The sequence below is a fragment of the Pagrus pagrus genome, assembly GCF_965226575.1.
Source record: "Pagrus pagrus genome assembly, chromosome: 10".
NCBI classification, from domain to species: Eukaryota; Metazoa; Chordata; class Actinopteri; order Spariformes; family Sparidae; genus Pagrus; species Pagrus pagrus.
The window spans coordinates 28,992,225-29,055,307 of NC_140194.1; the positions used below are offsets into that span (position 1 = coordinate 28,992,225).

The 63,083-nt window shown below is 41.7% G+C and overlaps 1 protein-coding gene across 2 annotated transcripts; it reads left to right on the forward strand.

Moving 5' to 3' along the window:
* Positions 1 to 44,859: 44,859 nt before the first annotated feature.
* On the forward strand, positions 44,860 to 55,720 carry det1 (DET1 partner of COP1 E3 ubiquitin ligase). Of its 2 annotated transcripts, none has more exons than XM_084363311.1 (9): positions 44,860 to 44,945; positions 46,500 to 46,856; positions 47,013 to 47,279; positions 47,394 to 47,606; positions 48,574 to 48,797; positions 52,494 to 52,623; positions 53,206 to 53,396; positions 54,433 to 54,624; positions 54,853 to 55,720. In XM_084363311.1, the coding sequence occupies exons 2-9, from the start codon at positions 46,608 to 46,610 to the stop codon at positions 55,040 to 55,042; spliced, it is 1,656 nt and encodes a 551-aa protein (XP_084219437.1). In that variant the 5' UTR covers positions 44,860 to 44,945; positions 46,500 to 46,607; the 3' UTR covers positions 55,043 to 55,720. The 2 variants fall into 2 exon arrangements, with proteins under 2 accessions (XP_084219437.1, XP_084219436.1); XM_084363310.1 differs by having other exon boundaries at positions 44,866 to 45,140.
* The last annotated feature ends 7,363 nt before the right edge of the window (positions 55,721 to 63,083 follow it).

Genomic DNA, 63,083 nt, shown 5'->3' on the forward strand with positions numbered 1-63,083 from the left:
ACACACACACACACACGCACACACACACACACACACACACACACACACATGCATGCGCGCACACACGCACACACACTTTGAGACTTGCTTCAATACCTTTCTATTCATTCGCCTGCTTTCTGGGTGCTCTCCTCTGCGGAGCTTTTCAGGTCCTTGTTGGGGTTGAGGCACTACAGGACCCAATCAAATCTCACTCTAAAGCCCATTAAATAGACAGAGCCAGGGGCTGTTGAGCTGCTGAATGTATAATTTAAAATTTATATATTTCAATCGCTGGATGAAAACTTCATATCTCAGACAGTTTTTTTTTTTTTTTTTTTTTTTGCAGGAATTTCCTGACAAATTCTTATTCTACCCATGACATGGATGATTGATGTCTGTATTCAGAGAAGAGGATAAATGGATTTCTCTGGTTTGCATATTAAAATATTTTGTAGAGGACTGTTGGAGGCCTGGTATGAAAAGTGAAACACCCAGGCTGGTGTTTCACAGGCTTAAAAGCATGTGATTACTGTAAAATTACAGCTTTTCAAAAGAACAACACTGTTTTCACAACACGTAAAAAGTGGTAAATCAGTGAGTTGCTTTCTGTAATTGATTTTCACATCCTTGGCACTAACTAGCTGAGGCTTCCGCTCCGCACTTCCAGAGATCATTTGTTGGAGAGCGTGAGTCGCACTGCATTATGGAGTTACTATAAGTGGCACTTTTTTGATCTGGCTCTCACTGCCTAATACTGGTGGTGGTCTGTGTTTTTCTTTCAGTCGAATCTTCTGAAAAAAACCAAAACCAGCTACATTCTCAGCTTCATCGCTCCAAAACCAACCAGTAAGTCACACCGTTGCGCTGGTTGACACGTTGCTTCTTTATGAAGAATGTTTACTGTATTTATTTGGTGGCATATTTAGATCTATCTCACATGCACTATCCTGCTTTAAACACTAGCAATAGCACTAAATGTGTATTAATCCCCGGCTGAAAATAGTCCCCCCAAAACAAATTAATTACTCCTGTTTGATTGATGTCTGCTACAACCTACAGTACAATTTATTTATTCATTCATTTTCTGATTTACGGTTATACAATAGACCTGGGCACCTTTTCATTGCTCATGCAGCCTGTTTCTCTGGTATAAAGATGGCATTATTTTGTAATTTGCGTATTTTGTATCTGATGCACACCTGTCTACCAGGTGTGCATCAGACACTTGGAGAAGATGTTAAACATTACATAGCTTAGCTGACATTTACTTGTATGAAAATGCTCCAGGTTACTCCTCTCAATGCCTGATAGAGAGCGGGAATTTTCAACAATAATAAAGCCACTCTGACTTCTATTTATGGATATGTAAAAATATTATTGAACACTCTAAAATAATTACTCAGTGGAGTGACCTGGACGAAGGCGGCAGATCTGAAGGAGCTCAGGAACTTCTGCTGTAATATTATTTGCCTGTCGTTAACGTTGGTTAAACACTACCAACACTCCCAATTTCCACAGGAGTCTGCCTATTTCTCAATTGATCATTTGTCCCGTTAATCTCCTCAATCCGTATTGATAAAAATCTAATTGGTGTTTCTCAGTCTCTGTGTGGGATGTGTGTCGTGGTACCTGGCAACCCGACCCAGAGGCAGAGGTGAGCCGGCGCAAAGACCCTGCCTGATGTGTGTCACTTGTCCCTGAAATACATCTCTAAATCTAACTCCACTTGTGTGAGACCTTCCTGACTTTTTTGTATATCTCACATGTTTTTAGATGTATTTTAGTGTGAGTTTCAAATCTAAGACTAATTAAAAGTAACGTTTCGTTCTCATCTTTGTATCGTTTCTATTAATCGTTGGTGTAGGGTTCCATTACCGCAGAACATCTCTCTCATCTCTCCCTCTACTTCACGGCCTAATGTTGGTAGGTACGTTGGTCAGCTGTATGTCTCATTGTCCTTCATATAAGCAACCATTGTCTGAGTCACAAAACACTAGTGTACATATTAATGTGATTATTAACTATATCAAGGAAAGGCCAAAATAAAATATAAAAATGCAGAAAATGAATATATAGACAGCTTAAACTACCCAACGTTTATCCTGAAGACAACTTATAAAACCCTCCACCCTGTCTGAGCTCTAACAGGTCATTTGTGCGCAGTACCTAACTTACTGTTCTCTGAGTTGCCGCAGCTTAAGATATATATTTTTTTACCATCTCACAGTGAACTTGTACAGCCTCCACATTGCACCACGTCCTGTCTGTAGTTTCTCTCTTTACAATGCCCTCATCAGAGTCAGCTGTCAGAGCAAACAATACTCAGAGTGACAGCTGCCTTGGCTGGCCTGCACTGCCACCAAGTTTAAGTTACAGGAGCCATTGATTCTCTATGGGGTGCTGGCTGCCTGGGTTAGCTCACACAATGTCGGGCCAACAATGTGGCTGCATTGTCCAGGTCACAGTGCTGAGCAGGAGAGTGACAGCGTACAGCGGGCTATGAGTTCATTAGACCAGCACTGCTCTCCTGTCTCTCTCTCTCTCTCTCTCTCTCTGTTCTCTAAGTGCTCCTCTCTCTCCCTCTCTCCCTGCCCGGCGAGGTGTGCCCTTCTCAGTACTCATTAACGTCCAATATGAGCCACTGAGTTACAGGTATTAGCCGAGGAACATTGAAGATGGCCACACAAGGACATGCTGCCTGGTTAAACCCATGAACCCCCGCACACACACAGAATGACACATTAGGAATTAGCTCCACATCCAGTCTGCTTTTTAATTTTCACATTCAAAGCATATTAAGAAATAATGGGCTCCCCATAGTTCACATAACTTAGTGGCTCTAGTTATCTCTGTCTCTCTTCCTGTCTCTCTGGAGGACTTAGGTCATACTCAGACTTGTGTGGGAGAAAAGCTCGGAGGGTGAGTTTGGGACTATTATTCTCCCAGCCCTGGTCCAACAATTATGGGGAGCCTGCTGAATAGTTCTATGTCATTAGAGCAGGCTAAATTATGCTCTTTACTTTGGGATGAAGGTCCTTTCACTCAGAGCCAAAGAGAGAAATAACTGAGAGAAGACAGCAGCAGCGTTCACCGCAAAAGCTGACAGACTGTTCAAGGACAGCAGCCTTTCATTCTCTCCTGGTAACGTTCTATATTAGACTAATGTTCAATTAGGTTGTCAAGGCCAGTTGGTGAAATATAATTCTTGTGCAGAGGCAGAGGAAAATCATTTCATCATATTCCATCATATCCAATGGGACTAATTTCCCGTTACATGTATGGTAATCTAATCAAATCATTAACCATTGGCCGATTTTAAATAGGTTGAGATTTCATGTTAATGAGAGTGTCTGAAGTGGCCCGAATCATACGGACAAGGCTCTTAACGTGGCGTTGATAATGAAGTCGTATTGTGCGCAGATGACATGACAGGGGGTGGACAAAATAAGAGGTACACATTTGGATAGAGCGCAGATGACATTCTGGAACTCCCATAAAGAACCTAAATAACAAACTAAATAAACAAACTCTCTTTTTTTTCATGACATAATAAACTGAATAAACAAAGTGACCTTAAAGGACAACACAGTTTATACTGTTTTACTTTGTTTATATGTGGCGGACCCTGCCACCTTTCTAGCTTCAAACAGTGTTCTGGGAGCTTATTTTCCTCTGAGAACAGCTTGTTTATTCACTTATGGGAAAAAAAATATATTTCTGAGTTCGTATTATTACCTCATTAATATTGTAATATTGATTTCTTCTCCAAAACTACATGGTGCCCCTCTAAGAGCTTCACAGGGATGGTTGGATCACATCATATTCTACAGGTGTTTCTGTTATTGCGTGTACATCCTGTGTATTATATTTCAAAGCCACGGGCTTCTCAGCTCTCTCTCCTGCATCAAACAGCTCTCAAACGTATACTCCCTCACATTCCTTCTTTCAAGTTGATGTTTTTTTTCATGTGACATGTGATTTCATTCTACTAAGTGAGTGAGATACTCGGTAGGATTTAATGTTGACCAAAGCATTTCATCAAAATTCTTTTCTTTTTGCTTTTTCAGATAATAATTCATGAAAGTCATGGTGAGTGCAAGGATTTCTTCCAGATTCAGGATTCAGCATGCAGTGTGAACAGTTGAAAGAATTTGCAATTATTCTAACTGAGCTTCTGATACAAAGATTTAACTGTATTTTGGCTTTTACTACTGTCTGAACCAATCGATTAAAGGGATAAAAAAAGCGTCTGTGGCCAACCTTTTCTTCAACGCTCTCCTCTCATGAAGCTCAGGATGGACTCGTGCCTCAACACGGTGCGTTACACGTGACTGGCAGAGCCTTGATGCTTGTTTCTTTTTTCCTTAAGTCTAACTGGCGAGGCTGACCGCTGGCTCCGGGGACTCGTAAACTCAAATGCCACGAGGGCAAACGTGGCAGACATGAGATCCGGTTGAGCAGCTGTTGTTACGCTGTGCTGCGGCAGTAAAACGACACAATCTACAATGAATATAGAAAACATTAGAAAGCACGTCACTTAAATGCATTTTCAGATTTGACAGAAATGAATATAAAAATAGAAATGACACAGATAATCTGTGGATGAAGGGTTCTTGATATTTTGTAACCATGAGAATCCAGAGCATACATCCTCTCCTCTTTCCTTCTCCCCATCTTATTTCCTTTCCTCTCCTCTTCTGTCCTTTCCCTCTCCCTTTCTTCCCTTCCCATAGTTCCCTATTTTCTCTCCTCTCCTTTTATTACCATTCATTTTTCCTCTCCTTTTGTTTCCTCTCCTGTTCTGTCCTTTCCTTTCTCCCTTTCTCCCTTACTATTCTTCCTTTCCCTTTCCTTCCCTCTTCTCCTCATTTTCTTTTACACACCTTTCCTTTTACTCTTCTTTTCCACTCCCTCACTCCTCTCCTTCACTTTCCTCCCCTCTATGTTCTCTCTCCTCTCCTCTGTTCACCTTTCATTTTTTCTTTCCTTTTTCTCTCCCCTCCTCTCTTTCCTCCTCCTGTCCTCCACACTCCTCCCCTCCCTGTAAGCCTCCCCCTCCTCCACCCCTCTCATCTCATCCACAGTTCCTGTCCTCGCACCACCTGCTCCGATCGATTCTGCGATCGCGAATGGCCACTGAGCGGAAGTGAGCAGAGCCGGACGTGGCTACTTCCTGCACAGCATGGCGGTCATTTCATCACCTGAGTCATTTGTCGAACACCCTCACCCCCCTCCCACCACCAACACCAGCGCCACCGCCTCCTCCTCTACCCCCATGGCCTTTTCAACTCAACTCCCCATCCTCTTCTTCGTCTTTTTTTACCTTGCTTCCTGATCTCTCTCATTTTCTCTGAAGCTTCAGGATCTCTCTAAATACCACGCAGGGCTGCAGACAGGAAGATGACAGACCATCAAGGGTCGCTGTAGGCTGATCATTAGCAGTGCCCTGTGGTTGACTTCAATTAGCCTGCAGAGACACTGTGCTGCAGCCGGGCGCTGTGAGATCATGCAGTCAGGTGAGCTTCACGGCTCTCAGATTTACAGTTGGATTTTAGTTCTGGCACATTTAAGATTCACACGGAGTGACTGTAAATGAGACAGGAAGACTGAAAGTTTTCTATCTGACTGGGATTTTTAAAATGAAACGTCACAGAATGATTTACATTATGATAATAATTATAGCTCAGATATAATTGTTGCATTAATACAAGCCCTAATATTCATTATTTTGGTTTTAAGAACCAGTCAGTCAGTCATTGTCTTCCACTTGCATGTTGTGAAGCCGCAAATAATCCTGATTGACCCGCCCGACTCTTTCGACATATTTTGACTGCCATTATTGTAAAAACGAAGTCAGTGAAAATGTCACTGAGCATGGTGATGGCTGATGAGGAGGGGGAGGAGGACGAGGGGGAGGAGGGGGAGCGAAAAAAAAAAAAATCTGTGGAGTGGGTAAAATGGCATGGTGGAGAAATGGAGACAAGAAATCGAGGGCGAGACAGAAAATAAAAAAGAAAACAAGGAGAGCGAATGCGAGAGAGCCAATCTGCTGTGACGCTGAACAGACATCTCTGGGATTATCAACAATGGTGACAGCAAATGATGATTGTTGGTAATGTATGTGTGTGTGTGTGGGGTAGGGGGGTTGGGGGGGCAATTATGTATAACTCCCCCCCTCTCTCGCTACATTCCCCTCTCTCTCTCTACCCCCTACGGCGGCCCTGATGGGACACAACCTTTCATTTGCTCATTGCGGTAATTGGTGTATGTGAGGGGGAGGTACATGTGTTCTGCTCCCCCTCTGCGTCTGTCAGAGAATTAGAAAATGGAATTCTCTGAAGAGCAGCAAGCTTCTGCCTTCCTCATCCAAGATGACACATTTTCATTATTCGCTCTGTGACAGAACAGCTTTCTCTGTCCTCTGGCCACCAGCATACATTATGATTTGCAATTCTGAACATAATTCATATTGTGATTAATTTTGCAAAAGTACGTTTAAACAAATGAATGTTCAATTAATGGGCAGGGCAATTAGGTTGTTTCTTGCTACAGGTCCTCCTCAGCTGGGATGAAAATAATAAAGGATAACATCTCTTTACCACTGCAAACAGTGTTCAGATTGGCTCACAATTTAATTAGCCCTGTTAAATAGACTGCAAGGGAAATACATTTCTAACTCAAGTATCATCAATTCACGCCACCTCTTCCCTCTCACATTAAATCCCATTTTTAACCAAATAGCAGTGTGGCAATATTCATAATCATCATTTATATAATAAGCTGTGTTTTAAGAACATATAGAAAATGTTGGTGCGACTTCAGGTTTCCTATATCATTTGCTAATTTCTAATGCAAAACATACAATATATTACACCTACAGCCTATAAGCCTACAGAAACAAACATGAAATGCTTCCATACAGCTCGGCCGGCGAAAGTCCATAATTGATTTGAAAAGACACAGTCGAGCTCGTGCACCCACTTCAGATGGTATGTGTGCTAACACTTTTAGCTTAGTGGCTACAGTGAAGATTTTGGCTTTATGAAAGGCGTAAATAAAGTCTTTTCAAATCAATTTTGGATTTCAGGGCTTCCACAGACTTGGATTAGAGCTATATGGAGCCATTTCCTGTTTTTAGTCCTCATCTACTCCAGTTGTTAAGGAGAATGCTGCAAAGCTGTTTTGCTGTGAAGCTCCAGAAATCATTTTTGGAGTATACAACTTCACCCGACTTTCCATCGGCATGGGGGTGAGTAGGTAATGAATTTTCATTTTTGGGTGTGCTGTTCCTTTAATTCCAATGTGCCACACATGTCCTGCATACTTCGCAAATGCAGCAATTGCTTGCTTTTACCTATCTGATACCATCATAAATTGAAAACAGTTAATCATACTAACAAAACAATTAAGATTCACGGACGTTTTGTTTGTTCTCTTCTGACGCATTAGCCACAGAAAGGGAGAAACATTGCTGCACCATTTTTGTGCCAGTGCCACATTCAGTGAAATGAGGTCTTCATTTTGAGAAACAGAAGCACTAACAGTGCCACTGGTGTGCTATCATCATGTAGACTTGTTGTTTTGGTAATTATAGTGGCTCACTGTTAATGTGGAACGCGTGTATTCATGTTTAAAAATGCTACAAATCCATGTCAGAATATGAATTACCTCTGTGTCTCTGAGGGGCTCAAACACGCAGACAAATAAGAAAAAACACACAGAGTGTAACTGTCAAATCATCTGAGGGTTACAATGTATCTGTAAAAAGACAATGGACATATAAATAAATATTTAACCCTTTGCCAGCCTATTCAAGAATAAATGAAAGTATGTGTGATCTCCAGTCATGGTTGGAGAATCGCTGAGGGGGAGAACAGAGAAAACAGCCAGACCAGTGACCTCTCACAGAGGAAGCATCCTGTACACGGCGGCCTGAGCCGAGGGCTCGCCACAGGGGGAGAAGCAGACAGAGGCGTGGGGGCGGCAGGCGGAGGGGGGACGGGGGCCTTTGCTGGAAGAGCAGCAGGGAAGGTGAGGAGGAGAGGCGAGGGAAGCTCTCGAGAGGCGAGGTTATTGGGTTAGGTGGAAGGAGCGCAAGCGGTAAGAACAGAGGAGACGGGTGGAGGAGACGAAGAGGAGGAGGAGGAGGAGGAGGAGGAGGAGGAAGAGGAGGAGGGGTGCCTTATTGAGGGAGGAAGAGGTGAGGGAAGTGGTGAAAGGGAGGTGCGAGGTGGAGGAGAGAAATGGGGGAGTGACAGCGAGAGAAAGGAAAGGTGCTATGTGGGGATTACAGCTGAAACGAGCGGCATATGGTAAAGGTGGAAGGGAGACCGAGAGAGGTGGAGAACACGGAGGAAGGAAGCAGGAATGAGGGAGAAATCTTTTATTAAAAGATTACATTTTGTTTCTCACTTCTTCGCTTAAGACCCCCTTACGCACCTGCCGTTGCTACAACCGAATGAAATCGTAATCAAATAGAAGAAAATCAGATCAGCTGCAGGTGTAAATGCACCCGAGGCACAGTGGAGTTCAGCCCCCGTCTGCATGCAGTAATTGTGTATACGGAAATAAACTCACAAACAGGTGGGAGGCAGCTCAGACTCAACCCACTTGTCAACATGGATTTATGAGGATACTTGTCTTGTAGGCTGTACAGCTGACTGAACAAGACCGAGCGCCTCCTGTCAATATTAATTATCTGGTAAATACTCGCAGTGGAGGGAGAGAAACCCAAATTGGAAAATGCTCATACATACAGAGGATGTGTTTTAATGTCAGATGTAGATCTGCTCTGAATCACATGAGACGTATGTTAATGCCAGGTGGTGTGGAGGGGTTTAAGAGGTAAGGGCAATATTTGGGGGAGCTTATGTTTGTCCTTTCAGGTTTATTAGATAGGATATAGTGGAGACGAAGTGGAGGAGGTGTAGCAAAAGCCACGAGTCTGATTGTGGGTATGTGCTTTATCGACAGCAGGGTGCCTCCTGAAGACCTACGGTTAAAGTGGGCGCTGAATGGGAGCTGCATGTGGACGGGGGGGGTGGGGGGGTGGAGAGGGAAGGAGCTGTGGAGAACAGCGGGGTGTGAGGTGAAAGGGTTAGGGTGTCAGCGCCGTCGGCACAGTTGCAGCGGGAGAGCGAGGTGAGCAAAGGGACGGAGGGAGGGAGCAGCGGTGCAAGTCAACGAGCGCTCGGTGGGTTCATGATACAGTCCTTTCTCATCTGGCTGTGGACCTTTTCTCTGGCACTCAAATGTTCTCCATCCTTTCATTTCATTCCCTTTCCTTCTCTTCCTATTGACTACGTCCTCTTCTGAACTCGCATGTTAAAACTGTAGGACTGAGTATCAAGTAGAGGGCATATATTGCAAAGAGCTCTTTGAATGGGAGTCCATTCATCCATTGCTGTGTAGAACACTCAATTTGGATTTCTTTGACATCCTGACTCAAGATTGTGTATCCTGGCAAACTGGACTGAATCTCCAGTGTCTCGATGAGTGGCAGCAGATATCGACTGCAGTTTGATCTTAATATTTCTAAAAAATCAGGCGTCACCACTATCCTTCAATCCCAGTCTTTGTCATAAATTCAATAATAGTTAGATAAATAATAGTCATGTCACCATAAAGATCCTGAGAGCCTTCTTTTTTAACCATCTTCTTACTATGATTGCATCTTACATGTAGATATTTTCTGCTAAGGTTCAAATGAGAGCGTTTGACAGTGGCTCAGTTGGTATAAGATGACATTGTGCATTTCTGTGCACCAATCAGGATTTAGCAATATCTGAATCAGTGAAGTCTGCTTCTGTTTCCAGACCACTGTTAATCAAATCCACTGACACTACCGAGTACTGTTTAGCATTTATAAATAGTTCTATAATGGTGTATTATTTCTTTTTGTGGCTACAGAGAGAAAAGTTGACAGTCTGATTTCAGATATCTGAGAGCGATGAGAGACACGACTGAGTTGCACTATGGGAGGATCTGGTGTTTTTGAAGCTTCACTCATACCATTTTTACACCAGTATTAGCGTGTCTATGTTAGGTTAAAGTGTGGGTGCTTCTGCTTCTTTGTCATCACGCACGCGCTGGAAAAACAGGGAACAGCAGGTCATAAACCTCATTAAATTTGTTTTAAAAAAGTCCTGATCGACGACATTCTGAATTAGACACATTGTTTTTCTTTTCTGGAGCTGATGATGGGGAAAAAAAGGAGTGAGACATCGCGCTTCTTTCTCATCTCTGTTGTGAGCTGCACATGTGCAGTACTGATCAGGTTGTTGGTGAGGCTCAGCTATTAGTGAGACGGACACACGGGCAGTGGTGACAATTGTTACTTCTGAAATATATTATAAAAATATTTCAGAAGAACTAGATACAAGAACACACACACACACACACACACACACATACCAGTTCAGACTGGGACATCAAGACAATGTTTTTGCACTCCTGCTGGTTTTCACTGGCGGCGACAAGCACCTGTGCGTTGTGTGCAACAAAGGTTCCTAGCAACAGTCGTCGAGGAGAGACATCGTCAGGATGCACACCTGTTTGATCTGCCGGGACCCTCTGTGATAAGTGGCCCCGGTAACCATGGCGACCAGGATATGGGATGGATCCATGTGGTGCTATTGAATGGCCTTGGATTATAAACACACATACATAGGAAGACACACAAGGACGCACACACAAACTTAGGGAACACAAATCATGCTTGAAGAGGTATGCCGCACACGCCTACAGACTTGCACCCAGCCCCCCCCACACACACACAAACACACACACACACACACACACACACACACACACACACACACACACACACACACACACACACACACAATGAGTCAAGAAATAAACATGCACAAATGCACTGTGAGAAACAGCATTCAAAGAACACAAAATTGCACAAAGCCACTAAAGTTGTATACGTAATCAGGTGGTACATCGCCCCGGAGCATGCCCGTTTCACACCTGCAATGCGGACTCGTAACAGACTTCACACATGGTGAAATGTGCAAAATCAGTCCAACATTCAGAAAATAAAACAGGGTTACACACACGCAGGCCCACATTCCAATCAGAGCAACAACACAATGCAGTGTGTAGAGGAAAGCGAGGCGGCAGATGGCCGACATGCTGACAGTTACTCACAGTGTGCAGGTGGACGAGGAAGCGGTTTGCCTCTCACTAAAGAACTCCACCAACCTTGGAGTGAAAAATGTGAATCGTTAGCTGCAGCAGTCATTCACACAAAAGTAGAAGTATAAATCTGCACGCAGGAATACAGAACAGTCTGCGCCGTTACATTCTGTATGGAGTGAAAGGCCTGATAGAAACGGGAGTGCAGCGCAATCAAACGTGAACAATGTGCTCTGTGAGCTTTTCCTCCACGTTCCTGCCTGCTACACGGCAATGTGAATAGTCACCAATTAAGATGTGTGAAACTCTTGAGTGCTGTTCTGCCCTGTAGTTCTACACATGTGTGAAGTGAGTCGGGTCCAACGCATTGAAATGTAAATGAAGCGACAGTCTTTGTTGTTTGTATTAAAGTCATTTCATATATAGAGATATAACATGTGTGTACAGTCTGCTGCACAGATTAACCTGTGCTGTCCTGTATAAACATTGTGTTAAAGAAGCATATGAACGAACCAATTAATAGACTGCAGCTGTATAGTATTAACAATTAAAGATAATTACGCATAAATGATTCTTAGTCGCTCTCTAAGGCACGTAATCAGTGGATCTTTATTTATACTTCCCCTCACATTGTTTTCCAGACAAGACTTCCTTTAATGCTGCACAACTACTTTAAATTGAATGTGATTTTAAGGTACATGCATGTGTGTGATATCACAAATTTGCTTTTTTTCCCTCCAATCAAATATAACAGAGTTTAAAGATTAGAAATGAAAACATTGAACAAAACAAAACAATATAAAGACAGCTTTGTAGCATTTAAGGGACTTCCTTCTCAAATACATGCACTGTACTGAGCTGTTTGTACCGTAGCAACACACAGAAGCACTCATGTGTACGATGCAGATCTTGTCTCTGACCTTCTGGTTTTTAAGCATGATCCTTTATTTGCATTAATCTGTATTTTCCTTTATGCCGACAGTCCTTTGTCAGCGCTATTGAAATGAATCCTTTCTTATCATTGTGCAGAGGGTGAGCCTGACAGCTCAGATGTTAGTCTGTCAGAGAACAGACAGACACACAGCCTCATCTTCTATTCTGCGAACCAATCATGACTCACAACCTGCATGTCACGAGGAGCGACTGGTTGGAGCTAAACAGCAGTACGCCTTTCTGTTCTCATTTAAACAGCAGCAAAAAAAAAAAACATTCAGTCAACAACGCTTTTCACTTTGCCCTGTGTTTCTTGTAGAACGGGAGAATAACAGCAAAAGGTGCCACAGCTGGGGATCAAATGTCAGAGCAGATGAGGAGACTTATGCAGCTACAGTCTGAGCTATCAGAGAGAAAAGCATCAACAAGCCACGGTTTGATCTCATCGTACACTCACTCGAGAGAGCGATGGGTTCAGTTTGCTGCTCGTTAGTCCATTTGATAGTACACTCTCGTTTTTGCAGAGTGTCTTGTGTTCACTACTGTTTTTCATTCCAACCACACATAATTAGGACGCTCGACCACCTGTCAGTCCGAGATTAATTTAATTTAATCGGATAAGTTCAGTGAATATTTTATTCAGTCTGACTGTTGCCAAGGTAAGATTTCTACTGAAAAAACAGCCATTTTTTACATGTTGAACTTTGGAGACAACACTACATGCCATACGTTATTCTGCGTTTTTTAAAGTTATTATCGATTAAACTGAAATGTTCACCGACACAATAATGTGTAGTTTAGTCTGGTGGCTCTTTTTCTCGTGCGCTAGAACTGGTGCCATTTATATTTCTGCACTTTTGTTTGCACAGAATCAACAAAGGTCAACCTAGTTAGCCGTAGCATTGATAAGCCACCTCTGATAAATGGGACAGGGACAAAAAGCAGTGCCTTCAGCAAGTTAAAGAAAATAAAATTACAGTGATTTCTGTTATGTTCTGTCATTATTAGTCATTAGTCATCCTTTTTGCAGTCACAATTAATTAATTATTTAATATTTTTGTATAATTAAAAAGAAAAAAAGTCAGTTAAAATGTTGTGATGTTAGCTGCAGGAGTGGAGAAGGTTGGACGCCAGTAATTTATTAGAGGGACAGAGTAGACAAACTGCTCTTTCTCAATAAGGACTAAGTAAATGTGTCATTGTGCATTGATATTTGATATAATTAATTCACGCCTTTATTGTGTTCCCTACAAAGTGGTTTAATGCTAAAGTCTGACGTTAGCTAATGTTGTTTTACCTTCAGATATGGCCTGATGACCCTCCAGAATTTAACTGTGCACTGTCTTTTCAGGTGATAATCAGTCAGGAAGTGGTGAAATGATAACCATTGGTCAGGTTCCCTGCGTTTTTAGGACTTGCAACCCAGAACACAGCAGTAAAACATTTGAGCTTACCAACCTGAGCGAAACGTCCGCGAAAAATGGCCACCATGTAAATATGGTCTAAAGCCTTTATAGGCTACATTTACCAAAATGACTCCTCCATGTGTGTTTTTAAGGTGTTTGATTTGATAGCTGACGAGCTATCTTGCTGTCCAAACCTAGCAGTGCACTTGTCCTTGGTTATTTAGTTGCTCATTCAACAAGCTAATGTGCAGGACGAGACACGTGTTCATGTCTGTGCGTTTGATAAGAGGGAGCGGCAGAAAGGGGAAAAGGAAGACATCAGCAGGAAAACCAACGCAGGTTGTTGTTCAAAGTCTGTGATTCCTGAACAGCAGGCTGCTTTCTAGCAGTTAGCCACTGACTGTGTCTGAAATCACTCCCTACTTACTCGTGCACTGCCACTACATTTACCCTCTGCCTATTTATTTGAGTGTCTGAGTTCTGAGGCTGAAATGTATTCAGTTAAAAGTCAGAAAGTCCCACAGCGCAACGTAAAAGAGTTTCCTCTAACAATCCTATGATGCAGTGCGTCACAATTATAGGTGAGAAAATGATCATAGTGTGACTTCACACTGATAAAAAAAATTAACATGATTCATAAATATCCAAAATCTCAGTTTAATACTTACTATAGCGTAAACAAGGCAACTGAGTGAGTATTATAGAGCGTGTAGTGAATGAGTGAATAAGGAGTGATTTGAGGCACAGATGGTGTGACTCATTCTGTGAGAGAACAGTGATGGTACTGCTTTATTCAGATACAGTTTAAAATGAAATGATTTGATCGGCTTTATGTAAATAAGTTCTGAATCTACACATATGGGGAACTAATGGCTTCTGACAGTTAAATGCACCCTAGATATGTATGAAAAGACGTCAAACCTCACTGCACCTGTGATGCTATATCTCCCAAAAAAATTATCCAAGATAGAACGTGACATTTTGTCGATATTAGCAATTTGATATTTGACTTCTGTCTTAGAGCTACAAACTGCATCAGTTAATTACTGTGTCTCCACAAACCCCTGACAAGCCTGTTGCTCCAGTGCTCCCGCTCCTTCCTTCCCCACCCCCCTAATATTTGTTCTCTTTTCTCTCCCATGCTCAAGTGACCCCCCTCACCTCTCCGTCCCTGCCCCCTCTCCTCTTTTCTGCCTTCCTCCAGCAAATGAAAAGGCCACATCAAACAATGGATTTAGCCCGCTCCCTAATAGATGAGGGGAAGGGAAACAACGGAGGAAGATGGAGAAATGAAGCTGGTATAAGAGGGTAAGGCCGAGGGAGTGGGGGTGGGGGTTGGGGTGTGAGTGGAGGTGTGAAGCAGAAACAGGTGGAGGAGGGGAACGTGAAGACCAGGTAGAGAAAGAAAGGGTGGTGGAGAATGGAAAGAATGGTGCTGAACATTTAAAATTTGGCATCAGATCTTCAACACAGAACTACACAGATAAAATGGGACGTTTGATGTGACTTGATGAGGCTGAGGAGGTAGAGCACTCATTCTCTGATCGGAGTGCTTTGAGTGGTCGCTAAGGCTGGAAATAACCTATATAAATGCAGTCCATTTACATGGAGTGATATCTAGTGACAGCCCTGTCGCCAGGATAAAATGTTGTCACTTACAGTGACAGTTCTGCAAACCACTGATACGTTCACATTACCTGTCAAAGGCTTATGTACCATACTGACATTACGGCAAAACGTGTGATATCAAAGTTCACATTATATGGTTATGACCCAGGCAACAGAGCTGTCAAGCCACCGACCACAGTTCAAGACGGCATTTCAACATTTGTAATCATGAAACCGCATTCATGGCAACAAAAAAGTTATATTCTGTTTGTGACCACCAAAACAAGATGTTTTCCCAAATCTGACCAAGTGGCTTTTGTGCCTAAACCTAACCAGAGCATAAGCACAGCATTGTCATAAGTTATGAGCCAGCTGTATTGATAACACGGTTACTGTCGGGCTACATTATTTTCTTTATTACTCTTTAATGATTTTTTTTTGATGATCTATCATTTGTATGTTTTGCTTTAAGCCCTGATTTATCAATTTACTAATCTAAAACTAATACAAATAATATCACAAGTAAAAAAAAACTCAGCTTTAAAGGTAACATATTTGGGGATACAATCGTCTTTAAGGGAAAAAAATCAAGGAAATAGAAAAAGCAAAAAGGCAAATATACCTTAAAGTTATTAAATAACTTAAAACCAAAGACAGCACGAGTTTTCGTCATGAAGTAGCGTGGAATCATGGGAGTTGTTGTCTATGAAAATGTAGTTGGTGTGATTCAGGCTGAAATGTTTCAGGACGGGGTAATGCAGGTTTAGAGATTGTATTCACATTACATTTAGTTTAATTCTCTCACTTCCTTCCTCGCTCCATGACTCTATCTCAGAGGTTATAGCAACAGGTGAACAAATGAAACACACAGTTTCCTTGAGTAAACTTTCTCTTGTTGGAAACACGGGGATAATCTACTCAAACTCAACACAATATTTAACAAAGGTCGAGTCGTTTTTACACATTTTAATGCAGAAATGTTACATATTATATCTTTAATGCTGTTTTTTTACACCAGTTTTGTCTCGCTCCTGTTCATCCTCATTGTTTCACTTTTTGTCTTCTATATTTCATTGCTGAAACCACCAAATATCCCTACAGAGAATCACTGAAATGTCATTTAATCATTCTCACTGTGTCGCTCTCTCATCACAGACAGCCAAACAGCATCAGCACAGAGGAAGCTGATGTTTTTTCTAGGCAGTATTGAAGAGGAGCTACACACGGCCACACGGGAGGAACAAGGACACCTTGTTATCACGGCTTTACAAAGAGGCTTTTTGAAGTTGGATTGAAAGAGATGTGAAGCTGTAATAACTTTGCTGGGAGGGTGGAGAATCAATCCAGGTCCGGCCTCAGCTGAGGTGGAACTGATGCAATGTCAGCCAGTTTTCACTGAACGAAAGGGAAGTGGAGGAGCAACAGGAGGAGAGGAGGCAGCAGACAGGAAGTGCAGGGGGGGGGGGGGTCAGAGAGGATGGAGGAGGATGAAGAGTCGAGGAGCAGAAGGTGCAGGGTGGGGAACGGGGGGGGAGGTGATGGCAGCGAGGCTCCCACCAGCGCTGTCACAACCACACGCTTGGCTGCTGTTGCCGCTGATTGTGATTGCTGTTCAAACAAGGCCGACAGCTGCCACAAACATCTCCTGCTTAATATGACACACACATGTACGCTCACCTATGGACGGGCACACACACACACACAGCACAAACGGACTGATATTGCTCAGATGTCTCTTTGCTGCCCTGCTTTATGGCACCCTGTCATCTTGCCTTCTTGTTCTTGCTCACTGATAAGTCTGCAGCCGCTGTGATTGCCCTCCGCTCTCTGTAAAGCATGACAGCTCAATCACTCATCAAATCAAGATGTCCTCTCATCATGATGGAATACCTGTGTCCTCCATCACGCACTCGCTCTTCCTGCCATTCTCTGGCTCGCTGTATGTTTTGAAGACCTTCACGTTTTTCTACTCAGCTAAAGAAAAACATAATCATAGCCAGCTTCAATCTTGCAATACCCGTCAAAAAAAATCTCAAACGTGTGCACTGAAATTGTTTTTTGTTCGTCCAAAGAGGAAAATATATTTTAACCCAAAGCGTACAGCTTCGACGGAAGACAACAGTCACCCCTGTATCACTAATAGAGCTGCGAAAATTATCGACACACAGGGAATTAATCTGCAAATATTTGCTAACACGTTAGAATAAATGTCACATCGAGAATCACAAACAGTCCATGTTCAGTTTATTGTGATTTGAGACCAAGAAAAGCTGCAAATTCTTATATCTGAGACGCTGGAACCAACAGAAGTTTTGGATTGTTGCTTGAAAAACAACTTAAAAGATTAATCGATTTCCAAAATTTGGCGTTACATTGTAATCATTCATAAATGGTAAATTTATAGTTGATGAAATGTAAGTTCACAATTATTTCACTGTTAACAAACAATGAAATGTTTTATAAGCCATTTGTTAAGCAATTGTAAAGGTTTAAAAACATCACTTGTAACTTGTAATGTCCATGTTTATAGATGAACTACGCTGTAATTATTAAACCTTTACAAAGTATTATAGACATCAGTTGCCACTTACATATAAACAACTGCGGCATGAACGGTTAATGAAGCATTTCATTGTTTGTTAACTGTTAACTAATGTTTAATTAACTGTTAATTAACCAAATATTAATGATCATTAAGTGTTACCTTCGTTTTGATAATCAATTAATCGTTTAAGTTACTTTTCAAGCAAAAATCTTAAACATTTGATGGTTTCAGCCTCTCAAATATGAGAATTTGCTGCTTTTCTCAGTTTCATATTAGTGGTGTCACAGTATTGCGATATTCATGATAACTGTGATATTAAAAATGACATATTGCAATTGTGTTAATAATATGCATATGATAATTGTGGGTCCATTGTTCATCTGTTTGCCTGCTTACACTCGTATGTTGAGGATTCTTTATGTGCCAAAAACGAGACAGAACGCAGTAAATGAAGTGAGATTTGATCACTATCATTTTTCTTTCAAATTGCTATGGATATCGCGATAATACCGTTATGGTGAATGTGTTTGGCCACGATGATCGTGTAGGGAAAAACTGTTGCCGTGACAACCCTAGTAAACTGAACATCTGTGGGTTTGGGACAAAACAAGACAATCGAAGACATCACTTTGGTCTCTGAGAAATTGTGTTTTTTCTGATGCTTCATAGACCAAGAAATGACTCAAAAGTTTACCAGTTAATGAAAATAATTGTCATTTTCACTCTCCCAGACACAGCTTCACTCTATAGCCGAGGCCCACTCCAATCTGTATGCTGTGCGTCTACACACAGGCAACACAAACCCAGTAATAACAGCAGTTTATCTAAAACGCACCGATCACTCTAATGTACCGAGGGACGCTGTGTTTTTATTCGAAACGCTGTTGTCTGCATCGGAGGCAAAAAGCCTGCGGTTTTCTAGACAATCTGCTAAAGCTGATAATGACTCAGGGCAAAAAGGGGATTAGTTATGCATTCACAGCGCGTTCACTCTGTAGTATATAATTCTCCACAGATAGCAACAATCGCCACATCATCACAAATCACTGAGGGGCTCTCTGTCTCTCTCTCATGCGTTCCTGCTGTGTTCCCTCTATTTCTGTCCGTCTCTGTCATCCTTTCTCTCTCTCCCTCCCTCACACACTCACACACACACGCAAACACACACTCCTCCACAGCAGTTGTACATTATGGAGTGGTAACCAGGCAGCATCTAATTGCAATAATTGGACGAACGTACCGAGCGGCCTGTTTGAACACCTGTTAGCACTGAATTTCTCTCATGGCTACAGATTGTATGTGCTGTGTCACACCATTTGGTGCGCGCATGTGTGTGTCTGTGTACATGTGGGTGTATGTATGCATCCGTGTGTGTGAGCCTCAGATTGCGTTAACCCCCCCCCTCCTCCTCCTCCTCCTCTTCCTCCTCTCCCTCACATAAGGGGGGGTTATGTAAATATGAAATCCTGGCTGAGCTCCAGTTTCCATTTTGACACCTCAGACCCTGCCAGAAGGAGGCTGCCTGTCACTGACACATCCCAAGGCGATTCACCCAGAATAATTTGGGACATTGACAAGAAAATGAATAATATGCATGATACATCTTGGCCCTTCACACCTCTCATGCTGTCATCACTGCTCTCCTTTGGTTCTTCTGGAGCCTTGTTTCTGCTCATTTCACCTGCTGTAGCGCGCTGAAGCAACGCGTCTCTGGCTCAGTTTGCTTTCAGATCAGACAAAAGCGCTCCAGAAGAAATAAAACAACTCGTGTGTGTGTGTGTGTGTGTGTGTGTGTGTGTGTGTGTGTGTGTGTGACTTTCATGTCCTTGCTGTGGGGCATCTTCTGGCCACATGTGTGGAGCTGTCCGCCGCGCCGGTGCTGAAATCTCTATTCTGCCTGCGTCGAGCGCACAGCGCCTCTCTGTTCACGCTCCTTACAGCTGTAATTTCAACACAGCTTTGAGGAGGAGACCAAGAACTGGAAATGAATTATTAAAAGTGAGATTATTTGCCGTTACGAGGCCCCCACGGGAGCTTTTTGTTGTTTCTTTTTTTAAAAACCCGCACTTAATTTACACCGCAGCAGAAATCGTTTCACACTTTGAAAACAGCATAAAGACAAATGAAGCTCCTCTTCCTGCCTCTCTAACTCTCTCCTCCTCTGTCATGTGTCCGAGCTACAGGAGACGACTCAGCTATCGATTCAGTCGGAGGGTTTCGACATGGAGCTGTTGTCCTCTGACCCCGGGAAGCCCGATCAGGGGGGGACGCTGCTGATAATCTATCTGGGCTAACGACGCGGGGACCACGCTGCTCTTGTCTGCAGGGGAGCCGAGATGACGAACTTTATTTTCGATCTAATTACACTGTCGTTATTGTTGATTGGCACACCGTCGTCTTGAGATCGATAGTTAACGCTGCGCTGCCAGGCTGCGCTGGGATCAGACGCACACTTTTTGGAGGTGTTTGCAGAGGACGACTGCCTCTTTCTCACCCCAGACTCCAGTGCAGACTGTGACACTTGGAGTCTCTGTTATGTAAAGGTCGCTGGGTTCACATACCTGTTGATATCTCTGCAGGTCAGCCGGCAACGTGCGTCCTCACCACCGTCGCATCTAAAGCAGGAAAGAAGAAGAAAAAGGAGGATCAGGGCAGGGAATGATGGTGAATCTCATAATTAAAATCTTCCCGATACTTAAAAGCGAAATATTTCAATCACCTCTCCTCTAACAGCTCACCAAACACCGGCACAGTGCGCTCCTCTCCCCACAGCCCTCTCTCCTCTCTCCTCATCCCCTCCCCTCTTTCCGGCTCTGTTTCTCAGCTACAATGTGACATGCCTGCCGTGAATGTCCGCACTCACCTGGCTGTTGTCACTCCGGCTCCGCTGCCTCTGCTGCTGCGGTCGTGGATGGATGGGGGGATGGAGAGGTGGAGAAGTGCGGCGCGTCTGAAGAGGAGAGCGAGTCTCCGGTGCGCCGCTGCCTGCGCCTTTAAAAAGCCTCCACTGGTCCAATAGGAGGTCTGTCAGCGTGAAGGGGCCTGACGTCACCCCCGACCCCCCACTACATCAGAACTATAGGAGAAATTATATGAGCGTTATTTCCTCCACATAGAGGAGACACAACGCTCAAGTGTCGGTGGAAAGGACATTTTCAGCTCGTGCTGCTCCTCAGTTCTACTTCCTGCTTTCATCATTTGGATTTTCATTTTACATTTAAAACAAAAGTGATTTTTGAATACAAAAAGAATGGCGGAAGGGCATATATATATATATATATATATATATATATATATATATATATATATACAGTATATATATATATATATACACACACACACACACATATATATGTTGTATAGCAGCAGGATGTGACAAACTCATGAACCCTTCGTGTCTTTGCGATGTCCACTGAAGAGGGAAAAAAACACATCCTGATCTCCACCATCATCAATATTAGACAGACAGACACAGAGGAGCAGGTGAGCTCCAGATGGAAGAGATGTGCAACAGGCTGCAGCTCGACATCTCAATATATCCTTCATATTATGTGTTTAAAGCTGCACTTTGTAGTTTTGGGGAGGAAATTTAATCAGAAGAAAAAGATTTTCTTTTTGCCTAACAAACAAATGAAACAAACTCTCTTTGTTTTCATGACATAATAAACTGAATAAACAAACTGATCTTAAAGGACAACACAGTTTCATACTGTTTTACTTTGTTTATATGTGGCGGACCCTGCCTCCTTTCTAGCTTCAAACAGTGTTTTGTTGTGTGTTCCAACCTTATTTTCCTCTGAGAACAGCTTGTTTACTCAGTTATGGGAAAAATTAATATTTCTGAGTTTGTATTATTACCTCATTAATAGTGTAAATATTCAAATTCGAAATTGGAATTCTTCTCCAAAACTACATAGTGCCCCTTTAAATCCAACCTTTATTTGTATGTACGATGCAATTGTGTAATGCATCTAAGTGCATAAAAATATTTTACCTTTCCTTCCACTTCTACTCCACAACATTTGTTTCAAAGCAAGTGACTCACCCATTTCAGATTAAGCGTTTACATTACGGATGCATGATGACGCACTGTCAGAGTAAATAGTATACACAATCATTAAAATGTAGCTGCACATTGACAATATTAAAGACCCTCTCCAATAAAGACCAGATTGTTAAACTTGTTAACCTGTCCATATGGTGTTTTTTATGGTACAAGACATATGTTTAGGAAAATAAGCAGTCAAAGCCGCGGCTGAGCATTTCTGCTTTGGAACTGCAATGTACCAGTCACAGAACAGATTCAGACAACCAGGGTTTTATACGTCACAAACCTAAGGAACCAATCCTGTCAACTTGTGGGGTGGAGGGTTCCATATCATTAGCATAACTCTGCTGGGAAATGAGTCAGGTGTAGCTTATTATCTGTAGTTTGCAATCCAAGTTTCCCTACTTCCAAAAAGTGTCAGAGACCATATGGGTTTTGACTGCAGAGTTTGAAACAGAGAAATGGTAAGCATTCATTCATTCATTCATTCTTTCATTCATTCATTCATTCATTCTTTCATTCATTCATTCATTCATTCATTCATAGTGACTCATTCTTTTCACATTAAGATTTGACATTAAGGATGCATGATGATGAAGTGTTAGAGTAAACCATCCACAGTACATAACATTATTAAAATGTGGCTCCGAGTTGAAAATATCAAATTGCTGCTTCCACGTTAATGCATCACTTAGAAAAACCTAATCCTGATATTTGTACAATAACTATAGATGTAGAGATAGATAGATAGATAGATAGATAGATAGATAGATAGATAGATAGATAGATAGATATGTCCTCACCACTTTTTGAAATGGACAGATTTGTCCCCATCGCTTTTTAAAAGCATGACTTGTCACAAATGTTCTGAGAAATACCTTGCACCAAGAAATGTTCACAAACAGAAGAAGAAGCTATGGAAGGAAAAGAACACTTTTCCCTCAATCAGCACCTGCGGTTGAAATGGCCGCTCCCGAGTCTGGGGAGCAACTTTGACAAAGTTTGAACCCAGGACCTGATATGTACCTAAAACTATAAACCAAGGCTGAGCAACAGCCTACAACATATGCAGGAACATGTGATTGTTCATTGGATAATAGACTGTAGAATCAGAACTCGCACACATAGATCATCTTATATAGATTGCATCCGATTTGCCAGATTTTATGGTACATAATTAGATAGTGCTGCTTGCCCAAGAATTATTTGCATATGTAGAATGCAAATAATGCAAATGAAAAAGACATTTTTTTCATTATTGTCAGTCGTGATTCAAGTAGTTTAGTAAAACAGAATCTCCATGTCTGTGCAATGAAAGCCTTGATTATCACGTTATAGAAAAACATTACATTTTTGAAGGTGAGCCTGTTGAATAAGAACGGCAATAACAAAAGAAACACTTTATAGCAAATGTGTTAGAATCAAGAACACAAAAATCAGTTTACAACCAGTTTGTGTGTGTTCATACAAACCTTTTAAATTGTTTCATAAGACTAACATTCATCACATTAATGTTATACAACCCGTAAAGGAGATTGTACACCTTTAACTGCAGCTACAACATCAAATCAGGGCTGGATTTACATGTTTTATGTTCTTTAGTATGAACATGGAGTAAAGGAGTGAATATACTGCTGTACCGTGGACGCAATTGTGTGTCCGCCCTTGCAAAAAGTATACTCTAATAAAAAACAAGGTAAGCAAGGACACAAATAATTCTTCCAGCTCTATCAGACCGTCATTAACATCCAAGGCTGCATCATAGTATGAGTGGCAACCTTGAGGGCCAGTTATGAATTTATGAATCCACCATGAACAACACCCTCTATCTGAGACAACAATGAAAGTCTAAATTGATATCTTTCATACGTTTTTTATTTATTGTTTGTTGTGAATTAACGGTGGATATGTTCTAATGAGATCTGTGCTTTACATTTATATTTTTAGTCCAGTGAGGAGCCCTTCAAGGTCACCTACCTTATGTAGGACTGTATATATACAGTATTGTGAGTTTAACATTTTATATATTTAGAGGGATAAATGTGAAGAAAAAACATTATATGTCAGAGCAATTCATATGTATTTTACACAAACTGGAATAGTCTTACTGTCAAGGTTTTCATAAGCCTTTACTGATGTGTTGAAAAAGGAACATATGCTTATAAGTCGAGTGCTAGACGTCCATACACCCACTTCACTCCTGACTGTCCCCTTGTTGCTCTCCAGCTCTAAGCAGCAGCAGCACTACAGCAGTATCTAGAGCCAATAAAGAAATTGAAAGCGATGTTACATTTCATGTGAACTCTACCCGCTCAGCAGATGACAGCTACGCATAATCTGTCACTGTGTGTCTCCCTGGCAGAGTGATGGCAGAAACACTGGAAAAAGAGGTGTATTTTCACACAAATGAGCATTTTGCAAGGCCATTGTGTGCCGTGTGCATCATTGTACTTTCTAATTTCCCAGACTCAGAAACCATTGTGGGAAATGCAATTGTGTCACCATTGAGTGCTTGTTTTTGTGTTTTGTTTTCTGTGGGTTTTGTGTTCTGTTTTTATTCCCTGCCGCTTTAGAAATGGGTCTGCTCTGCACACACACACACACACACACACACACACACACACACACACACACACACTCATACACAGACATTTGTGCAGGGGCGTTTTTCTGTCTTTTTGGGAACTTGATTGTAACCTGTGTTTCCTTTCATATAAATCTAGGTCAAGTCTGAGCACTTTCATGTGACACTGTACTAGTTTGACAAAGGCTGTGAGGACACTGAATAGTGGAGGTCACTAGGCGGACTGTACCACCCAGCTAAACTACTGTGAACACAGGTGTGTACTTTGAGTGCTGCCTCTACAGATAAGATGGCTCTTTTGCCATATGCAGAAGTGAACATGATATCAGAGGCTGACATAAGAATCCCATTTTGCAAAAGGTGGAGGATGGGGCAATAGATTTTAAGCTTAACCTAACCTATGTGGGGTCAACTAGCAAACATTTTCACACAAATTCAAATTTGGGAAATATGTGAATTCACATTTTTGCCAAGAGTTAGATGAAAAGATTTAACCCACTCTTATATCTGCATGGTAATTATAAAGCTGGTTAGCATAGCTTAGTTTAAAGACTGTAAGCAATGGGAAACAGCTAGCCTGGCTCTGTCAACTCACAAGCCCCCGGCTGAGCGCCGCTGTGTTGGAGTTTTCCCCAAGGGACGAATGGGTCGCCTCCATGCGACTGCAGGTCGCTCGGGGGAAGGCTCTGATGGTTCTTTGTGCGTATGCACCGAACAGCAGCTCAGAATACCCGGCCTTCTTGGAGTCCTTGGGTGGTGTCCTGGAAGGGGCTCCACCTGGGGATTCCATAGTTCTTCTAAGGGACTTTAACGCTCACGTGGGTGACGATGGGGAAACTTGGAGGGGGGTGATTGGGAGGAACGGCCAGCCCGATCTGAACCGGAATGGGGTTTTGTTATTGGACTTCTGTGCTAGTCATGGATTGGCCATAGCGAACACCATGTTCGAGCATAGGTTGGCTTATAAGTGTACCTGGTACCAGGCCACCTTAGGCCGAAGGTCGATGATAGACTTTGTGGTCGTATCATCGGACCTTCGGCCGTATGTCTTGGACACTTGGGTGAAGAGAGGAGCAGAGCTGTCAACTGATCGCCACCTGGTGGTGAGTTGGATCAGGTGGCGGGGGAGGCTGCCGGACAGACCTGGGAAACCCAAAAGAGTAGTGAGGGTGAACTGGGAACATCTGGCGGAGGCCCTGGTCCATCAGGTCTTCAACTCCCACCTCCGGAAGAACTTTTCACTCATCCCAGGGGAGACTGGGGACATGGAATCCGAATGGACCATGTTCAGAGCCCCCATTGTAGAGGCGGCCGCTAAGAGCTGTGGTCAGACGGTCATCGGTGCCAGTCGGGGCGGCAACCCAAGGACCCGCTGGTGGACACCAGCGGTGAAGGAAGCCGTCAAGCTGAAGAAGGAGGCCTTTTGGGCTTGGCTGGCCCAGAGGTCTCCTGAAACAGGAGACTGGTACTGGGAGGCCAGGAGGGCTGCAGCTTTGGCGGTCGCTGAAGCAAAAACCTGGGTGTGGGAGGAGTTCGGTGAGGCTATGGAGAAGGACTTTCGGTTGGCCTCAAGGAAGTTCTGGCAAACCATCCGGCAACTCAGAAAAGGGAAGCGGGCCTCAGCCCAGGCTGTTTTCAGTCGGGGAGGGGACCTGCTGAACTGGACTGAGGATATCGTCGGGCGGTGGAAGGAACACTTTGAGGACCTCCTGAACCCAGCCAACACGTCCTCTGTAACTGAGGCAGAGTCTGAAGACTCGGGGGAAGGCTCGTCCATATCCCTGGCGGAGGTCACTGAAGTAGTCAAGAAGCTCCCCAGTGGCAAGGCGCCAGGGGTGGATGAGATTTGCCCCGAGGTGCTGAAGGCTCTGGACATTGTTGGGCTGTCATGGCTGACACGTCTTTTCAGTGTCACGTGGAGGTCAGGGACGGTACCTCTGGAGTGGCAGACCGGGGTGGTGGTTCCCATTTTCAAAAAGGGGGACCGGTGGGTGTGCTCCAACAATCGGGGTATCACACTGCTCAGCCTCTCTGGGAAAGTTTATTCCAGGGTGCTGGAAAGGAGGGTCCGTCCGATCGTTGAACCTCTGATTCAGGAGGAACAATGCAGATTCCGTCCTGGCTGTGGAACAGTGGATCACCTCTGCACCCCTGCAGGCGTGCTGGGGGGGTCATGGGAGTTTGCCCATCCAGTATTCATATGTTTTGTGGACTTGGAGAAGGCCTACAACCAGGTCCCCCGGGGAGTACTGTGGGGGGTACTGAGGGAGTATAGGGTACCGGGGCCATTGGTACGAGCTATCCCGTCCTTGTATGACCAAAGTGAGAGTTGTGTCCGTATACTCGGCACAAAGTTGAATACGTTTCCAGTGGGTGTTGGACCCAGCCAGGGCTGCCCCTTGTCTCCAATCCTGTTTGTGATATTTATGGACAGGATCTCAAGGCGCAGCCATGGTGAGGAGAGTGTCCGGTATGGGAACCTCAGAATTGGGTCTTTGCTTTTTGCGGATGACGTGGTTCTGTTGGCTTCCCCAGCCCGTGACCTCCAGCAGGCATTGGGGCAGTTCGCAGCCGAGTGTGACATGGTCGGGATGAGGGTCAGCACCTCTAAGTCTGAGGCCATGGTTCTCTGCCGGAAAACGGTGGATTGCCCCCTCTGGTTGGAGAGTGAGCTCCTGACCCAAGCGAAGGAGTTTAAGTATCTCAGGGTCTTGTTCACAAGTGATGGGAGAATGGATCATGAGGTGGGCAGACAGCTTGGTGCAGCGTCAGCAGTATTGCAGGCATTGTACTGGACCGTCGTGGTGAAGAGGGAACTGAGCCGCAAGGCGAAGCTCTCGATTTACCGGTCCATCTATGTTCCAACCCTCACCTATGGTCACGAGCTGTGGGTAGTGACCGAAAGAACGAGATCGCGGATACAAGTGGCCAAAATGAGTTTCCTCCGTAGGGTGGCTGGGCTCAGCCTTAGGGATAGGGTGAGGAGCTCAGACATCCGGAGGGAGCTCGGAGTAGAGCCGCTGCTCCTTCGCGTCGAGAGGAGCCAGTTGAGGTGGTTCGGGCATCTGATCAGGATGCCTCCTGGGCGCCTCCCCTTGGAGGTTTTCCAGGCACGTCCAACTGGGAGGAGACCCCGGGGCAGACCCAGAACCCGCTGGAGAGATCACATATCTCATCTGGCCTGGGAACGCCTCGGGATCCTCCCAGAGGAGCTGGAAAGTGTTGCGGGGTAGAAGGAGGTCTGGAGCTCCCTACTGAGCCTGCTGCCACCGCGACCCGACCCCGAATGAGTGGAAGAAGATGGAATGGAATGGAATATCTCATTTGTTTACTTAGTATTTCTTAGCAGGGTGCAGTGAGGTTGCCTGGCAACCAGCAGAGACTCCAGAGCGCCACTGCTCCCCACCGAGAAAAAAGTCTGACACATAACTCCCACATGACACCAAAACTTGTCCTTTATACACAACCTTTGTTTGTTTGTTTGTTTGTTTGTTTTTATTTGAAAGTTTACAGATCATACAAACAACATAAAACATGTTCATTTGAGAGCCAGGCTACAGTATCTGTTCCCTCCTCGTTTCCAGTCTTTATGCAAAGCTAAGCTAACCAGGTGCTGGCAGTGGTTTCACATTTACCATTAAAAAAATGAGAGAGATGTCAGTCATCTCATATGTCAGCAAGAAAGCTAACAAAACAGTTAATGTAAGAAAAATGTGCAACTATTCCTTTAAAGCGATGTTATGTAGAAATTGAGTTTTGTGCAACACCACTGTCATAAATACCCAGGTCTGTAACTGTTGGTCAGAAGTAATGTAGGTGCTAACTACAGACAAAACTCATTACATCGTAACAGTGTTATGTGTTGAAAGCTTGTATGTTGAAGTAAACATGTATGTAACACTGATCCTCCCCTCTCACTGAAGTTACATAGTGCAGAGACAAGTGACAGAGACACCATTCACGTTGTTACAAGACACTGTACCATCAACATGATTCTGAAGCTGTTATTCTAACGTAAGAAAAGTTACATAATGTCACTTTAATAAAGTGGAAACATTGAACCACAAGACAGAGAATCAGTAACTTGTGTATTTTTTGTTAACAATAATCAGAATCTATTTATAAACTATAAAAATCAAACAAGATAACGTACAGTGAGAAATTTTTACTGAAACTAATAAATATAACTCTCACTCATCATGGGATGTATGATTGGTAAGCAGAGGCACAAATGCCAACTGCGAAAACACTTGCAGGTATAATAGATTGGCATCATAAATGGACACAGACAACAATGCATGATTATTGCATGCACCGAATATCTACAACACACTCAGCCAAGGAAACTAAAAATGATGTGACATTTGTTAGATAATAATAAATGAATGGTCTCCCATGGGGAAATTTGGATAATGTTTCAGTTCAGTAAAATTGGTTTTTCAGATATTTTGCATGACCTGCTGTTATAATCAATTTTCAAAAACAATGCAGTGATCAGGGAACATGAAATATAATCAAAACTGTCTTTCTGTGGTTTTATATCTTTTCATACAGACGCAGTGGAGAGCTGGCAGTATGTCACTTGCTGTCCTTGGTCTGGTTAACTCCAATTTTACTTACTGTATAGCTGACATTTTTTGTTAAATGTTCTTATTGAAGAATGGATACAAGAACTATTATTCCTTGCAACAATCATCCCTCCCCACCTCCCACCCACCATCTCCTGCCACTACCTTGAAAGTCCATAAAGATACAGGTTCAACACACAATGACATCAATTGACTGCAGGAAAAGAAAAAGCCGTAAGAAATGTAAAAATCAAAATCAAAAAAGAAAAGAAAAGTGAAGAAGTTTGATAAATAATGTTAAGTAGCAGTCCCTGAGAGTGAATGATGTTGAAGCATTGACACGTGCAGTCTTTTCTGATTCCATACCTTTTTTGGCGACCACTAGTCCTGCGTGGTTTCAGCTATAGAAACAATTCAAATATCAGATTTTAAGCTCTTTCAGGACGTTTATGCTCGTATTCAACTTTTCTGTACCGTGTTTACTAATAAGCTCTTTTCACCATAGAGAATGAGTGGGAGGGCTCATGATCACAAGGTTGAATGCAAGGCTTGAATCCCGACAACGGCCCCTACCACAACCTTTACCACCACTACTACCACTACTACTACTGCAGGTAATACTGCTACTACTGCTTCTGCCACTACAATTCTGCTACTTCTACTACTATTACTGCTAATACTACTGCTACTACTATTTTTACAACCACAGCCAAACAGCCTCTCATACTACCACTACTTCAACAGCTTTTACAAGAATCCACTATCAGTGTGTTCAAATCAGCAGCTCAAATCATGACTGTTCACAAGTGCAGTGCATTTGAGTTTTCGAGCTTTTGATTTCACCTGGAGCTCTTTCACTTGATGTGTCTCTATCAAGATCTTTTCAACAGTAACTGCTGCTCAGTGACGTAATGGTAAGCACATATAGCACATGTTCAAGGCAGATGGCTGCCCACCAAAGGTCCGGGCCTGCTCCGAGGTTTCTGTTAAAGGGAGGTTTTTGCCACTTTTGCCAAATACATGCTCACTGGGAAATGTTGGGCGCTAGACCTGCTCTAATTGAAAAGTGTCATGAGATAACTTGTTGCAATTTGACACTATTTACATAAAACTGACTACCTGACCTTGTGAGAACTGCAGGTTGGCAGTTTGACTCCTGACAGGTCGCAGGGCAATGAAGGGCAATTCATTTCTGCATTTCCAGCAATGGGCATTTCAGCTGTCAGCATTCAGACTGCAATTTCTGCAGGAAATGCATTTTCTAGTTAAATAATATTCATTTAACCTTATTCTAACCCTAACCCTATTCTGGATGGGAGTGTTTAAAGGCTGTTTATCATTTATCAAGCAATGACACATGTTATAGAAATGGTCTACAGAGCCCTGAAAGTGAAATCTATTACTCAGTTTTAAGAAAAATACCAACACTTTAGACCAGACAGAGGATGATGGGGATGAACCAATCACACAATTCACAATAAGCTCTGCGTAGAAAACCCCTGCATCACGAAATAGCTTGCAAACAATTTAATTTAATTTTTTCATCATGTTATTTGAAGTGAGTTTTGCGATGAGTTAACAAGGCAGTTTGGAGAAATTTGAATTTGTGTATGGTTGAATTTTTCTGGTCAGGAAAACAGGTTAAAAAATATTTAATTTCTTGACATTTTGTGAGTTTATTTAGTTTGATTATTACGCTTAAAACCCAGGGGGCTTGTGAAACATTCCGATTTCGGCACTCATATCCCGCAGCTGAAAGTACAGGGGCTTCTTGATGTACAAAGTGGCATTATGAGACAGGACAGGTCAGCTAGTTAGCATGCTAACTTCAGTAGACATCTCTGCAACACAGTATACAGACATATTTGACATTACTATGTTCCTTCACATGCTAGTCTGATAATTTTAGTTAATTTTTTGTATCTTTTAAAGTTAAATTCTGCCCATATCCTTCTAACCCAAATTGTATCTTTAATTTTATTTATTAAAAAAATATAACGATTTCACATCAACCGCCAGTTGTCTCCCCGGAAGTGACTGTTGTCAGCACGATTTAGTATACAGAGATACAGACAGTATATACCACCATATCTGCCTTGCTGACATTCAGAGTAGTGTGGTCATTGGGAACCTTAAACAGTGTAAGAGGGCAGCTGGGCTGTAAATCCATCTCTAGAAAGGCAGAAGTCTGCAGAGGTGTTGTTGCAGCTGTTACATGTACATTACTGTCAACATTTGCGTAGATCTTGGCATGCCCTGGTCTGCTAAGGTGGTCATGGTGCAGGACCGTAAATTGTAAAGCTTCAGAAGATAATTTTGTAGAATTCATAGAATTATACCCTTTGAGTTGGGCAGAATCTCCAGACATTTTATCCAAGTAATTTGTTTGGGTGCATGTGGAAAAGATGTGAAGTGAGCTTGAACAAAGTGTCTTGCTTGAAAATACAGTTAAAGGTCATCTTGAGATAGGGCATGTTTGTCTTTGGGGTTCTGAAAGCTGGAAAAAATGTCAGACTCAAAGAGGTCTCTTAGAGACCTAATTCCATTTCTAGCACTTTCTGTCACAGAGGGAGGGTGTGAACATGTGAATGTTCTCCGATTAAAAAAAAAAAAAAAAAAGTTTTATTTTGATTAAACGGGAAAGGTGTGCCCTGCAGCTGTGTGAGGAAGCCCTGTTCTGTGTTGCACAAAACAAAATGGTTTATAGTTTCATTAGAACAAGATATGTCCAGTCACAATGTAGAACTGATCTGACAGATGCCAATAAAAACTTTTGTGTTTGGCTGGATGACAATGCACGATTGTTTTTTTAATGGGTTTTGAAAAGCTTTCATGAGTCCACTGGGGTAACCCAGGGAGAGGCAGCAATCATGTGAAGACGTCCCACTCGCCAACATCAAAACGTTTTACCTTAACATTGCAGTATGCAGCTTTGAATTAAAAGCAATATTGTTTTACTTTATATAAGTAGTTTTGAACTATTGAACACAATGCATTTGTTCATGCATTTTGGAACTGAACCCTTCAGCACTGAATGCAACACAGAAAAAACATCTAGGAATGTCCTGTTGAATGTAGGGCTGAACATGTGGACAATGTGGGAATACACAGTTAATACACACAGTTAATCATTTTGACAGTCTGCTGTATATTCATAGAGTTGAGCAGGACAGAGATTCAACTCTCTTGCAGAGTGCAGTTTGACTGAAGTGGGTCCAAACATCATTACAGAGACCTTCCAAATCTGTAATTCTCCAGAGTTTATACAGAAGGTCCTGTAAGCATGGCAACCACTCCAAATATCACACACACACACACACACACACACCACCAGGTAGGTATAATACACCTACGCTCCCAGACACACAAACAGACAAACACCCACACACATACAAAACTAAACTTTGAGACTGAAAACCCAAGCTAAATAACATTTAAAAATAGCACCCTAATGAATCATCGGCAGGTACAATCTGAAATAGAACTGATACAAAACCAAATATATTTACAGCTGTCTGGTAGGTAAAAGGTACACTCCAGCTAAAATGTTACTTCTAGCCTACGACATTGGAAAACGCTAGGATGCTGGCAACACACAAGTGTTTTTGCTTTAACCCATCATTCTGAAGTAAATCCTGATTTCACACTGTAATGGCTGTAGAAAACTGGTTCCCTATAATCCTCGCTTTCACAGTGCTTTCCTGTCTGCCACTGGGCTGGACTTTGGAAGAGGCATTGTTTACCTGGTCACTATCACCTGGTAATGGTGGAATAACCAGAATAACTGTGGAAACTCTACTCTGCAACAGAAAAAGAAGCTCGCTGATGGAGGAGGCAAAGAAGGTGAACAGACAGGGTGATAGAAACCGAGGTAAAGCAAGAGTGAACGGACCGGCATTCACTCGATGGAGAACGCTGGTGTTGTGTCAAAGTCTGTTCCCCCGTGGATATGTTTCCCCTTCCCCCGCGACTTGAGGCGGTTCAAACTGGCATTCTTTCCACTAGATCAGTAGATAACACAGTAGCTCTGGACAGTAGCCAGGCTGCTAGCAGTAGCCACGTCTCTGATGCTGTGTTTGTGACGGAGGTGCCAACAGTAGTTTTCTACAGACCCTTTTGACGGCAGACATTTTGGCTTGTCAAAGCAGAGGAAAAGCACAGGTGGAGTTTATAGCAGTAATGATAGCTCCATTCTACTAAGGTGAGCTAGTTCTTGGGCTCTGGTATTGTGGATGCTGATAAGCTGTCATGGCTTACAGGGAGCTTAATAGAATGATGCCATCATTCACATTAATGGTCACACCTGTGCATTTCCTGCTTTGTAAAGTCAAAATGTCTGCCGTAAACAGGGTCTATTTCTGTGTTAATGAATCGAATACACTGAAGGGACATCATTAATACCACAATGGAAACTGAAGATTTCCAATATCAGACTTCTGGACTACTGTTTTGATTCACTCTCACTGCGCTCACATGGAGTGTCATGTTCGGATGCAGCTGGCAGCTGTCTTCACTCACAACCTGCTCAGCACCAAACAGACAGAAACAGTTAGCGACTAGCTGGTGAACATAGCGGAACAATTAGCAGTTAAAGAGGCAAACATTGTTCTCACAGGTTGGCAAAAACCAAAAACAAAGCTAAAAGATAATGTAATATTATAATAAAGATGATACAATATTAACAATATTGGACGTACATTTGCCAAAAAGACATTTTCAAATGAATGATAATGTTGCTCCATAGCTGGTGGATGTGTATATCTGCAACGTTTTGCAAAAAGTTTGGTTTTCACTGACCTCAGGGGCCGAAAAGTTAGTGTAACATGTAAGCTGGTATTGTAAGTATAAAACGAAAATATGATACTGTTACCGTAACCAATTTTAGCTTACATAGATTTTTGTATTTTCAAATAGTATGTTTTCACTTTTAATATTAGCAGAGAAAAGGCCTTCAGGATGAGGACCCCTCGGGGGAGGGGCTCAGCAAACAGCCAGACAGATAAGCACCAGTGTAACATCACAGTCAGAGGTAACCTGACCTTTGTCAACCCCGAATGTTAAGCTTTCAGAAACAATGCCTAATGCTCTTTACTAGTACAATATGTATACTATGTATTATATGTGTATGGTCAAGGTATTTATGTCATGTTTTTTGTGGTGTCTTTGACCCTTTTCCAGGGTTCTGTTTCCTTTCCTGTTTTCTTGCGCTCCTCACACACCTGTCTTGTGTCTGTTTGATTAGTCCAGCCCTGTTACCTGAGTTCTTCCCCAGTCTGCCTTCCCTCCACACCTGCGCTACATCACCTTCATTAGCTCTTCCCTTTCCCCAGTGTTTTTTCAGCCTTTCAGCTCCTTCCCTGTTTGTAGTGTTTTTCCATTCATTACCTCCTCACCTGTGTTTCTCCGCCTCGCTCCACCTGCACCTCACCCCCCTTGTTAGTTTAGTTTGTACTGAAGTCCAGTCTTTTGTTTATTTATTGTCAAGTCATCTGCTGAGTTTCCCTGATCCTGCTGTTGTGTTTCCCTGAACCTGTCGTGTGTACCTGTTCCAGCTGTTGGTCCTATATTAACTTCATCCATTTATATTCTTGTCTGCTGTTCCATGTATTTGGGTGCTCCTTCTCTTTATCGTCTTTTCCATTGACCCTGCCCAGGAAGAAAAAATTCTAAAAGAGATCTCAAAACTTTTTCAGACCATTTTTTCACATAAGGTGGGTAACTGGGGAGCAGTAAAACCTGCAATGTCACGTGAATGTAAGTCCAATTGTGTTATGAGTCACCGTTGTTTAACCTTACGCCGTACCTCAGAACCTAAACTTAACCTAGGTTAACCAGGCAACTGTCCCCAGCCACTCTACTTCATCTTAGAGGCAAATAACGGACTCCACTACATGTGTCTGACTTTTTGTTGCTTTTCAGATTGCAATTCTTCACACCCCTCCTGTCCAGTGAAAACTTTGTATATCCAAATGTGTTGATTTTGAATCCTTGTGATGAAATGAAGAATGAAGTGTTCCTTAATGATCTAAGAAAATTTCCTCAATTCTTAAGCTTAATAAACTGTTTAAAAACCCTCTTGGATTAGCTGTGAAATGCATCGACACAAAGCTTCAAACAGGCTGTTTCTGACTCCAGAGAGAGATACATGTTTCTCACAGGACAGCCACGCTACAAACATATGATGATCTTATAGAATATGATGCATTGCTTGATCAAACCTACCACTTTACTGCACTATGAGTAATTTTCCTTTTATACTACTACTATATAATAGCTACACCATGTACATTAAAGAGTTACATGGTCAAAATACATGAGACTGAAGTTGTCCAGTGTTCACAGAATAACGCTGGATATTTTAATCATATATTGACCGCCAAACTGGAAATGTCCTCAGTTTCATTTCAGACATCTAGTCACCTTACTTTAGCCCCACACACTAACCCCTCTCATTGTTTTTTATGGAGGTATACGCCCCCACACACACACAGCCGAACGTGTACACACATGTTCAAATCCACACAGACATTTGTAGAAGTCCTGATGTTTTTAATCAGCAGAGAGGCCCCACCCTGGCAGATAAGCGTCTGGTTACCTGTCTGTTAAGAGCAGTGGGGAAGGCAGAGTCACCTCGGCAGATGGCCCTATCAGTGTTGGGTAAACCAGCGACCAGCGCAGCCGTGTTTGGCTTAACGGCCTATAAGTAATTCATTGTGTTCACTGAGAAGGAGCATCTGTCGACCCCTCGGCCCTGGAGTCGCACACATACACACACAGTTATGCATAGATAAACATACTTACATGAGCATTTGCTCACATGCACAAATGCAGGTACACACACACGAACAGGGCTTTCGAGCTCATTTGCAGCGGGCAGTGCAGGTGGCTGGAGGTAAAGGAGAGGCCTTTGTTCCATGTGACCTGCTCTGATCAGATAACCACCACTGATCTTAGTTAATACTCACTAAGAACTCATTTACCTGCAAACACCGAGGCGGGTCTGAAAACACAAGAGAGACATGGAGAGAAAGAGGGATGATAAAGGAGAGAGAGCAGCCATGCAGCTGCAGCTCAACGGGAGGTCTCAAACTCACAGCTAAAAAAAGTCCAAATACTGAATTTACATGTTTACGCTGAAGGTTTAGTCAATTCACGTTGTCTGTCTCTTGTGTTTTTGATTGAATCAACTCTTGTACAATCACACCTCCCTTTCGTATTATGTCTTCTCAGTCTGTAAACAATTTTACGACTCAACAGCGAGTGCTATTATAATAATAGCACACAGAGGCTGTTTCTTTCAACACAAACACCAGCTTCTATTGCATTTCTTTATTCATAAGCATGGCTGATAATACCAGCAAAATGGCAAATCATCTTAAAACGAGTGCGCTGGTGGTTCAATAGCAATGTCTTTTAATGAATGCAGGCCCAAGATTTCCACTTGTTTTTGTAGGAAATAGGAATAAAAGGTAGTAAAGCTTTACACATTTCAATTATGTCATTAATATAAGAGCTTACAACACAAACCAAAATCTGCCAAGAGAACCACTTGATATTAAATCTGGTGATATTTCATATTGATCTTATTGTCAACAAATCCAATGACAAGACTAAAACCAACAATGAAATCATCCTATCAACAAATAGTGCCTGTGTAGCTAAAGCCTGATTATTCCTCGGTGCCATTCAGCTCCATTGTTGTCCAAAAACACATTAATGAGCCACATTGCACTGTGTGTCATGTTCCGTCATTACCATGATTACACACACACACACACACACACACACACACACACACACACACACACACACACATGCACGCACACACAGTAATTTCTTTTGACTCAATCCCACATACACTGTCCTGCTGCAGGAAATAGACAACAGAGCACCAAATGTGTATTAATCCGCATCTGAAAATAGTCCCCGATGCACAATTCAATCCTATTGGCTGTTTGAGTATTGTTTGCTAGACACCATTTTCAGAATTTCAGAATTCCCACTTTTTTTATGTGACACGAAATATTTGTGTACATAAATACATGTATTTATGATGTACATCTTTAGTGAGAACAGAGCTCAGGACTACAGACATTGAAGGTCGGTTGAAAAGTATTGAAAAACAATACAAAAAAAAACAAAAAAAAAAAACAGCTTTTTCCTTCAAACTGATACTAATAGATAAATAAGGGAAATTAATCTAAACCCCAAAGACATGTTTAAGATTAAGTACTCAGTTAATGCACCTATTTTTTTCTAAAAACATATTTAATGTATAGGATGTGGTTAATTACCAGTGCTGTTAGAGTTATTTTCTTATTAAAATAAGAGTGTTTGGTCAGTAACCCACGTCTCTCCTCCTCCTGCTCATGCAGTAAAAGAGGAATAACATTTTCTGGGATCCCTGCCCACTTTATCCAATCAGGACAGAGAACTCCATAAAGAGGCGGTCCTGTCTGCTCCTCCTGTTTTGCGGCAACAATGGAACAGCTACCAATTCCAGCACTCCTGGTGATGGCTCATACTACCAAACAAGCCAAAACACTTGAAGAAAAAAAAGAGGAAAAGAGAGGAGCAGAAAAAGAAATGGAATGGAGTTGTGCAGGTGTGGTGATGTTAAGAGGAGGCAGGCGATAACTAACCACAAAACGAACAGGAGGTTAGCTGAAATTACGACCACACTTACCGCAGCTTTAAACACACATGGGTTTACACGCACACACACACGAACACACACATAAATTTGCATTCATAGCATCTGTTAAAACTGCAGTGGACAATGATGACTATAATAACTTTTTTAAACATGCCATGTTGATAATAAAAAATTGGCAAAAGCCAACCTAGAGAAATAACGTTTATTGTTGAGTCTCATTACCAGATCATCAAACACTGACTCTTTGGGTTGGTTTGTCGGGCTGGCCACCAATGAAGAGTATCTGACCAACTGGGAATGAGAGACAATAATTAACAATCATATTGCATACAAATTGAGCCTTTAACATGTCTCAGGAATGAATTGTGGCCGAGTTTCAGAACACTTCAGTTTTAGGATCCAGCCATTGTTCATGCTGGCTCACTGTCATACTGTCATGACTAAATATAATATTCAGATTGAATAGAACGGAACAATCGTTAATGTTATCAGTAACACCTTGTACTTTTCATACTTTAATGAAAATATCTTGTTCCTGTTCCTGTTATTCCAAACTTTGTAGCCTCTTACATGGGCAAACCACATGGAAATGAATCATAAATTAGCTTTCTTTATTATGTTACATACAGTATTTGTAGTGGTTTGTTAAAAGTAGATTGGTTTCAACGTTAATACTGGATTTTATTTCGATGGTAAGTGGTGGTGAGAGATATTGTATTTGTCTGGAGCACCCAGTATCTATGAGTCTGGCTCTGGAATAGGAGGCTGACATTTCTTTCCTACTTGACACATGGTGACCAGGCATCTTGGCCTTTAGGGCGAAATACCTGAATTTTCCATTCCCAGTAGTATAAATGATATGAAAAACAGTACTGTCTCCATTACAAAAACTACTGCCATGATGTTGCACTTTTCATCCTCAAGGTACATCTTAGCAACTTTTTAGCTGTTTGTCAGTCATGGACCAGAGTATTAAAACACCAAGTTTGGCTAGACTACAGCTCTGCTGCCATATGATGCAGGAGGCGAGGATGGGGCATTATATACTGCAACATGTCCAGCTGAACTTTCTTTTCAAAACTGACAATACAACATGACAGAGTTACTTTTCCAAATACTATTTCCAAATACTGCCGGCAGCTGATGGACATGTTCTTAAAGCACGGCTGTTTCCTTCAGCCAGCACTCTGCCAAAGGAATAATAACAGAAAAGTGGCCATCACTCTGCTTTTCACCTCACACTCTCAAATGGCAGAAATTACAGGCCTGCCTCAGCTCTAGCTGTTGAGACTGGGCTGTAATGTGTACAGCTGCGCATTCCCCACCAAGGCCATTCGTCTCTGACTGAATTGGGAACGTGAGAGGGTAGTGAGGCAAGTTTTGGTGACCTCTTTTTAAGCTCTTCCTTTGAGATTTGAGGTCTCTTTTTCTTTGGGGAGAAATGGCAAAATAATTGTGTCCCTGACTTCTCGTGTTGTGCTGCTGACCTGAGTGAAGGGAAGGCTTGACCCTATGGAAAGAATTTGCCATGCCGTGTTCTTGTGGTTATAAACCACTGAATGAATGAATGCTCACCAAATTTCTTATGATTGTTCACTGTTCTGAACTCACACACACATAGACACACCCATTAACACCACATCCTCTGCTCTTATTTCCATTATTATGGAGTCTGGTGAGGGGAAATACAATAGGAAGTCAATAGCAGAATGAATAGAGTAAAAGACCTACAAAATAATTAGAACTGTTGTTGTTTGTTGTTTATCATGATCATGATCGTGATCAAGAAAAGGGATGGATAATTGTAAATGTTAACAATACATTGGTGTGTGCACCTGCATGCAAATGCAAAACCACACACACTGACAAAGCAGTGCACTAGCAGTTGCTTTTGCACTCTCCTTCACTTCCCCCTGGTAACTCACATCTAAAATTATGCCTCACTTGAAGAAAATTGAAATTGAAAATGTGGAACATTTAGCAGGAGGGTTCCCATACAACCAATTACACACAATAAGCAGAACACAGCTTCCTGAGGCTGAGGAGTTATTTCCAGCATAAGTAAATAACAGGAGGTTTGATAAAAATGTATATGATTAATTAAGAGCCGTGTTTTTGATGCGAAGGTTCATCGAGCTTCACTAGAAAATGATGCATGCATGTATTGTTTAACCAATCGGCAGTGAGACTTCTTATGACTTTTTAGACTCACCAAATTATTCATGTTGAAATGACAAGGATGGAGACAAACAGCTGTGTGTGTGTGTGTGTGTGTGTGTGTGTGTGTGTGTGTGTGTGTGTGTGTGTGTGTGTGTGTGTGTGGTGTCCTGTGTGTATATTTAACCTCTGAACCTTTCTTGTGCATGTCTAAATGAGATGTGATTTGTGTGGGTGGGCTCACTGAAAAGAAGAAAAAAATAATAATAATTTCCATAAAATATCCAAGTAACAGCAGTTGTCTCTTATTCATGCTGTTGTCACACTTGGCCTGTGCCTCCCCACATCACACACTGTCTGAGGGTAAATATATTCAGAGTGGCAGCAAAGGTCTGGGCAGGAAACATTTCAAATGCTGCCTGCTCAAATTTATGGTTGGATGTCATTTAATGTGTTTTTTATTACATGCACTTGCATTTTCTTTCATACACACACATGCACCTTCAGCCAAGACACTGAAGGTAGATTATGAGATGTATTATGTATCAGCATGTACCGCAATTTATGTGACTGTGTCTTATTCATAGGCTTAAAGGGACAGTGTGTGTATATTAAATGTTAATGTGTAAATGTGAGTGATGGCTTCACTGGCTCTTAGTGGTTATGGTATTTTGCAAAGCTTATATGCTGAACATGTTATATATGTTTTTTTTTAATTCTATGGTAACATTGCTCTACTGAAGGACTCCACATTCAGTTATTTCTACTCATGGCTACACTTACATACAGTAAGTGTGATCTATCTGTGAATCTGTGATTCTTTTAGATTTGATTTGATTTAGTTTGGTTCAATTTGATGCAGCATATGGCCCCTTCTTAATAATAATAATAATAATGATAATAATGATAATAATAATAGTAATAATACTAATGATAATAATAATAATAGTAGTAAGTAAACATTTCCATCCAAAACATATGATGATCACAATATACATGATGCGTTCTCATAGACTAAACTACAGCAGTATATAATATAGTTTAAATCAGCTCGATCTTAACCATTAAAAGTAAAATGCCTTTTAGCCATTCAAACATCAGTAATGTATATCCAATTTATAATATAATATAATATAATATAATATAATATAACACAACATAAGATGGGGGCCATTGTTCTACATAATGAGTACTTTTACTTTTTATAGTTATGAATTTTTAATAGGCATAGGCCACTTGTGCTTCAAGTACTCTTTTAGTTTCAAGTCCTTAATAGCCATTTGTGCAGTACTTACGGCGAGGCAGTAATTAGCAATTGTTCTTAAGTCTTAGGTTCCCTCCAGCAATGCTTTAACAGATAGTATAAGACTATAGACCTTCAACCCAAGACTACTTAGTACTTATTACTTCATCATTACATGAGAATGCAGTACTCATTGGTAGGACCACACCGATCTTCCGAGTCAGCCTTCATTTTGATCTCAACTACACAAGTTTTGTGACCGCATCTTGCTCAGTTGTGACACTAGAAGAGACAGATGAACAAACACCTGGCAAAGTACTAAAACTGTTTCTGTGTTAGCTCTAGAGTGTTAGACTCCCAAGGTGAAAACAATATGAGCCAATGCTGGTGTGGCTGATAAAATCACACATAAAAATGAGAATCTAAGACATAAGACAACAAATAGAAAAGAAGTTAAATATAGGAAAGGAAAATAATATATGTATAATAAAATGTTGTTAAACTGTTGTTCCTTTTCCTGCGATGCTTTGTGTATTTTAAGTAAGATGTTTAATGCAGAATTGTAAGGGAGTATTTTATGTTGCAGTACTACTTTTACTGATGCAGAATGTACCTCTGTCTAAAATGCATCAAATAATTCAATATCTTAACATTTTGGTGAAAAGTGTAGCCTATACAGTAGCTGCATCTTTCTCTTGCCGATCGCTCTCTCAGTCCGGCTGCTCACACTTTGCGGAGCTGAGGAGACTGTGGCCTGCCATAATGCATTTGTGATCACTGTAATTTCTCAGAAAAAAAGCGGAAATCATCCACTGCCATACTAGACAGGAAAAGTTCATGCTGCATAAGGATTGGAAAGTTGCAACGTCCTGTTGTGCTCTGAAATTAGGCTGGATCGAAAAGTTAAAAGCTTTTGTTAAATGCCAAACACAACCGTCTGAGTGTAAAAGATGGAGGAAATGGTTAAACAATGTATTTGTATTTGCTCTCCATGCTTTGAATAACCTTTTCTAAGTGCCTTTTATATAGGAGTTTTATCAAGTCAATTAATTTGCTCTATACTTCTCATCAAGATGTCCTTTGATGCAAAAGCTATTTTAGACATTTCTGTTTGTTATAATGATGCATTTTTCTAGACTTTGCACTTTGTTCAGCTCCTGTTTAAAGTCAGGGTGTCACAGAGCCCCAATATTTCTCTCTATATCTTTGTTTTCTTACATTTTTGTACCTAAGATCTGTTGTCATTGGTTGCATTTTCTTACCATCTCTTTTACCCTCTGACTGCTGAAGAGAGAACAATTTAAAGTTTTTCAAGTAACTCCATTTTGGGCTAGGGTGAAAGCATGCAGTTAAGAGCAAAATGTTTGCGTGTTTCACCTGGAAAAGGGATGTGAACAAGTGCAGGAAGAAAAGACTGTCCACTTTGGACTGTAAAAAGCAGAGAAGGATGAAAAAATGATCATAAATAAACCCTCTCTCCATCTTTTCTCTACTTCATGGACGGATGCTAAAAGCTGAGGCGAGGGTCCTGTGTAGTGAGCAGTTTACCTTGTATTTATTAGAAAATAACAGAAGAACAACTGGAGGATAGTACATCTCTATGCTGAATTACTCCTGTGTTGGTTATTGTCGTAGCACAGAAACACCTGGACGTATACACACATGCGCACACATGCACATGCACACATACACGCAGAGACACACATCCACATCCACATCTTGAAGCACAGGTTTAATCAGGCATAGTTGAAATGGAAAATGCCATTAGACTTTAAAGTGGATAATTTCACATCCTTCCATCCATTCATTTCTTCATTTTTCTTTTCAAACCGGCCTTTTATGCCCACTACATGTGCTTTTATGGAAAATTACAACATTTAAGCCAGACTCTTTGGTCAGGGATAATTACACAAAGATCCATTAGCAGTCTTCCAAGACAAATGTACGATGAACATTTTTCTTTTTTCTTTTTCTAATGCTAATCTCAATCTGTAAGAACATGCCTCGTAAGAAAAGGGACAATTATGATTTAATTATCTGTCATTATGGGGAGCAAAACGCAGGTCACCTCGGGTTCAATTATGCTACATGCTTTTATAAACAAATCAATTAAATCAACTAGGCTAAACAAACAAGACAGTTGTACACACTCTAGGTACAGTGGCCAAAGGTCTGTCTTTTTTTACCTTGCCATTTTAGTGAAAGCAATTATAATCATGTTCAAAGCTTTCTGCTCCTCACCTACTGCTCAGTAAATTGACACTTTCGGAAAAATCAGCAGGTGGATGTTGGGCTCATGAGAAGCAACTATAAGGGTTACCTTAAAATAAAGACCACCTGCAATTATCTACTTACAATTGTATTCAGTCAAATTTTGCATTGAGGTGCTCAGAAATATATTGGTAATGCATTAGTTTGGTGTATTAGTTGTACTACCTTTTGGGGTATTAGCATGTAGGTTATAAAGAAATACATAGGTTAAAGAAATGTTTACATTTTAAAAAAATAAAAACACAATGACCAATTTCAAATAGAATTGATCAATTCATTAATCCGTGTAATCACCAAAGTGTTGTGTTACTGTGCTGTAACCATTATGTATAACAGTCCTGTTGAAAGATCGGTCCTTGGGCCATTATTATCTTAATGATTTATGTAACGTTTCAAACAAACTGTCAAAGGTATTATTTGCTGGTGATACAACTGTTTTTATTCACACAAAGACTCACTAAAGCATTAAATCAAGAACTCATTAAAGCAACATTATGTAGAAATTGGCATTTTGTGCTATTTGGAGTGCAACACCACTGTCATAAATACAAATCCCAGGTCTGTAACAATTTATCAGACATAATGTAGGTGCCAACTACAAACAACACTCATTATGTCATAACAATGTTACGTGTTGAAAACATGACTGTATGTAACGCTGTGATCCTCCCCTCTCACTGAAGTTACATAGTGCAGAGACAAGTGACAGAGACACCATTCACCCTGTTATAAGATACTGTACCATCAACATGATTCTGAAGCTGTTAATTTAAGGTAGAAAAATGTTACATTACGTGTTTAAGACTCATCTATGAATATATACCCACATTTGTTTTTAAGATCAGGCATCATCACTGTTCATCAAGTCAACCAGCTACAGGTTGTTGTTTTTCTGTACACAGCTCTTTGAACAGGATCCTCCTTCCACTATTCTTTCATGAACAGTATTTCTACTATCACCAATTTCATAATTAGGTTCAGTGACATTGAATGCTTTCTCATTTTTTAAATTTAGCTCCTGCACAATTTAGAGAACAGCTTGTTTATTAAGTTATGGAAAAGAAATATTTCTGAGTTTGAAAATATAAATACATTGTTAATATTAAAATTCTGAGTTTGAATTTCTTCTCCAAAACTACATAGTGCCCCTTTAAGAAAGCTGTTAAAGGATTGGTTTTATCTCTGCATTGTTGTCAGTATGGATTATCTTTGTAAACCATTCACTAATTCTAATTTATTTAATTGAATTTTAATTTGTGCACATATATGTATGTTTTCTAGTGTGTGGAATCTTTTTCTGTGTTCCTTTCTTTTTTTCATCTGCTTCATTTATTGCTCTCTTTCTTCTTTGTTAATGTAATCTTTTCACTGAAGGTGCCAAGATCAATCCCCTCTGGGATTTTTTTTGCACCTCTCGATCACATCTTTTGTTGCTCATGTGTATTTTGAATGGTATATGTGTAAACCACCACCATGTGTATGTGCAAGTTTTTTTAATAAAAGGATAAACATTAAAATAAAACATGTTCGGCTCAGTCATGACTAGCCTTGCACATCACTGTGGGTTGTCTTCATGACTATCACAAATCTATTTGATACAACAACAAAAAAAAAAAAACAGTTTGCAATACCATTTTACACCTGAGGAGGACGTGGTGGCGCTGTTTAAAACAGCTCTGAGCTACACTTCGGTCGGCTGTCTTCCTCCTCTTCTTCTGCGGTTCCTTCACGGCTCACTCACAACAAACACAGCGGCCGTTTCACCTAAATGCTCCAGGCAGTCGCACGCTTGAATAAATGTGAGACATTACAGTTACTTTTACACTTTGTGAAATGAATGAAGCTTGACGTTTCCCACTAACGTGTGGTGCAAGCTAGTAGCCGGTAGCTAACTGTTAAGTCAAACTTAACTGCTCTTGCTAACACAACCAGCTGAACTCGGAGGACCCAGAAAGATTGCCAATAGCGGGCTGGTCTGCTTTTTAAACCAACAAGTGAGTAACACCTTACAGTGTTAAATATCTAGTGATGTACGTGAATTAAATGGTGGCTGTTCTTTTTAGCGAGCTCTGTCTTAAACCAGAGACATGCAGTGGGCTCAGACAGCGAACAGCAGGAGAAAGCCCTCCTGTCCCTGCTGCTGTAGAGCCATGATTTACATGTGTATTGTGTTTTTGTGATACTTTATCTCCACAAGTAACTACCTGAAAGGGCAAAGTATTGTGAAAATGGCTCTCTAATTGATCTGATAATGTCAGCGAGGTTATCTCAGCATGGTCTAAACATTTCTCACAGAGCACCTGCCATGTAAACCGAGGATGTGAAGTTATAAAGACATCTACATCTTCCAGGCTGAGGAGTTAATGTTAGCTGAGGCTGCTGTTTCGTTGCATTCTGGGAAAAGTCTGATAAAGTATTTTCGAAGCTTGACCAATACCAGGGACTGGAAGTTTACTCTGTTTGCAATGTTTCCTGATTAAAATCAATGACGGACTGGTCACAGACCAATACACGTTGTTACTTTAGTTGATTTATTGATTTTTGATGTAGCTTGTCTCTTTTAACAGTGCAGATCAATCAGGTATTTTACTCTTCCATGTCTATATGTATTATTTGTTTTATTTTACATAGGAAGCACACAATTTGTGGTTCTTCTGTGTCATAATTGTATAATCCTCACAAATTCTAGTCCCAGTTCACTGGCCCAGTAACTATATATTGTACTATACATTCATGAAACAACAGGGGGAGGACCCGACGCTACAATATTGTTTGACCTTTTATTTGCTGGGATCCCTTGTTCTGTTGTGAGGGATAAAAAAAAAATGAGCACATTGTGTCACAGTGACATGTGTTCGTTCATGTCTAGCACTGCTAACAAAGTGTACAACTGTTAATTTGTGCATGTGAGAAGTAACTCTAGTAACTGGTATGGTACAGTTATGATGGTTTCAGTTAAAGTAGGCCTTAGTAAATGTAGACTTTAGGCTCCCATGCATTCAGTTGGCCCCCTATTGTCTGCCATGCTTTTTCTCACTCTTTCATCCCAGCAGCTCTGTTTCCTTTTTTAAATATTGTATACTTTACTTCCTTGTGAGCGTCCATTAGTCGCTGTCGCTCATTGTGTGTAAAGGATGCCACACACATCTTTCTGTTGGAGCATTTTTCTGTCATCTTGCATTTCTGAATTCTACTGTACTTATCATTTACATGGCAAATAACATATATTCTAAGTTACTTTATCTGACCAGCTGCCAAGAAACTTAGTGACATGAAAAAAGCATCTCCTCACATTTGTGTTCTGTTGTTTTACTTGAAAACTGAACACTCTTATTCTCTCTCACTTTCTCTAGAAAACACAGGTAACATGACTGTATTTGTGATGTAGTCGTGTCACCATACTGGCCGCCAGTCTAACTACCTTTTGAGGAGGGGTTTGAGATCTTTATCTGATCGCAGCGATGGATGAGGACACCCCAACCCTGAAGCCCAGACGGATTCAGAATCAAAATGTGGTTCATCGTCTTGAGAGGCGCAGGATCTGTTCGGGGCGACCCGGAGCTCACTGGTACAGAGTACGCTGCTTCCACCAAAACCTTTTCCCCAACTTCACTGTGGTCAACGTGGAGAAGCCCCCCTGCTTCCTGAGGAAGTTCTCACCCGACGGACGTTGCTTTATCGCCTTCTCTTCTGACCAGACTTCTCTGGAGGTAAGAAGATAGAAACTGAACTGTTAATCATATTTCCAATCTAAACCTCTTGTTTGTCCCAGACTGAAACACACTTTATCCGTCTAATTACCCACTTTACCCTAGACAACGAGATTTGAAAAAGACTGTCTTCTAATCCCAATGTTCCTCCCGCAGATATATGAATACCAAGGCTGCCAAGCGGCTCAGGACCTGCTGAGAGGCCAAGAGGGAGAAACTCTTCTAACAGCCAATGACCAGCGTTCCCTCAACATCAGAGGCCGCCTGTTTGAGCGCTTCTTCTCCTTGCTCCACGTCACTAATGTGGCCTCAAACGGAGAACATCTCAACCGGGAATGCAGCCTCTTCACAGATGACTGCCGCTATGTCATCGTAGGGTCGGCTGTGTACGTCCCCGAGGAGCCGCCGCCTTACTTCTTTGAGGTAACAATGTCATCAAACTTGTTAAAAAAACGCAAAAGCTACTAATTCACTACAAATTAACATCAGTAGTTTTGCTCAGACTCCCCCTTTCATCCATGTTTCATCTCCCACCAGGTGTATCGGAACAACGAATCTGTGACTCCCAATCCCCGGTCTCCTCTAGAGGACTACTCGCTACACATTATTGACCTCCACACTGGCAGGCTGTGTGACACCAGGTCTTTTAAATGTGACAAGATCATCCTGTCCCATAACCAGGGCCTCTACCTCTACAGGAACATCCTGGCTGTGCTGTCGGTCCAGCAGCAAACTATACATGTGTTTCAGGTGAGCTGATTCACCATTTCACATTTTTTAATGAAAATGACACTACTGGTGACACACTAGATCTATTGTTAAAGAAGGGGTTTTCCTATTATCATTGAAAGGCAAAACACGTATAATTTGGTTGTGGACGTTAGCGACCCAATTGCCAGAATAAATATTGGCAATGAATGTTTCCGCAAACCACAGATATGTTGAAACTATACAGTTCTTTATGTTCTAACTTTACCTTCCTTTGTTATGTTGTGACAATGTTGTGCTTATGCTCTGGTTAGGTTTAGGCACAAAAAACACTTGTTTAGCTTAAGGAAAAGGTCATGTTTTGGCTTAAAATACCAAGTTTTGTCACCACAAACAAAAATTGTCCTGCCATCTTGTTAAAAGTATTCACTGGTGTCATGCTAACAAATGTCAAGACACGGTCTCGAACAGACGTCTCCAGCTTTGCGGCCATCTCGCTCAGCTTTAACTTCACCGCCATGCCCCCCACCCCTGGACATAAAAGCCTCAGTTCATAAACATGTAATGTGAGATTGATTCGAAACGTATTGTAGAAATGTTGATTATGGTACGAATGACATGTACAAATTTGAACAGAACTCTGCTTTGCAGTAATGTAAAATGCCAACATTTTATCCTGGCAACTGGGCTGGACATTTGACATAAAGATTTTACTTTGTTGATGGCAGTGCAGCAACAGTTTTGCTGCACTGCCATCAACAAAGTAAAAATCTGATCTTTGCTCAGATGTGAAAGCTAACTTACCTGTGACTTTCAATTTTACACCTAATAGAGTTTAAAAAATGTCCATATCTTGATATATGTACCAGAAAATTCATCACATCATACAAAATTACCTGTTTAACTCTATCTAATTTGGGGACCTACTGCTACTGAAAGAACAGATTTAAACACAGTGTGTCATTAATTAAAATTCCCTCATCTCTCGTTTTTCCTCGCACTGTTCCAGGTCACTCCAGAGGGAACGTTTCTAGATGTAAGAACTATTGGACGGTTCTGTTATGAGGACGACCTCCTGACCCTTTCAGCAGTTTACACTGAGGCTCAGGCTGAGAGTCAGCCGGGGTTCCCTCGCCTGTATACAGACAAAACCATCAATTCACTCAAGCACAGGCTGCTGGTTTACCTGTGGAGGAGGGCTGAGCAGGATGGCAGTGCCACTGCCAAGAGGAGGTACAGAACAATACTCTAATGCTCTGTTGACTTTTCTTTTCATTGTACTCTAACCTAAAAATGTTCTCATTAAACCGTTGTTATCTTATTTTCTGAAGGGTAGACCGATTATCAGCCCTGTCCGATTATAGGGGCCGATATTGAGTATATTATCAGTATCTGTGATTTTTCTGTCGGATTGCTGATAAAATAAGTTAAATTTAAAATGCTACTATGACGCAGCATCCTCTCACACTGCCACAACAATATCTGATTGGTAACACGTCGCAATTAATAGTCTATTAACAGTAAAAAATGATGTGAATCTGTAAAGTAACGAGTACATTTATCAAAGAAATGTAGTGGAGAAGAAGTATGTGTGTACAAACACCTGTATGTAATATATATATTGAAAAGTTCAAATTGGTGAGTTGAATATGTACGTGACTGGTTTTAAGAGAAATGGAGATAGATCACATTTATTTAAATAGAAATTTATATTTTAAAATTAATTATTTGTTTTGAGTGCAGTCCTTAAAAATGAAAAAAAAATAGTGCTTGAAAAAAAACTTGTCCTGCTAACAGGTCCTTGAGTGTTTGTGAGTCAGCAGTTATAGATGAAAAGGAAAAATGCAAAGCAGAAAAGGGAGACTGAAAAACTCCAGAGTGCCTCTCTCCAAAGTAGATGATCTGTTGAGTGTTCGATGGTGGTTATCTCGTCTTTGGAACTTAACTGCCATGAAACTATCAAAAAAAGTGAACTATGATTTGTGCTTCGCTCCCTTGGATTTCTCGTCTCCACTTTCTCTCTCATTTAATCCCTAGCTTTCTCAGTTGCTAATGCTTTCGCCCCCTTTGCACAACTATTTCTTTTTATCTCCATTTTTTTCCCCTACAAATACATGCAAGCTGACAACAAAGCCTAACTATGTTTTTAACTATGTGATTAAACGTGAAGAAGTCTGTGGTGCCTCATAGGGTTCTTGAGTGAGTTCCATCCTACATGTGACCGCTGTATACTATAAACAAAGCAAAACAAGTATACGGTCAAGTACTAGTGTGTTGTAGTGACTGTTATGTCATTACGATGCATTAATGTCAAATATTATGTTTCATGAGATGGTTTTGAAAGTATGGTAAAAAAAAACTGAAAAAAACCCCAAAATATTAACAATCAGATTACTATGTATTGCTCGATAAATTGCTTATCTATACAAAAACAAATAGTGAACAGTGGGTGTGTCTGACCAACCGTCTAAAGTCTAAAAGATGTTCACTTTACAAAGACATAAACCAGGAGAGCAGCATCATCATATTGCAGAGGTTAAAAGGCAGTTAAAATGTGTCATCTTAGCGTAATAAATGACACACTGATTGTTATTATTCTGTCGACTCATCAGTTAATTAGCCAGTTGCTTCAGAACTTGTGTATTGTGTATGTAATTCAGAAAACAAGACTAATTGGAAACCCAGTGTAGTATATATTTTTTGACCATGTTTTAAAAAAATGACCTTTGTTTTGCTCTGTAGGCACGTTTTTGATGAATGGTAGTTGTAAGTGCTAAACTCACTGAACACATTGCATTTCCTGTGACCAGCCATCTTCAAAGTAAAATGCAACTTGCAGTTCTACCAAAGGTTGTTGGGTTTGCATTCGCAGTAAATTAACACAGCACTCTACACAGCACACCTACTGTGTAGGGTAACCAGTGTTGTGGCGAGTTGGTGGGAAAATCTCAACACTATGGCAATCCTACTGTAATTGCAATTCTTCCTTGGCATTCAGTAGGGCTGCACAAAATCTCCATTCTCGTTCTACTTGATCTTAGTTCTGCGTTTGATACCGTTGACCACAAAATCTTACTGGAAAGGCTTGACAGGTGGGTTGGCTTGTCTGGTCCAGCTCTAAATTGGTTCAGAACCTACCTTCATGATAGGCAGTTTTACGTCTCCATTGGTGAATTCAACTCCAACGCTATGACCATTACATGTGGGGTACCCCAAGGGTCAATTCTTGGACCACTGCTGTTCAATCTCTACATGCTTCCACTCTCACATGTCATACGCAAACATAATCTTAGTTACCATAATTATGCAGAGGATGCAGACTTTACATTTCACTACACCCAGATGACCTATCACCCATAATATCCCTCACTCAGTGTATCAAAGACATTAATCAATGGATGTCAGAAAATTTTTTACAACTAAACAAAGACAAAACAGAAATACTCATCTTTGGTGCACAGGCTCAGAGACAGAAAATAGCAGCACATCTCAACTCTCTCTCTCTTGACAGCAAAACTGAAGCAAGGAATCTGGGTGTAATCATCGACAGCAATCTAAATTTCAGAAGTCATATCAACCACATTACAAGATCATCTTTCTATCATCTCAAAAATATTTCCAAATTGAGGGGCTTTCTGTCAAAATCACGCATTTATAACAAGTAGACTAGATTACTGTAATGGTTTATTCACTGGACTCCCAAAATCAAGTATTCAGAGGTTACAACTAATTCAAAATGCAGCTGCACGTATTTTCACTGGTACCAAGAAATATCAACACATCACACCTGTTCTTAAATCTTTGCACTTGTGACCTGTTAGTACAAGAATTGATTTCAAAATACTACTCCTGGTTTACAAAGCACTACATGGCCTTGCACCTCAGTACATCACAGACATGCTCATCACCTACACCCCAACAAGAACACTTCGGTCAACAAGCAGTGGCAACTTACTCATTCCTCGCACCAGATCCAAAGAAGGGGAGGCAGCTTTTAGTGTATATGCCCCACGAAAATGGAACACCTTGCCTGACACAGTTAGACATGCCACATCAGTAGCCATCTTTAAAAATAGATTAAAAACATATCTTTTCTTAACAGCATTCTGTTGAACTGTGTGTGTATGTGTGTGTGTGCATGGGTCCATATGTGATTGTGTGAGTGGGTGCGCATGTGTGAGTCTAAGTGTGTATGTGCTGAAAATGACATATATGATTGTTTACTTGCACTAGCACTCTTCTTGTTTTCTATTCGATTTCTAATTGATTTTTATAGAACTATGTATACCTGTTGTGAAGCACATTGAGTCTGCCTTGTGCATGAAATGCGCTTTATAAATAAAGCTGAATTGAATTGAATATGGTTAAAAAAGATCATATTGTGATGTGATACACGATTAATAGGAATGATCATTTCTGCATCACAGTTTTCATTTTTGCTGGAAAAACTATAAAAATCCTGATGATGTGACATTTGTTGGGGTCTATACCAAACAAACATGCTTTCTTACATCTTGAGAACAAGATTTGTAGGTCAGGGCATCTCTGCAGCACTGCACTACTTCATTATAATGCTGTTACCTTTATCAAAAAGTTGCAGCTTGGTGTAATTTTGATATTGCACTTGGCCATACTGACATTTTGATAATATTTCGATTAATTGTGCAGCCCCAGCATTGAGGAGCTTTATCGCAGAGCATGAAACTATGTTTGGTCTTTTGCGGTAACACTTGTTGACTTCTTGCTTCTTCACAGATTGTTTTGTTTGCACACCCCTTGACATTTCAGAAAATACTGTAATGAGCATGTTGAGCATGAACGCCTCTGTACAAGTTAATAGTCTGTTAAGCACCACTTCCGTGTTGTACTGATGTTAAGATATTATTTTAGCGATCACTTCAGTTCACCCACACTTGTTTTTGTCATCAGATTCTTCCAGTTTTTCGATCAGCTGAGGAGGTTAAGGATGTGGAAGATGCAGCTGTTAGATGAGCATCACCTCTTCATTAAATACACCAGCGAAGATGTGGTCACACTCAGAGTCACCGACCCCTCACAGGTAGAAACAACACACACACACACTCAGAGTCACCGACCCCTCACGGGTAGAAACAACACACACACACACACACACACACACACACACACACACACACACATTCCTCTCCATGTTCTCTCGGTTGCTCTCCCCTGCCTCTCTTGTGTCTTTTGTTGTTTGTGCTGCATAGCAGGGATTCCTCTTTCAGGTCTCCAAGGACACGTTTCTCCTTCAGATTCTCTTCAGTCCTGTTACTCTTTCTTGGCAACAACAAATAGATCTAATTAATGTAAACATCTTTTATTTACATGAGGTGTCGACTCTCTAGCTTTCTTGTCTCTGTTTTTGTCTCACCAATGAAGACCAAAAAAAAAAAATCTTATATTCATTGTGAATACAGGTGGAAGCTAAAGCCTGGAATGCTTATCTCACTATAATAAACATCTCATTGACTGCCCTTGGTTTATCACTCTGGAAGGCCAGTGTGGATTGTGTCATGGTTTGAAATAACAAAATACCTTTTAAGAAAGTGGATACAACAGAATCTTTAGTCTGCACTTCTTTTCTCCAAACCTTCACCCCCTGCTCCTCTTTATCTGACAGCCGTCGTTCTTCGTTGTGTACAACATGGTGTCTACAGAGGTGCTGGCCGTCTTTGAGAACACCTCCGACCAGCTTCTGGAGCTGTTTGAAAATTTCTGCGACCTCTTCAGAAACGCCACGCTGCACAGCCAGGCCGTCCAGTTCCCCTGTTCGGCTTCATCCAACAACTACGCACGGCAGGTCCAGAGAAGGTACAGCGGAGAAGAATTGAAATACCAAATATCTTTCTGCCAACATTGAAAATATTTCATTTTGGACATAATTGTGCTGGCCAGCTGCTGGGTTGAGAGGTCTTTTCTGACTGAAATAAAAAAAAAACTGCACCTGATGTCGTGCAGCCAAATGTCAGCGAGGATTTAAAGACGGTGGGAGGAAGGGAACCAGATCAGCAGCAATTGCCTGGAGGAGAAGGAAGGAGTTTTAGGACTTAATCTGGATATAGAGAGAGACATTAAGACAGTCAGCATGGCTGGTGGAGCTGTGATTGAATTTGCCGTTTGTCTCGCCAGCATAGGAGACAAAATCCTCTGTGGAAGGTGAAGAGTGACCAGACAGAGGGGGAGGGTACAGGAAGGAGGAGAAGATAAAGGATAGTTAGAGCAGGGAAAAAGAGCTTATAATAGGATTTTAGAGTAGTGAAAATTGATATGTGGAAGAAGGAGAGGAGAAATTGAAAGCTGATGAGCTAATTCGGCAAACAGGATTTATACCACTTAACAACTGGCTAGCATTAGCCCAGTTCAAAGGGTTTTAGACAGCCACAAACCCAGTATAGTGAAAGAGGGGGGTCTGCAGTAGCAAACAGGTCGAGATGAAAAACTAAAAATATGGATGGAGAGTGTTTGTTGAAAAGGAAGGAGGAGGGAATGTGAGACCACACAATCACAGCTGAGTGTTGGTAGTTTAGCAAGACTTGGGAGTATAATTTAGCCAGGCATGTTTGGAAAATAGGGGCTTAGAATAAACAAAAAAGTATTTCCTCACCGAACTCAGACTTTTATGACATCTCATGCAGGCTTTGAGCTGTTATTCTCCAAAACAAAACAACTACAGTGGAAACAAGGCTGTTCACTGCTTTCTGGACCTCAAACCAAAATAAGAGGAAAAACACTTGAGGATCATAGAGGCACTTCTGTGGGAGTTTAGCCTCAGTGCCAAAAGAGACTAATGAAGATTAGTGTTGCTGTTTAATGTTATCCCGCTGATATCTGTCCGTCTGCGCTTCAGATTCAAAGACACCATAGTGAATGCCAAATACGGCGGGCACACCGAGGCGGTGCGTCGGCTGCTGGGTCAGCTGCCCATCAGCGCCCAGTCCTACAGCAGCAGTCCATACCTCGACCTCTCCCTCTTCAGTTATGATGACAAGTGGGTGTCGGTGATGGAGAGACCAAAGACCTGCGGAGACCACCCCATCAGGTACGCACTCTATCGGGCTGAATTTGCATTCTGTCAAATGATGTCATAGAATTACATTATCAATAGGTGACATTCATAGTTTTGTAGCATTTCACTACTCAGTTTCTGGAAGGAGTCAATACCAACACGTATCCCTATTATACAGGATTAGAAGCCTTTAGAAACGGTCTGGACTGAATGAAGAATTTAATGGCACTACATGTTATCCCTCCCTCTCTCTCACACCAGGTTTTATGCACGGGACTCCGGCCTGCTGAAGTTTAAGATCCAGGCAGGCCTGCTGGGACGGCCGGTGAATCACGCAGTGCGACGCCTGGTTGCTTTCACTTTCCACCCCTTCGAACCGTTTGCCATCTCTGTCCAGCGCACCAACGCAGAGTATGTGGTCAACTTCCACATGAGGCATGTCTGCGCCTGACGAGTGTGTGTATATGTGCGACAGTCTAAACTCAGAGTCTGCAGACGCACACTTGGAATCAAATTGCAGGACCGTTGGGCTTCTGTTAGCAGTTACTGTCGACAATACAACAAACGTGTCCTCCATCAGGAGGCACAAAACTGCTTGTTCTGTTAGTCGCCCTCTCCTCCTCCAGAGAAATCAGCAGTCCTCTTTCTTCATTCTCTTCCTGATGGAAACCACTGTTCCTCTCCTCTTGCCCCCTCCATCACACAGTGGTCACTCCACTTCCGCCCCCTCCTCCCCCTCCGCAAGAAGGCAGCAATTCTGCCTTTTTCCTTTCGTCTGCACCGCTTCACCTCCTCGTTCCCCCTTCCTCGGCAGAACAAAGAGGGAGCAGTAGGGAGGAGAGGCTGGAATAAGTGTAAATGGAGATGTAGAGAGAGTGATTGATGTGCGACGGAGGTGGGAGCCGCAGGTAGCCGGAGCTCTTAGAAGAAGGAACCAGAGGTGTTTTCTTTTTCCTGCTATGCAGTGAAAGCTGCACATTCATATCAGAATTGCTTATCCTGTTGATTCAAGAGGTAATTTTATAATATATTGTTTTACACTTTTCTTTTTTTTTCTTCTTCTTTTTTTTTTTTTTTTTACATATTACCGCTTGTATATATTTTATGCCAATAAAATTGTCTAAATTTTGCTGTTTATTTTTTGCTGTACTTTGAATTTGAGGTTATGTAGTTACTGTAGCTTTAGACAGCAACTATGGTTCGATTGTATTGTACGCTATCTTATTTTTATATGAGAGTACTTGAGTAGTGGACAGGGATTGGCGTGGTGTGACGAGAAGCCTGAATTTAGTATTGTTTCTGCTTCTCCTCCAAATATTGACCTGTGTGTATATTCTCCTTAATGCTTTGAGCATTTGAGTAGCAAAAAAACTGCAGACATCGTTCTTCTGGATGCAGCTGTGTTTAATCGTATAACACATTCAGTATTTTTCCTATCATAATCTTCCTAATTATCTATTTCTTAGCTAGCCGTATACAGGCAGTGGAATCTAAAAAATAATCTCACTGCATATTTTAATGCCTCGGAGCCTTATAATGAACCTGAAATAATGATAGCACATGGTTGTATTGCATATGCAGCGCAGAAAACATGCAGTGCAAGTGTCGTCATATTTAGTTTGACTGCTGTTCCATGCAGTCTGTTCTAATGTACTGTACAGGATCAAAACGTCAGGTTTTTTTACATCGGGTCCATCTGTTCTGCAGGCTGAAGCACTGGACATCTGTTTACATTATAAATGTGTTATAGTAACACAAACACACACAGATATAAACAATCTACACATATGCAAATAGTCCGACACCCCCTCTCCCAACCTGAACACGTGATCAGGAACGTGCATGATAAACAGATATAAAGGCAAAAAAGCACACACCCAAGCAGCTGCAAGAGGTCATGGTGGCATGGAGAGCAGGTGCAGAGGGATTAAGTGTCCTCCTAGCCTCTGGTTACACTCTACAGTGGACCTGGGAGGTGTGTGCATGAGAGAGAGGGAGACTAACAGGGGTTTTAGGCAGAGAGAAGTAGGTATTTACAGATGGAAAGATGATGGAGACATGAAAGAATGGGCGAGATGTGAGGATCGATGTCTGAGTGCACAGACTGTATTATGCAGCCGCTTAGTTTTGCTCAAGCACAGCAAATGCAGCGTTGTAGATCATGGATTAAGGAAGCCATGTTATGTCATTGTCATTATAGTGTGTTTGTGTAAGCTGGTGTGTGACAACATGCTGTGATAATCAACTAATTGCATGAAGCGCACACAGCAGGTGTAGAAAGGCCTACATACAGGATAGGAGGACACACTGTCTGACAATCAGATTGTCTATAAAATTGTGTACGCCTGAGTGCTGGCGAGGTGGTGAGTTAGTGTGGCTCGGTTTGTTTCACGCCACTGTTGCGTGCATTTTGTACCCACTCTGATGCTGCTAGGGTTAATGTGTTTTCAGTTTTCTGCAGGAAATGTAAGCCTTCACTTCCCTTATAGGTCAAGTAAGCAACTATCAGCTATTCAATTTCCCCACAGATGTTCAAAAGCTAATAAGGACGCAGCACACTGTGGAGTTAGTTACCACTGGAGTCTTCAGTGCAAACACATCATATATTACTTCATGAGCCCAGTGCCTCCAAATACCTCGTACAATATCAAGTATGTTGTATCGGTTTTTCTTAAGAATCAGGTAAACCCAGAGCCGTCTTCCTGACCTTGGTTGCCAAGGAAACATAACCGCTCTCTGCTTGGTAACCTAGTCTTTTCTAATTGCTGTTGTCTTGGCAACAGTCCAACCAATGTACTCCAGAAAAGGCCACAAAGTGTTTCCTGTTGCAGGGCTCGTCTTCTCGGAGCAGTCTCTAAACACACATCGTTTAGACCACAGTCACCTCCAGGAACAGTGGAGCTCCCCAGCGTGAGGTTTTGTTGTTGGGGGACACATGGAGGACAGGGTGGACACTCACATACTCATGGATAAAAGCATGCATGGGTCCACAATGTAAACCACATGGACACGAACATGGAATGACTCTCAGTGGGCTCAAAAGGAACATCTGATCCTTGAATTTCTTTTTTCAGGAGCTGCTTCTTTTGTTACTTTATCCTCAAAACATAATAATTCAAGCTGTGTCTACTTTCCGAGCTTTAAAGGGCTCCTTAAAATACACACACAAAAGGGGCCTGGCTGTCCTTCAGTGCTGTACCTGTGTCTGGACTATTTTTGGAGGTGTATTTCTGCAGTTGCCAGGTAGTACACAGGCGATTTAAAGGGGGATGCACCCCCTTGTTAGTAAAATGATCAAAATGTATCCGCCCTGTTAACCTGCCCACTCCCTCTCCATCCCCTAGTAGCAGACAGAGTGCAGGGGCAGAGGGGCTGTTTAGTTCAAGTTCAAGTTTAGTTCATAGTTTAGTTTGCTTGATTCCTTGATCCTCAATCAGACTGAGGTTTGAGCAAGTTACAATCCATGACCCAGCCATGACGCTGAAGTATCAGCAGCCCATCTGTGCAGCGTTTTGGTAAATTCATGGTGTCGTTGTCTCAGTCCCCCCCTTCTGTTAGACACACACCCCTGTCTACATCAGTGGAGCTGAGGTGGAGCAGGTGAACAGTTTTAGCTTCCTGGCAATCAACATCACAGAGAACTTATCATGGTCATCACACATCACCACCCTGGTAAAAAAAACAAAAAACAAAGCTAAACTCCAGCGTGATGTTCTTGTCTGCTTTTACAGAGAGGCAATAGAAAGCATCCTGACAGGACACATCACAAACTGGCCCAGGACAGGAAGACTCTGCAGCAGCTGATTAAAACCACCCAGGACATCATTGGTACTCATCTACAGAGCATCAGTGATATCAGTGAAGTGAGATGGCTGAGCAGAGCCAAAAAGATACTTACCCGTGGTCCACACTGCCTGCTTGTTTAGTGCGTGAACTGCTGCACCTCATTTGTGTGTGTGTGTGTGTGTGTGTGTGTGTGTGTGTCCACACAAGCAGTGTTGCTGCTGCAGCGCGGCTCCTGCCTGCCCTATCTGATAGGATCAGATAGGATAAAAACTGCTCTTCACCTGTTGTGTGTACTCTCTTCAAATCAGTGACATATTCTACAGATATAGACATTAAAGCTGTAGTGAAACACTGGTTGATATGACCGTCTACAGGTCTCTGCAAAAATAGGCCAGACTCTGAACCTCTAGCTGACTCGCAGCCTTGCTTTACACGTGCGTGAGTCGCTACTCATGCCGGTGTCGTGTGGCTGCGCTAACCTGTTAACGTGGACGCCAAAATGAAAAGCAAGATGTTCGGCTCCCGCAGCCAGTGTGTTCAGCCCATAAAAGACATCACCCACCCCAGCCACAGTCTGTTCACCGTGTTGCTGTCTGGCAAAAGATAGGTCCCTGTACAAGCTGCCTGTATGTGTACGATTTCTGTATGGTATTTTTGTATGCCAGCTGTTCTTCCGCACTTCCCAGGTGGTGCACAGAAAGAATGAAGAGCATCTCAGCTAATTGTAAAAATTGCAATTATAATTTTATTCAAGACATAAATCCACATATTGGGTCAACTGTGACAGCTGAACACTGCATGTTACAACTGTGCATGAGAGCTATTCCCACCTGCTCCTGTCCTGTTTTTCAATTGTTTGCTTGTTTGTATTCTGTTTGTTTGTGTGTTTAATTTTGCTCTGTACTTTGAATGGAACTTGTTGATGTGCTCAAGTGAAGCAGGGACACCTTCGTTCAGGCTCAGGTTGGTAATGATTCGGCAGAGCATAACCTCGCTGACATTGGGCAAAAACTTTGGTTTAAACACTTAAGTATAAATTTGCCCATCTTTTGTTTGTACCTCACTCATGGCTCTTTATTTAAAAGTAGAGTGGTAGGAATATTCAACACTGTCTCTTTTCATGTGAGCATGGGAGACTGGGTTATTGTTCTATAAAGATATTTAATTTGGGGGCCATGATTAAACAAGCTGAACCAATGCCATGCTGTTCAATATGAGTTTGTCCCTCAGTATTTTGAACAGGTGCATTTTGTGAACCTGATGCTCCAGATGGTTTGTTACACAGAACCGTCTTGACAGGCGCTGGTACAAACTGTTTCAAAAAAATACTTGGCAGGGGATTGGGCGAACCACCTGTCTATCACCATCTATCAGGGGCTAATTTTAACCAATCAGATCAACAGCAGGGGATCACCACCACCAGCAGAGCCTGTTGGCAAATCAAACTTTGACTCCAGCCAGTCGAGAGAAGAGCGAAAACATGTTTTCCATTGAGTGCTCTCCTTTCAATCAAATATACTCTCCTGTTCTGATGTAAGTGATGCTATAACAGCATGTACGCTAACCTCTTGAGGACAGCTATTTTCAAACAGTTGTTTTTCTCCCAGCCACACCTAAACCACGGCCATAGCTGGCCAGTAGCTCCTCAAAGGAGGAGAAATGATCAGTTGAACCACTGTGTGTTCAGCCACAAGCACATAGCTTGAAGCCTGTTGAGAGGGACACTCAAGAGGGCATGATCACATGACCTCCTGAATCCAGCTGCCTCAAAGGTAAGCATCGGTGCCCTCTGAAAATGAATGTAGCAGAGGACTTTTATTTTGATGAATTGCTTGCCTGAGAGCCTGACTGAATTATATTCCATTATATTTTGAATTGTCACCCGGTGGCTTTTGTGTTTTCCTTTACATAAATAAAGACATTTCCACCACAGATGGATGCACAAATTGGTGCATAAAAAAACACCAGAAGGCAGGAAATGAAGTGTTTGACGCCCAGAATTGGAGAGGGTCTGGCTTTTAAAAAAAAGTGAAATATAACACTCAGCTCCCTTCCCCTAACATTACAAAGGAAGCAGTTTCTGGTAAAAAAAAAAAAAAAAAAAGGCAGGCTTGATTCAAGTAGCTTTAAAGGAAAACTATATTTTTGAATATTATGGTGAAAAATGGCAAGAGAGTTGATGTGAAACAGAAGTGAAGTTTTAACAGAGCTAAGTTTTAATGTTACAATGCGTGCCTGACCATCTTTTGGTCATCTTTTGCTAAGGGCCCACAATCCCTGGCAGAAGCTCCAGTCACCAGAACAGAAACAGTGATGCAGTACTTCCCAGCACATCCTCCCATGTGCTCGTCATCCTGCAACGAGGCAGAGCAAAAATATTTCCAAAAAGTTTCCTCTCCTGTATTTCCCATAATCGTGACATCAGCCACAGTCTGCTCCACTGTGATGGATTTAAGAGCTCTACTAACAGAAGAGACGTGAGGAGGGCGTTTGGTTAAAGCTTACTACTCAAAATGGCGTTATTCACCGGCGGCAGTTGCAGTTGGACAGTATTACTGCAGGCCGTTGCGGTGGTTAAACTCACTGTAATTATTTACACATTTCTCTGAGTCATATAGTTGGTTTTATTCATAGACGATTTTTGACATGTGGGCTGGGAGGGGCAAACGTGTTTTAACCGATGTGAATATCCTGCTGTATATGGTTACTCATACAGTAACAGAAGACAATAGTACCAAGCTTGCCATATACCCTAACAAAAGAGCATAACATGACTGCTCCAAACTGAATTTATTTTAAAAAAATCACATAACATAAAATAATTAGTCTACATTTTATAAGATCACTTTATAATATGATTTTATTTACGCAAGAAATCATTTGTAGGACCTATTTTGGACTCAATGTAGTGACATTTTTCAGCTGCTCAGGGGAGCAACGCCCTCCTGCCTCCCTGCAAACGACACCTATGGTTATATTGTATATGAACAGATACCACAACTGAAACAAATATAGTATTTCATTTAAAAAATTATACATGGTAGATTAAAAGCTAGCCTTTGAGCTGACTGAGCTGTACAGAATTCTGACACGCCAATAGGAACTTTCAGCTAAATAACAAAATAAATCTTTTTTAAAAATTTTCTCAGTTGCGCCTAATGGTAGCTCGAGTGCATAGAGTTTGTAGATGAGCTATCCAAAGTGGATGGAATTGTGTTTGTGCTCCTCAAAGCACTGAAAACATTTTCTAAACTCAACAGCACTTAGGCTTTTGTCCTGGATACTCAGGAAAATCAACAGACCTTACTTTGAGTAGTTTCATTGGGACTGTTGCTCTTTTATTATTCAAAAATAACAAGGACATTGTTTCTTAAAGACAAGTAGTTGTTGAGTTTTTTATTTTTAAAAAATCCAGTGCTGATACACCATCAACAAAAAATATGTTCTTCCATAAAACAAACTGCTTCTTCTTATCTGCATCGCTTCCTTTGATTTACAGGAATACAACCAATCAATAAGGCTTAGTGGAAGAGTGTGTGTCCCTAATCATTTGTTTTACTTTGATGGATACATATAGGGAACTCTTTCACACACTGTAAACACACACACACACACACACACACACACACAGAAAACCCAACCTCCACCTTTGCCCCCTTCATATCCCTCACCTGTTATTGTTATCGACCACTCTGGTATTGTTCCTCCCTGTCATATATGACACTACAACAGTGTCAACATTTTATATCACACGGATTAGCGCTTCAGCCGTCTGTACAGCTGACTGAGACCAGTTCTGCTCTACTGGAGCCTCCTGGCGAGAACTGTGAAATCTCAACGCCACCACCTAATGAGTGGAGGGAGCAGGCGGGGGCACACTGGAGAGGGGAGGAGATGGACTAAATATTGACAGCAAATATTTGATTGAAGGGTAGGGGTGTCCCCTGACTCATAAGAGTGTGACTCAGACAAAGAAAACACACACACACACACACACACCCCGACTAACAATTTCATGTTTTATCAGTGCGTACAGCTGTTGTCGATTTGAAGGGAGAGGGGTGGATGCTTCATATATGCACCTACACACACAGTCCTCAGGGCCTGCGCCATGCTGAGACAAATACACAGCTGACTGTGGTAGATGAGGCTTCAGGTGTGTGTGTGTGTGTGTGTGAGAGAGAGAGAGAGAGAGAGAGAGAGAGAGAGAGAGAGAGAGAGTGTGTGTGTGTATGAGAGAGAGAGTCTTAGCGGCAGATCATTTCTAACTGACTTCATGTCTATCATTGACACACCCGGTAGGGTGCCAGCAGCACATTCACACACACAAACAGCAGTCTCTATGCAACCCTTTGAAACACACTCACTCACTCACACACACACACACACACACCTGACTGAGCACCAGTTGGGGGGTTTCAGGTGGAAGTCCGCGGGGAAGGCTTCCCAGCATGGCTGGCCTAAAAATATAATGCACCGGGCGATCCTTTGTGAATAAACAAACACACTGTGACATTAGCCATTCCTCAAGAAACACCTGGAACATGAAGATAAAGGGACGAGCATCAGTGCTGCACAGGAAATAATCAAATTGTCACGTGTGTGAAATCTAACATAGGCCTGACCCCATGCTTTGTCAGCATGATATTACTGTCTGAGTGTGCAGCAGAAGCTTTCGTTATTACAGTAAAAGACAAACTGAGCTG

Coding starts and splice junctions, on each gene's coding strand:
- det1 (XM_084363311.1), top strand. CDS start 46,608: ATGGATGAGGACACCCCAACCCTGAAGCCCAGACGGATTCAGAATCAA. Junction 47,280..47,393: donor CGCCGCCTTACTTCTTTGAG/GTAACAATGTCA, acceptor ATCTCCCACCAG/GTGTATCGGAACAACGAATC. Junction 54,625..54,852: donor TGCGGAGACCACCCCATCAG/GTACGCACTCTA, acceptor CTCTCACACCAG/GTTTTATGCACGGGACTCCG.